Raw genomic sequence first — 61,541 nt, forward strand, 5'->3', positions numbered from 1 at the left:
CTTAGTTTGTGTTTGCTTGTTTCTCACCAAAAAAAAAAGGCCTAAGCAAATGAAATGTCTGAGATAGCCCGTCTAGATGTAGCTTGAGCTCAAAGAGTGTATCAAGCTGGCACGAGACCATGACCAAGTATACCAAGACCAAAGTCAGAAATAACATTAACCTAAGTACCCGATTTGGAAATGTTGTTACTCCTATTATGGAGATTTACAAATATGCGTCGAGAATAGTGTCCAATGGGACAGTTATTTATGTTCCTCATTTAAGGCCTGTAATAACCACAACAGATAGTCACTAAAAATAAGGAAAATACCTTAAGAACAAGCCTATATATTGGGAAATTCTAGCTAAGAGCAGGTGTGACACGATAAACCCAATCAAGCCCTAGAGAGCATGAGGCAAAAACTATCAAAGTTATTATTATTATTATTATTATGAAGGAATCAAATGTAGTCTGACCAACATTTTGTAATTTTCATCATAGTTTTGAGATCCCTAATGTAAAATTACCACATATCTTTTCAATGGTAACAACAGTCATAAATCTCATAACACAAAAGAATTCTAGATTCAATCCCCTATATATGTCTATAGAGCCCAAGTTCCACATGCACTTTTATTACATCCTTATTTAGAATCAAACACTCAGAAAACCAAAACAACATCAATTATATAACTAAAATTTAATATAAATAATATTTACAATTCAACCTAAGTTGTCAAGAATTTTGTAATTAAATTAGCACATTTTCATGTACAAAGTATTTTGAGGTTTAAGTGAGAAAAAAGACTTCGAGCTACGAGGTAAATTTTTAAAGAAAATAAAAGTGTGAGATACACAGTAAGTAGAATTTTCTTACTTGGGCTTGGGAATGAGCAACTTTAAGAAAATATTACTTTCTTTGACGTGGATACAGAAACTTTTCATAGAACAATATAGTTCTCTATGAGCAACAACACCATATTATTTAATAATTCACATCAAAATATCCCTGGGTCCTTCCACTCATGGTAAACGTTTATACCCTGTTTACTGAGTTGTACTCTTAGGACTGAGGACCCCTTCTTTAGGGCGACTCTTTTTAGAACCTATGACTTTTAAGACTCCCTCTTTGGAACTATCACCGAGAATGCTCCCTCTATGGAGTCACAATTAGTGCGCCACCCCTTCTTTGAGACTGTCCCCTCTCTAGGACTAAAATACCGTATCATGCCACTACTCATGACTTATCTTGAGGTTTTAAAACTATGTTTTAAAGTGCTAATAACAAGTATGTTTCAAAGCTAATCATTTTGATATATATATATATATATATATAGACACTATCAATATCATGGTACTTTTCAATTATTACAAGTTTAAACGAACAAATTTTCAAATCACTTATAAAACATCATCAATAATTAAATAGTTATTTCTCAAAAAGAGAAACATCTCAACCTGAACAATTTCGCAAGTATTCATAATCACTAATTACAATTTTTTCTAACACTCTGAGTAACTTGAGCAATAAATTTCTCAAAGCAAATCATAGATTTTAGAAACATCTATACATTGAGATGCTTCGTTGAACACATTAGAATCTAGCTTGTCCCATTAAATTTCTTTGTAAAATGTATAATTGCTCAAAATTTTCCCAATGTAATAACAAGATACTAAGCAAAATATTTGAATACCAGCAGTGCTCTTATTTTCTTACAAAACAATAAGTTTGAGAAAACTAGTATGTCTTTAGAAAAATCCCAGATTTTCAAATTCTACTTACCTCATAAAGTCAACTAAATTTACCTTGAGTGTCAATGAGTGAGCACCACATTATAACCAAGTCAAACAAGTTACTAGATTTCATCACCAAGTATCTCGAAACCTAAAAGCACAAGCGTCAAGCCCACTAAGAACAATATCTCCATAAATTAAAAAGATACTCTAAATCAAATTGATTGTCCTAAAGCCTAATCCTACTAGCTTAGGGTCAAGGACTCACACTCCCATTTGGGAGTCCAAACAACCACAATCGTGATTCTCATTTTGTTAGATTGTAACTAGGATGATAGAGATATAATTTTATTTCTTTGGATTGTAACTAGGATTTGATGTCATATACATTCTCATTTTGGACCAATGTAATTTTTTTTCTTTTTTTCTTTTTTCTTTTTTTGAGAAGAATGTAGCTTATTTTCAATTTAATAAAGTTGAAATTTTTTTTTTTAATTTTCTTGTAATAAATTAAGTGGTACTCCATTGCAAGTCCTTTGATTTAATAAGACAAGTATATAGTAGAAGATCTACCATTAGATTCACTATCAAGGGATCCAAATAATCTTGGTCATCTTAGGTAACAATTCTTACACCGCCTCCTTAACCATTTTGGATTTTTATGAGATAAGGTTTCACAGGAGTGAATAACACTCACTGACTGATTTTTCACCATTTCACTTGAAATTGAGAGGGTCTAGTAGTTTCTAGAGCTTTCTTTTCCTTCCATTGTGCTGCTCTTTCTTGAACTTCCTTTGATTTCTACAAGTGAATAAATTTGAATCCCCATGTTACTATTGAATCATTGAATTAGATTGAACTTAAAATATATCTTAAGAAGGGATAGCTCACATGTTCCCACTCCAGTTTGAGAAGTGCTAGAATTGATGGGTTTGGATATATTCTCACCTGGCTTATCTTCACTTAAATATGCATGAACTGGATTCACTATGCTTATAGACTTGTGGTTCATACTTTATGGCAACCATGACATTATCTTGAGTTGGGGTATCTTTTGGAGAAGCCCACATGGTTTGGGTTTCATTGTCAACCCCCAAGTCCTAATCTCCAGGAACAGTGACGGGTTTGGATTCTATCTACTAGCTAGCGTTTGGGATTGTTAAAAAGTGTGGTTGGCTTTTCAATTCAAATTGGGTTTCAGGACAAGAATGGAGGTTAATTGGGTAGTGTGGATTGTCAACTGGGATTTGGTTAGGTTCCTGGATATGGACGGCTTTGAAGTGGGTTTTGCCACCTAAAGTTTTAACACACGTAATCATTGCATTATTGGTGTTGGAGTCTTTAATAGCAAGAAAGGTATCGCATGCTTAAACTATATACATCTTAAAAGAAATTGTGCATATATCCAGTATATTAGATAATTATTAGAATCCACATTGCAGTGGTTTTCCAGCTTCCACTTCAATTTGGATTTTCATATACTTGTTCGTACCCGAAATATTGTGGTTGAGAAATCAATCTCTAAAACCACTATTTTGCATTCATTTTTAAAATGGCAGCCCTTGACAACCCTGGACATTCCACGGACCGGACTGAGCTCAAAACTCCAATGTTTAGCAAGAGAATAAAGACTTGCAATGAGTCCAGGGCACAACACAAACATGAAACATATCCAGAATGACCACGTCACTTCTTTGTTCCCATCAGCTCCCCCCAAAGAACAAAGAGGGAGTTAAAAGGATGCTTCAGACAATTTTTTTTTTTTTTCACAACTTATTGGTGATAAGTTATGACTAGTACAACGTTACTTTTATTGCACATTAATTACAATTATTAAAGTAACCTATTGCTATTGTGATTGATACACAATAAAAGAGGTGTTAGGCACGCAAAAAATGTTACAAGGGGAAGAGGAAGACGGATTGGGGGTCAAAGTGGTCTGTTGGTTCTCAAAGTAACTGTCATTTATTAAAAATATAAGACCCAAAAAAAACCTGTACATACTGAGGAAATGGAGTATTGTGTTTATGTCTTTCCCTTTACGCCAAGGTCAAAGAAAAGAAGAAATATGCCTTTCTACCAAATACAGCTGTACAGACTGATCATGATCTCAGCTACAAGGGGGATCTACCAAAATTGACAGAAGAATTTCATATTTAGCTCTTTAAGTTTGTTTCTTTGGAATAGTGAGTACCTATTCAAATTCACAAGCAATGCAACCAAATAGCATAAGTGACCTACATGCTGCAATGGTAGGTCACAAACTAGAGAGCTTTTTAGTCCTTTTAACAGCAGTCTTGGCAAGAGCATCACAAATCTCTCTTTTTCTTTTGGAGTTGCTCTTCTTGTTATCGTCATTGTTATCATTGTTGTTGCCACTGCCGCTTTTGTTTCTTTGGAATAGTGAGTACCTATTCAAATTCACAAGCAATGCAACCAAATAGCATAAGTGACCTACATGCTGCAATGGTAGGTCACAAACTAGAGAGCTTTTTAGTCCTTTTAACAGCAGTCTTGGCAAGAGCATCACAAATCTCTCTTTTTCTTTTGGAGTTGCTCTTCTTGTTATCGTCATTGTTATCATTGTTGTTGCCACTGCCGCTTATGCCTCCAGGATTCCTTGCTTGACCTTTTAGGGAATCTTTCACAAAAGCCTTCAACCTCCATAATGTATATTCACTCTGCATTGGGGGAAGAATAACCTATTTGAGCAACTGGAACAAAAAAAGATAACCCCAACCACAAAGAGCAGACAAATAAATAAATGATGACCTGAGCATCAATATCAAGGTCCACTTCTTGGGCAGTTGCTTGGAAGCTTGGGTTAGTCTCAGCAACTATCTCTAATGCCTTGCTGAGATCTTCAGGACTCAATTGGGTAAGAGCTGTCCCAAGACTTCTTTTCTCTTCCGAGGACATTTTCCTAAAATTATGCACATACAATCAGTGATTATTGCTAAAGGATGGCAAAAAAATGAAATAAAATTGCCGACTCAATGCGATCACCCATGCAAAGGTACGCAAATGCATACGCTGAACTGTCTAATATTACCCAAGATTTAAAAATATATATTTATATTTATGTTGAAAAACCCTCTTCACACATCTTCAAGTCAGTAAAGGACAGTTGAAAATAAACTCAAAATTTTGCCAGAGGTGCATGGTTCTGCATCAGGAATTAAATTTAGAGGATATTTAAAATTGATATCAACTGATATTTAAGAAAAAAACCATCCTGATTGCACTGCCTCCATGCACCACCAACTCCCATCTGCTACAACGCCAACTCAAGTGCTTGCCCCGTATTGCATTCTTGACCTCAATTGCGAGGTTTCTTATGGTGTTTTAAGAATTTTACAAATGAAAAGAAAACCAAATTAGTGATGACTAGATGCTAAAATATATGTGCCACACATGATTATATGAACCAACATTTGTTTAATGTACTAAAGCAGAGAGGTTGATTCTTAAACACACCTGCACTTCTGAACCACCATTTCTCTGAGTTTCTTCAAATGCATATCAAACTCATATAGCTGAAAATAATTTCAATTAATTAGTTCAAATCATGTACCATATAATATCAAACCATTAGAGTGCAAGCATATGTCAAATAAAACATACAAAAACTTTTAAAGTTTAAGACGCTTGCTCTCAATTATATGTTGTACTTCATAAAGAGGCTCTGAAATTTCAACAAACCTCACTGCTTAAATCCCTAGCCATTTTGGCATAGGCAGCATCCTGAGCACGCTGCATATTTAATTTTGCCTCTACATCCTCCTCTGTTTGTCTTCTTTCCTAAAATTATTTAGGTATGGAATATCTATTAAAAGAGAGACACTATAGAAGTCATAGAAAAGTGCGGGTTATAAGATTTACCATGTCCTACATAAAGGTACCATATTGGGATAGCAACTTACCTCTTCAGCAACTTTAGGCAAAAGTTGAAGCCATTTTTCCTCAAATTTTGCCAACAAAGTTTTGGCCATCACATGGACATCATCCTTTTCTTCATTGTATATCATTGCATTCTTAAACACCAATCTCACATCAGCATAAATCTCTCGCACATTCTTATAGCCAGTACCATCCTTAGCATCCATTTTCTTTTCTATTGTACTGAAATCCATGGGTTTTTCAATAACCTAGAATGAAAAACCTAAAACATATTATTTGAAGGCAAAAGCTGAGAGAGAATGCAATACTAAGAATGGCTGAAGAATTGATGAAAGCCCATCATACCAGTAGAAAAGCCAGGACCAAGCCAAATTCAACAAGAAAAGAAGATGTAAAATTAAGAAGAACAACAATGACAAGCTTCTTTTATTATATTACTGCCATCATCATCATAAGATGCAAAATAAAAAGAACGACAACAAGTTTCTTCTTTTCTTATTTTATTTATTTTATTATTATTATCATGATCATCATCAAAAAATTTATACAAATTTAACCCATTTTTTTCATAAATTAATTTATGATAGTTAACAAGCAACTTACTTCTATAGATTAAGAACAAACACCTGAAATATTTTAAGGTACAAAATCATACATACATGGAAAGAAGAAAATATAACAGATATTTATACAAATCAATAACCATATAGAAATAACATCAGATAGTTTTGACAGAAAGTGAAGCTTTACCTCATAATAGTCATGCAAACCAAGGCCTTCAACATCTACAGGTTCCAAAAAGGGCCAAGCCCATTTGTGCTGAGTAATCTGAAAAAGCAACAAGTAAAGCTAAATTATTACTAATTGAAGGCCTTGGTGCTGACTGTGTGGTAGGGAGGAGAAATTGTGCCATTTAGCTAGGGCTCATTGGCTATCCTATCCTAGAAATTTACACTAAGTATCTTAATGATTGACCTGAGTTTTTACATCAAAGATAAATGCAAAGATTTGGAGCTTGCCTGACGTAATATTGTAGCAAATTGGCGCATAAGCTCTTGCATTCTCTTTGAAGCAGCTACTTCCCTATGTGATGCATCTTGGCGCTGCTTCTTAACACCAGGAAAATGTTTCTCTCTTTCTTTGTCCTTCACAATTGAGCTATTACTGCTGGCCAAGTAGAACTGTTCAACCTCGCTCACTTGTTTCTCAATCTGAAAGTACAACAAAGAAGTTATCAATTTATTTGCAAGTTCAAAATTTCTGAAAAGCAAATAATAAAAACCAACATGCCAATATGTGCACAGCTGCATACAATGGAATTATGGAAACCTACACAAAGGTAGTTGGATAAATCATAGCCGCAAAAATCATGAATATCCTTCGTATCAATCAAATATTAGGACATAGATTCAAATCTCCCCTTACCCCTCCGGAGCCAAAATTTTAATTAGAAGAAACAAGCCAATTTTGAAAAATAAAAACCAATAACTCTAGCAAAACAGAATTTATATTTTAATCAGAGAAGTATCACAGTGGATTAAGGCAGCAATGATGAAGCCTTCTCTACTGTAGCTATGACTAACTGGATGAAGCAAATATGCAACAACCACCACCACCACCACCACCTTTTGTTTACACCATTTTTACCACCACAATCGGCTTTCCAGACTCACTGGCCTCCCCTAAGCCAGCCTCACACTTTCAACCCTTTCCAGAAGTTGCCTATCTATTACAGTTTACCCAATCCCCTGAACCATCAACAAGCCAACTCTGCAGTCAGAAACCGAATAACCCTTAACCAACCGAAATCCCAACCTTCTGCTGCGCCCATTAGCAATGAACTGAAATCACCAATGCCACATCAACATGGGGTCACAGGAGACAAAAGGCGATCCTTCAGTGTGGGTGCGAAAACAATTACCCTGTTTTTTTATGGGGGCTGCTGACTGCAAGATCGATTTGCATAGGCCAAAAAGGGTTTACTTTGGTTCCATCATTGCTGCCTTAGGTGCTGACGTTCAATATTCAACTAGTCATACCTTCACTTATAACCTGTCACCCTTTTGGAACTACATAAACTATTGCTAATCAAACCATAGACCCGGGCACGAGCCTATTCCACCTCATTTTCAATTAAGCAAAGAGTAGCTGCCCAATTAATCTCTTGAACATTTAATGAAAGAAAACCAAAAGAAAAAGAAAAGCTGATAAGTATATAATAATAAACAGATATGATGACAAATTTGAAACCTTTTAAACATAGTTCACGATAAAAAGTTCCTATTTTTGTTGAAAAAAAAACACACCTTATCAACCTTTGTGAATATTTCATCAACTCGATTGCTGAAATACTCAACTTCTGCTGCATTCTCTGGGTTTGCTGCATTCATTGGATCCATCTGATAAGGAAAAAACAGGAATTTATCAAACAATGAAAACCCATATGACCAGTGATCAAAAAATACAGGGAAGAAGCAATCAAAATAAAATACCCAGATAGCAAAACAACAAGAGACCTCTAAAAAACATGGAAATATTGCTAATAAACAAAAATTACAGCCAAACAAACAAAACCCATGTGACCAAAAGCATAAAGATTCTGCCTTTTTGAATTTGAGGCCAAAACATAAAGTTGGAAAATTGGACCCTTCAACAACTTATTCCTAATGAAAGTTTCATTTTTTTTTTTAATCCTTTCGTTCATGATGTATTATATTTGATTCTCAGAGAGAAAATTAAAGCAGACAAAAGCCAAAGAATTGAAGAGCGAGAAGATACAAAGCTGAACAAAGAGAAAAACATATACCCTTTGGGACAATGATATCAGACAAAGAAAATTGAACAAGATAATAACGCAAATGCATGTAACATTCTAGAGAGAGATTGAGATAGAGGCGAGAGAGAGAGAGAGAGAGAGAGAGAGTTTGCTCAAGCTTTACCTGAAGAGATAGAGAGGCACCTAGGATTTTGGTGGCAACAGAGTAGAGGTCGATGCTTGATAGCGCTGATAATCTTTCGGTTTTGGAAGTTTGGACTATTGGGTTTATATATTTTTGAATACTTTATTATACAATTCTTAAAATACAAACATACCCTTACATTAAGTCCAACATTTATACTTCTGATTTAGAATTAGAAACTAGCTCAAAAATTTCTTTCTATAAAAAAATTTTATAAAAAAAAAGTACCATATTTTTTTGTTTTATTTCCTTAAATATATAATTTAATAATTATGGTAATTATTAATTGGTCATTTATTATGTTGATTGTGTTTGTGCATGGAATTAGTTATTTGTGGCAATATTGTAATAGAGGAGATAAATTTATGAGGTTTTATATGGGAATAAAGTTAGAAATTCTATAGAGAAGGAAAATTTCCAACCTATCACAAACTGACACATCATACTACCAAGTCTACAAAATATAACAAATTACAAAACTCCACGTATTGTTACTAGGTTTTGCTATAACTACTCAGAAACCAACAGAAATTTGTCAAGTGTCATGCAAAAACCAATCACACATCAACGCATGTAAGCGATGACATAGGCAGTCCAGTATGTGAAAGTAATGACATATGCAAACCAACGTGTGTAAGTAATGACATAAGCAGACTAATCAGGCTATAACATGTGTCACCAATCAGACTCCATCATGTGTCGTTCACCCACCCTCAAACTCCTATAAATAGAAGCCTTTCTAAGGCATTTAAGGAGACACTGAGCCATCTAGAACATAAGTAGCATCAGAGAAGATTTAGAAGCACTCAAAAGTACAAAAACTTTGCAGGAATCAAGCCTCAAAGCCTTCAAGAACTTCAACCTCAAAATCGAAGAACATTCGAAGCAGAATCATCCAAACTATATACCTAGATCCTAAAGTCTACCGGAATTAAGCTCAAAAGACTCTAGAAACCTCATCAAAACATAAATCAACAAAGCTCTACGGATTCAAACCTCTAAAGCACCAAAGAACTTCCATCACACACCTTCGAAGACGAAGAACGCACCAAAAACACAAAGAATTTCTAACAAGCTCATAGCCAGAGATTCATTGTGATTTTGTTTCAATGGTCTTTGATCCATCCTTCAGCCAAATTGAAAAATATTTTGTGTTCGAGTCAAAATTACATTATTACAATTCCAATCAACAAGTCTTTCAAGGAGATCAAATCAGAGAATCACTTTTTTTTTTTAATTTCAAAGAATTGTACCACACATTCATAAATACAAATTTGCATTTATAAAACTATTTTACTTGTTTGATTTATTTCAAACTAGAAATTTAGTCGTCTACAGATGCAATAAAAATTCACAGTATTTCTAAATTAACTTAGCACATTAGAGATGGCCAACCACAATTTATAATTTAAATTCTAATAAAAAATAAAAAGGTCTAGAGCCACAATTGTTTTTCACCGATCTTTTTAAAAACAAAAGGTGGCGAGTTATAAAGGCAAACAATAAAATAGTGTTAGTGGTAAGCTAAGACGAGAATCAATGATAACTTGGCAATTCAACAATTATAAAATTTGTTATGAAAAATATTGTGTATGTAGTATTATTCTTTTGAAAATATTATGAAAATGTTGTGTTTCTATAAAAATAAAAATTAAAAATTAAAAAATTAAAAAAAAATTAAAAAATAAAAAGTCCTTATTGAGAATCCTTACATAATTTTAAAATTATTTAGAAATTATTATATATTTGTGTGTATGGGCACAAATGGTGTGAAATGTTGTTAGATTTTGTTAAATAAACCCCATAAATTTCTCTCTAATGGTGTAAAATCTTAAAGGAATATCAAGGCTATATTTATAAACAATGGAGCATTGCCTTTGAAAAGACAGTAATGAATACTCACTTTAGTTGATACAATTCCTCAAAAAAATGTGTCTATCGCTCTCTTCCTCTTCTTCTTCTTCTTCTTCTTCTTCTTTTCTTCTTTTTTTTTTTTTTTTTGCAAAATTTTGCATAAACAACACTCAAACTGTAACTGTCTCACTTGAGCTGTCATCGAGCAGACATTGAGCAAGTACACGCAGAGCTTGGTTGGACAATTGGGTGTTACTTGTTTACAATATTGAGGTGGACCTGTTAAAAGAATGAAGAGAAAAAACAAAATTTTAAAAGAAGGCTTAAGCTTGAATATTAGTTGGAAAATTGAATACTCGAAAGACAGAATTGAAGTATCGAAACTCCACTCGAGCGAGGACAAGTAGGAACGAGCACGTACATGACCCAACAGACAAATAGAACATTTCTAATTGATTTTTTTTTTTTTTTAATATGATTGTATTTCAAACCTATGATGTTTGTCTCATTTTTTGCTGATGACTCCCCTTTTTTTTTCAAAAGGATAATTCCTCCCTTACCAACTTGAAAATGATAATTTTGTGGTATTGCTCTATCTCTCGTCAATGCATAAATTTCACCAAGTCTGACATATACTGCTCTCCTAATATTCCCCAAAGTGATCAAGAAAACAATGCAAGCTCTTTACAGGTCAATCTTGTTCAGCACCCTAGTAAGTATTTGGGCATCAATTTCAAACTTAGAGGTAGGAGAGTGTGTGACTTTCAGGATATAGTAGATAGAGTCCAAACTAAAGGATGGAAGGCCAAACTCTTGTCCCAAGTAGGTAGAGCAACTTTAATCTCATCTGTCCTACAATCTATGTCGCTATATACATTTTCCTGCTTCAAAGTCCCTGAAACTGTGGAACAAATTGGATGCCATTTTAAGATCCTTTTGGTGGGGGCATGATCTTGGAACTAGGAAGTTACACTTGGTGAATTGGAAAAAAGTCTGCAAACCTAAGAGGTTGGGTGGTCTGGGGTTCAAAAATTTTAGCATTTTTAACCAAGCAATGGTAGCAAGTGTAAAGGGATCAGTAATGGAAGCCCTATTTGGCTCAATTGAAAACAGGTTTTGAACACATTGTTTTTTAACATATTGTGAAGCATTGGGAGCTTTGGGAAAAACAGTTTTAATAGGCTGGTTAACAGTAGTTAAAGCATAAGGGTCATAGGATGAAACTAGAATAGAGGAGTAATTTGGCTTGGGAATGGTACCTAGGGGAGTAAAGCAGTTAACAATCTCTAAAGGAGAAACAAGTTCTTTTTTAACAATTGGGTTAGTAGTGGCAGGTGTCTAGAAAGAGAGTTCTAGCTCTAGAGAATTCTGAGTTTAAAATAAGGGACATTTCACTTTAAATAGGCATAAAAAAGCATAGTGAACAGTACCGATGAACAGTAAAAAGCGAACAATAATTATGAACAGTATTCAGTAAACAGTAAAAAGTAAATAGTGATTTTTCACTTTTTGACTCAAATTAGCAAGAGCAAGGGTTTTGTCTAATTCTTCAGTCTAAAGAGCCAAAACTTGCCAAAAGTAAGCTTGAAGTGACTAAAATCATGATGAATCTCCTTTTCAAAAACATCATCATTTGCATGGAGCAGTAATGTAAAACAATAGTGGGAACTTCACCAGGGGTAAACATGGTAGCATTTTGGCCGTTGAACTTGAGTGTACCTCTGTAGAACAGTGGCTAAGTCAATGCATAATATCAAGCAAGGTTTTGGAGCATAACAGAATGACTTGCAAACACTCTTCACCACTCTTTGGTCAATTTGGAATCATAGAAATATGGTTCTGCATCATGGACTGATTCATAATCCTATTGAAGTTATTTTAATCTCTAAATCTCTTATTTGCATGTATCAGAAAAGCTTTCAACCATCACCAAGTGCAGAAAAACAGACCAAGTGCAAAGCAAACCATTCAAAGCATCCCCCATCAGAACTGGCATATTCTTATCTGAGTGCCAGCTAGCAAAAATAGAAAGAACTAGGAGATATGGCTTTGCTTTTGAAGCTACTACTATGGATGGGGTTACTCTCTTCAAAGGTGCAGCCAATAGTGGTAGGCAATCCATCTACGTGGCAACCCAAGAAGCTATGGTGGAAGCAATTTTCAAAGCTAAAGACCTAGAACTTGGCAGAATCCTGATTCTATGCAATCACAAGAAGCTAGTGCAGATCTGCAATTTTTCCAGCAAACCCTCATGGCAAGATCAAGCTCTCCTATCAGACCTTCATTAGTTAAAGCAGCAAAGTTTATGTATATTTGTCCTTTTTGTTCCTTGACTTGTCGTGTCTCATGTTTTTAATTTGAACTTGGCCAGTATAAGGCTTAACTTTTGTATTGCTCCTTTAGTTTTTATGAATGTTTTCAGTTCTCGTATTAAAAAAAAAAAAAAAATCAAATCCTATGATGTTTGTTTCTATAATAATTGTCTTTTATTATCAAACCAAGACATCAATTAATTTTTTATATAGGCAAAAATTAAATTTCAAATCTCTTATTCGGCAACAATAACTTTACTAATTGAGCTATTTAAAGCTCACATGTTACATTTTAATTTAATGATTTGAATTTTTTTTTCCTAAAAAAAAAAGATGAAATTAAATTACAAATTATAGATGAACACCACCTCATAATTTCGTTAAGGGCAAAAAAAAATCAATTGTGTAGGGGGAAAAACCGAAAAAGTACAAATCCAGTTGCTCAACTTTTCCTTGTTTGGAAGCAATTTATAGGCTAAAATATAAAACTGACCCTCTAAGTTTCATATTTTGTCATTTCAGTCCTTTAAATTTTAATTTTTGTCAATACAGTCCTCCTTTAGTCTTCTGTTAAATCCTCCCATTAGCAGCTATTAGTCTCCTTGCAAGAAGAAAAAAAAAAAAAAAGTCTTCTTGCAAGTTGGAACAAAAAAAATCAATGGCGTCAACTATTCGGTCTGTTGTATCTCGTGGAGCCGCCGGCATAGCGAAGGTTGGCAAGTCAAAATCTTCCTGTTGAAACAGACAATTTTTGTATCTCACTAAAATCAACGAAAATAGCTCAACAGTTTCTATTCTGTAGTGTTTCATTTTTTTTTGTTTGTTTGTTGAGAAGATAGTGTTTTCATTTAAGCCAATTAAAAATAATCTCCAGAGGTGGTCATCTAAGTGCGTCTTTCAACAAGTTCTATTATCTTAATTCCTTTTTCTTTTCTAACATCCCAAAAAGATTTTATACTTATAGATAATTTTTCTGTTTCTTACTGTCCAAATTTTTTTTTTTTTTCCTTCTTGCAAGGAGACTAATGGCTACTAACGGAGGACTTAACAGAAGACTAACGGAGGTCTATCTATATTGACAAAAATTAAAACTTAGAGAACTGAAATGACAAAACTAAAACTTAAAGGACTGATATGACAAAATGTGAAACTTAGAAGGTCAGTTTTGTATTTTAGCTCAATTTATATTAGAATTCAACATATGTCAAAATACACAGGTTGATCACAGCCTGTTATTACCAACATAAAACCATACTGTCATTGGTTTACCCAATCCTAGGAACATTCAGGTAGATTTGAGTCCACATACATTTCACATGAACTCTGTAAGATTATCCACAAGTTTACAAGATCTACACAGCAATAAAAAGATGTTGATTTCCATGTGGGTTGCTTTGACCCACGTAAAACACATATATTGCTGTAAAATCAAGATTCAGGTGTCTACTATACAGTCATTTGTTTCACTAAACCCTCTCTCCCCAAACTGAACAGAAAGTCTCGATGACAGTTTTATACAACTACTCCTAATACAATTGCATTGCTATAGAAAATTGTATAAAAAAAATTATTAAAGAAATAAAACCCACCAAGCATTCTCATCCAACTTTATGAGATAGCAATGACAACGCGGATTGGATCAGACTTCCTAACTTGCCTCTCAAACTGCAAATGGTATTCTTTAATGGTTCATGTGACTTCTCAAGAGTGAACTCTTCATGCTCTAATACAGGGAGCTGCCTCTCTAAAAACCTACTAATACCGGTCTCAGCAATGTTAATGAGACTGAGTGATGCATTCGTGTGCATATATTTTGTGACAAGAAATCCTGCTAGAATATGCTGACCTGCCTTCACAAGCTCTGATATGAAAGCAGGGAAAACAATTTTTCTAAAAAGTAATGAGTTGTCTCCTTCATTGCCCTTGCTTTCATTCGACCCTTTCTGTGTAAGCTTCAACAACTGGGCTTCTTGACACTCGCGAGATAAATTCCCAACCACATAGCACAGATATGAGAAAGTGGTACCATAAGAAGAATTGGAAATGATAGTTGATGTGATCCCAGAAGACAATACAAGCAATAAAAACTCATGGTCTCTGCCAATTGTGTCTGAGATGCCTCCTTGTTTCAGTTTGTCCTCAACTTCACCTAAGCACTGAAACTGTAATGCTTCATAAGGCAATAACAGCACCATCTTTAAAGCCACAAAACAATCTATCCCAAGTAGAATCTGGGTCAAGCTCCTGGCACCATCTTCATCAAGCACTAATCCATTAGATTTTGATAAGGACTGGTCAATCAGCATTAACAGATCTCTCAGCTGGGACAGCATTACAAGTTTCTTGAAAGTCTCCAGCCAACAGGCATGAAAAGGGTGAATAGATAGAGAATCCTTTTTCTTCTCATTCTCAAGAGGCTCTACTTCTTGAAAGCTTTCCCATCCCTCGTCCCAGTTATCACTGCTCCAGTCATTTCCTGCATCAGGGGCTTCTGCAGAGGCTTCCTCATCTCCACCAATGATAAAAAGCCCCTCCCACTCTCCCAAAATGGCAAGCAAAGCATCAATATGGGAATGTGTAGTAGCAGCTCCACACAACTTTAAGAAGCAAGAAACTGCAGTCTCCACATTCGAGAGATCATCAGGGGTAATTTCAATGCTGAGGGAGATGGTGGCTGCAAGCTGAGATGATTTGAGGGCAACCAAAGTACTTGCAAACCTGCTAGAAGTATCCTTCAGATCTGACAACCCCTGATCGGCAGTAGTCTCGAAATTCTTACCAGTAAATTGCAACTCATCCCACCCTTCCCATGGTAGAACACTAGATTGAATCTCAGGAGAGAAACCCTTGATACTTCTACCCGAGATGAATTGCATAAGCTCTAGAACATAAACTCGAACGGAACTCGGCAGCTGCAGATTATCAGAAAACTTGGCCATCCTTTCCCAAACTACACACCTAACCCTCTTTAAGTCCTCCAAATTACCTTCTAGTTTACCCAGAGATGATAACAGATGAAACAATTTCTGATGTTCATGGGATTCATTGACCAAATCTTGTAAAATAGGTTCCAAGATGTTTAAATACAGATGGGGAAGATCATAACCTTCGTAGTCACCAGTTTCTGCTGAACCACTCGGCTGCAGTGATATGCCTTCAGAAAACACTTCAGCAACAGATCCAAACCCGCAGCCAGAAAAAACCATGGCTCTGCAGAAAATGAAAATGTCACCAGCAAAATCACCAATTAAACCGTAATTGATATAGCTGATAATGGTGCCCCAGCCCTGACTTGGTGATACAATGTCCTCCATCACCAATCTCATAAAAACCCTTAGACAACTCATTATGCATTCCGGATTGAACATGATATTTCTTCCTGGACTCTCATGGGATTCAATATCCTTGATTCCATCAGTCAATCTAATCCAAAAGTTCAAAAGAATGATGAGGCAGTCCTGCCATGCTGAGTCATCTGGCAGACTCCCATAAGAACCATAAATTGGTATGATTATTCTGAAGTACCGTTTCATAATGTCCAAAGCATCTGAAGGAACCAGGAGTTTGACATACATCCTGCAGAAATCATAACTCTGCTCAAGTTGACTTACAAAGCCCTGAAGGCTTTCAGGGCTTTTACTTTTAAAATCAGCCATAGCACTAGTCTCCAAAGCTGTCAACAGACTCAGGACATGATGTCTATAGACATCCTGCCATGATATGAGACCCTCTGGCACAGGATCAGTATAGATACTGGCAAGGGTCTGTACCATTTTTGCCAGAGCTTCCAAACTACTTTCTTCAATGTGTGTGTAGACTTCAGAGCTGAGGCACTCCAAGTTCACACCACCTAGTCCAGCAATATTTTTAAAGTTCAAGTTCTTAATGAAGGAAACCCTTTTGCATTCTTGCTCAATGATCTTGTAGAAATGAGCAAATCCAATGCTAGATATATTTGCTTCATGTGTTTGTATCATCGGTAATGAATCTTTGGTTTCTTCCAGCTGCAAGTAGCAGTCAGAGAGCAGGCTGTATACATAAGCAAGCCTCAACTTGTTACACCCATCAATTGCAGGGTACACAATCAAGGAAATTGTTTTGATTGTTTCTACAGCATGATCTATTATTTCTCCTTTAAATTCTGCAATTTCAGCCATAATATCATCATTTGTCCAAACCTCAGAAACAAGGACAGAGCTTAGCCATTGCAGTAGCACCTGCAAGGAAACAGAGGAAGACATTAAATACTAATGGTCCATCCACATGGCATGCGCTTATCTTCTATATTACTTCTTTTTAAGGGACAAATTCACACACACCAGCATACCTCAGTACAACTCAAGCCATAGATATTAGCTATTTTTAAAACATCTCTCAAAATGTTCTTCTTCTCCAACTTTACTGATTCAATTAGGGAGGCAATAACACCCTCAATATATTTGACATCCCCAGACAAAAAGCGTTCAGTTTCAACCCCAGGAATTACTTTCTCTAATGCTCTAGAACGATCTGCTACATGCTTTTGTTGTTCTAATTTTATTTTCCATTCTCCCCAAAATGTGGACTGCACTTTATCAATCCTTTCTATTTCATCTGAAAGCAAGCAAATAAAACAACAACAAGGTAATAACATCATTATATAGAAAAGAAGTTGACCCTAAATAAATGAAAGAGAAAAAGGAAAAAAAAATTATTTGTTTTAGTACTAAAGAACATTATAAAAATATTGCATTATATGCAGTTTAGGAGTCAAATGATAAAGTTTGCCAATCACCAGAACTACGTGGTGTGTGGTTTTCTTTAAACTTCCACAGTAGCAGCTCCCTCTTCTTCGCAGGCCCCTCACACTCAAGGCCTGAATTGTGTAATAAACCATATGTCATTCCCACATTCATGATGCTGCAACGTTCTTGGTAATCCTCTCTTGTTCTCAGCTGCTCCTCTATAACTTCAACTCCAGTAAACGCATCCACAAGATTTAATAGAAAAGAGCATCCCATTATGTCTTCCTCTTCAGTAGCAGGAGGTTCAATAATTGATTTTGCCAGAGAAGCAATCAAATTGTCTCTAGGGGCAAAACCATTTCTCGCCAACCAGGACAGAATAGTCACCAAAGCCTGTGTTCTTACACTAACATACTGCTTTCCAGGAATTGAGCCAGAAATCAATTTATTACCATGTTCTGCTTTCCTACTCAATTCAAGCAACCAAGGAAGTTGCAAAGCAGAAAAGGACAGAATTTTTCCATTTTCTCTCAGAACAGAGTCCCAATTGTTCCCATTCTCGATAGGCAAGTTTTTAGCAACGGCAGAAAGTATATTTTTTATCTTATCAAAATGAACTTCTTGATCATCACTACCAATCCCTTGAACCTGTTCAAAGCAATCTTTCAGGTGAACAATATCTTGAATACTGTGGGATGGATGTGAGATAACTGAGGAACCCTGAACTGAAAACTTGGGAGAAGTTGTTCCAGTCAACATGATTAATGTCTCACACTGGCCTTGCATATCTAGATCTTTCCATGCATGGAGCAATTCACCTATGGATTCCTCGTCACAATGGCTCAAAGCAAAACCTAGTAGCTGCTTTCGAGAACTTATATCCATGTTTTCAAGGGCAGGACCCCTTGCTATTGCAGCACATAAGTCCCAAATGAGACCATGTCCTTTTTTAGCTAGAACAAGGCAGAGATCAAATGCTAGTTGCAGATCACCTGCAACTGCAGCCTCTCTAGCAATAGCTTCCTCAACGGCTGATATGTCCTCTGGAGAGCTTAATCCAAGAAGCTTGGCAACCTCAATGAGTTCATCAACATGTAAATAAGCACCACTTTGACTTGTGATTGCCATTTTAACAATCTCCATTGGATCTTTTATTTGCCTGAATTGCATGGGTAGAACAGTCACTCCAAGGTTTGGAAGTTTGACTGTAAGTGCGTCAATAACATCTGCTTCTGCTTTCACATTTCCACTACTTGGATATAAATTCAGACATTCCCTAGCCTTCCAGATCTGAAACAAGTGGCAATAAAGCAATCAATGAATCTAAATATGGATATTACAATATATGTTATCCATTATGAGATTGGATATAATCAAGTATGTCAGTAAAGAAAGATGAATGGCAAATTACTAGATAGCTATCCAGCCCATCTGTGAGAATTCAGGCATTGTTCGTTCAGGTGTTGAGATTAAATGAACCTAACACAATTTCCAATGCAATATGCTGGTTGCTAATGTCTTGGTTTATTAATTGGAGCACACATTAACAGGAAGCGAGAATGATACATTGTTTGCTTCTGATCTGAATATTCTACATTAGAAAGACAATTTTTTTTTTTTTTTTTGATAAGTAGAAAGACAAAAAACTATACTACAACAAAATCAAAATGTAAAAATTGGTGGCTTGAATCTATCAGACATCCTCAGTTGCCCACCTGGATTCTGAAGTATATTGCAGTGTATTTGCCTTGGTGGTAAACAGGTCAGGTGGAGTTTGGCTTAGCCTTAGGTTCATGTCTTACCAAGCAAATAGTGGTAGGAAAGAGTACTACCACATCTTTGTGCATCCAACATATCTCAGTATAAGAAACTGTAGAAAATTTTATAACATGGTAATAGTAACAACAATGACAAAAACATATTTTTACTAATTCTTGATTCCCATATAACATAGTAAGTTCTCATGCCTCTCTACATTTATGCCGCTGGTGTCAGACATCCATCAACAATGTTTTTGAGTGTACAATTTTTTATGATCAAACATTGAGCCTCATTGTTGACATTATCTCCAATAGATCAAATCAAAACAGTTCACATCATGTTTGATGTCCTCTTATCAATGCATTTTAGAATGTAAAAAGGGAAATAAAGAGGTCTGTTGTACCTACCCAATAATAGCTTAAAGTCAAAAATCCTGAATGAATTAATTTGCTCCTAGATATCTTAATTAATCAAAGAAGATAAACTTTCCATATACTTACTTCAGGACAAGCAAGACTTGAAGCTGAGAAAAAATATTCCCTGGCAGCTTGAATGACAAGATTTTCTGCTTTCTCTGATGCCAAAGCAACTGAACTTGTACCTTTTAAATAATTCCTTGCGAGAGAAAATTTCCCAGCTTTCAGCAGTCCTCTGCAGAATTCCATCAACATATACTCTAGGTCCAGAAAAGGAAATGCCTTCTCTCTCAAACACTGCATATCACGCCACATGTTTGCCCAATCATTATCAGAACGACTAGGCTGTCGACGAACAAACTTTGAGAGTATCAGGCGCAGAATCTGCTTTACACCTTTTCCATCTGAATGAGCCTCTAGGAAGAAATTCATTGCCTTTGGGACCTGAATAAAACATGCACTGTCAAATCTAAGTCTAATTCTCACGATCAAACGGTTTTTTTATTAGTCTCGCAATCAAATGATTGTAAGAAACACAAGAATAGAATAAATATTGCACTGTAAGTAACATCAATTTAATACACTTTCTGGCACAACAATATCAATTCCATATCTGGAACTGAAACTCATTACAGCCCAAAAATTCATAAACCATAATGCTTCCACATATTTCCTAGAAAACTCCTATAGAAATGCTATCATATGTGTTCTGAGAATATATGATATCACAGAATTTTATGCACATGGCAACACAAAACAGCACCCAAACTGCACTGAAAGGGGACGGGGGGTCTCCAGAAATTTAAATATTTTTTCTTTCCATTTTATTCAATCTTTTTTCCCAGGAGAAGATTAAACCATTTAATGCTCATGATAGGAAACCAAAGCACAAAAGCATGCTCAGTGCAACAAAGGATTACAAACCTGGTAAAATTCCAAAAGCCTCCCTACTTCAATATGGCCTTCTGCCAATTTGAGTCTTCTCTTGAGGCCCTCAACACGTGTTTCAGTATCTGTACAGCCAGAATACTTCAATTATGCTCAAGAAAAATAATATATTATTTTTGTTCTTTGTGTATGTGTTATTTTTTTTACAGATATTGGTTTAAATCTTGGGATTTCCATTGCACAACTGCTCCACCTATTCATATCAAACCATAGGTTAAACTGCAATTTTTTCTCAACTATCAGCTCTCTCTCTCTTTCTCTCTCTCTCACACACACACACACACACACAACTTAGACCTGCTATGTCAAATGTTCAGTCACACACAAGCAAACCGTGTAGAGTTGCTCTCAAGCCATTGGAGTTGCACCAAAAGGTAGAAATCAAGGAATTTTATATTACTTCAGTCAAAGGGTTCACAAAATTAAGTGGGTCCAACAACCAATTAAAACCAAAACAAAAACAAAATCAAAATTAGAATTAGAATCCTCAAATATATCATATAAAAGGTGTTACAATGTAAAATCATATTAAGATCTCATTTACCATGATAAGAATTTTTTAAAAAGCTTATAAAGCAGAAACCACCTTGTATTTGTGGAAGCTTTGACAATATGGCTGCCATGGTACTCCACTTATCTGTTACTGTGCACATATATATGCACTGTAGGGCACAATCCACAGCTTCAACCTCATCCTTGAAAAAAACATTACTCTGGAAGTCTGTCCATCCTTCCTCAACTACCATGTCTCTGCTTGCTTCCTCAATTACCGTCAAGCATATGTCCAACTTATTCTCCAATGCAATTTCCTTCATCCATCTTACCAGAAATGACTCATCATTTTTGGAATCTGCAGAAAGATGGTAATCTGGCATCTGACCTAGAGAAACTGAGGCTTCATTCTTAAACCTATTTTGCATGAATGGAATTGCTTTATCACGTAATCGTTTAACCACATTCTCCTCTTTGACACCATTGAGCATCATTCTGAATTTATCATAGTCAGATAATTGCTCCCACTCAACAAGACTTATACTGATACTCGCGTCACCATCACTGTCGTCAGAATATATAAGATTGTGCAAGTATGAGACATCCTCAAGGAATTGCTGCAATTCACTGATACCTCTGTGATAAGCAAAGTCAAGCAAGTAGAGGCAATTATCTAGCTGCCCAGTAAAACTATCAATGTCTCTAGCTCTATTCTTGTACCATATTGAAAGTTCAGTAGTTGATGGCCAAACATATCCTTGGCACCGCTTAACCATGGGTTCCGTTCTGATCTGGATACCAATCTCATTATTTTTGGGCAATCTGCTTATAAAGCTTACCATCTTCTCACATTCAACCCAATCTTCTTCCCTCACAGCAACACTAGTAGGAGGGGACTTCCCAGGAAGAAGCTGCCCATATGTTTGTACAGGAAGTGTTTCAGGTATAGCACCTAAAACCTCCATCATGAAAGGAGTCAGAGAAAAAGGATGACGCTTGAATAGGAGGTTCAAGGCCCCAATTTTGCCACTTCCAGCAAGTGTAACAGCAGCTTCATTAATAGGCATAACACGAAATTCACGGTACTCCTGCACAGAAAACCTGCACAACACTATGTCATTAAACTGTGAGTCAGTAGAAACAATCAGAGGAAAGTAATATAAATTGAAGCATTACACAATTTATCAATGATAATCATGCTATGGCATGCAATTTTTCAGTGCAAAATTACCTACATTTTACCTTTGTAATGAAAAAAAAATTAGTGATATAAAAATTAAAATTAATAAAATTCTTCACAGTACTCAAATAAAGAATAATCTAAACACCAACATGCGTATTGAATATTCTAAATCTGGTGATCAATGTATCTAATAATAAAATTTTAAAAAAATAAATAAATAAAAAGTATTCTGAAGTTTGCATTTATGGGACATAGAGATATTTAAACACTTTGGCAAAAGTCTATAAAAGGTTTTTAAAGAAAAACAAAATCCTAAAATGGATAGCAGTAAATCTCATTCTTTTTTCTTTTTTTGTATGTAATTGATAAGAAAAGCCCATAAAATCAATAATAAATCAGGATTATAAATTCAACCATTCCCTTCCATTTAATGAGATTTTAAGTACTTAAATAGTCTCTTTTGAATAGTCAAGTTGTAAATATTTATTTACCACGATCTAAGAATAGGTTATTAAATAGTAATAAAATTTCCTCACTTTTTTTTTTTGGGGGGAAGGGGCCGGGGCAGGGGCTCTTCCTAGAGGTCACAACAACATTCCTATTTGGAAATAAGGCATCTCTTTTAATTGATTTGTATTTACAACATTATAACATTGTTGAATGGACCCATTTGAAAACAACAAGATGATGACAAAATTATCAAAGATTGGCATTCCTTGTTCCTATACATTGACATATGAATAGTTCCTGGATTTGACCAAGTGATTTTTGAATCCTTCTTCCTTCCTCTATTACCCGAATATTATATCTTATTCATCTTTTCATTTTTAAGATAAGCTGCATCTTGCTATACTGCTCCAGATTTAGATTTTGTAAAATATTTGCAAGCATGTTAAATTAGTAACAGGAAGGGGGTTAGATAATAAAAATGTTGGGCAGGAATGCATAAACAAAGAAATTCATACGATAAATATATCCCTATCTCCCATATCTAAGTAATCTAGTTGAACACCTAGAGTTTATATGATAAGAAGTCTTATTCAAATATAGATCCCAAAATATATAATGAGAACTTTTTTTTTTATAATTCCATAGTAGGGAGAGGGGGCGGGGGTGGAGGGGGGAGGATTTGAACCTTGGACATCTCTGTTGGAAATACCATGAAGTGCCAAATTGAGCTACAAGGCTCTTGGCCCCAAAATATATCATGAGAACTATTTTAAAAACACCACATCTACATGACAAAAAATATAGTCTGAACTATGCTATGATAGAGTTGAGAGAAACTTCAATTAAAAAAAAACATTTATGACAGACTATAATTGATTGTATAATATCTTCTATTTCTTTCTTAAGTGTATATGGCTTTAAATCCTTCAAAGTTATATTATTTCAGCAAACAACAACAACTATAGATTCTGCAAAAGCATAATACCTGCCCATATTAATCCCTAGATAGGTTTCCAGCCTGTCTCTGAATTGCAGTAATTGAAGTCTAGCCATGCGGAAATCCCAAATCTGGCTACTTTCATGATCCTCTGGTTCCGAAAACCTATATTGGTTAGTTAGGCGCAGCCCGTATGCAAGCAAAGCCTTCACAGCATCTTCTGTAGGTCCAACTTTATCTAGACATTGAGAAATTACAAAAGCTTGATCCTTAATATTAGACAAAAACTTATTTATGTCATTAATGCCTTGGCTGGAATGCAGCCACTGCGACTTTAAAACTTCATCTTTATCCATCCCATAACAACCAGCAAAGTCCAAGGCAGCCTCATACTTTTGCTTGCTAATTAAGATATTGTACATTTCAGGAACAGATCTCTCAGAAAATGATATCAAACTCCATCGCAACCTAGAAATATCAAATTGATTATATCTATCTTCAGTAATCAGCTCCACATGATGCAAGCCATCTGTTTCCCCAAAATTTGATGCCTTGTATCTGTCTTCAGATGATGTAGTCTCCAAAAGAAATATGTGTCCTGGAAACTGCTGTACCATTTCTAGAACAGGCATGGAATATACAGCATCATCCTGCTGAACTTTTGAACCACTTAGGATATCAAGCATGGTGACAATACCACTCCGTTTTACAAAAGCAATGATATGGTCAGACCACCAAGTAAAGTCCACAATATCACTTATAAAGTCCCCGCCTCCATTTGACAAACTATTGGTCACTTGCAAGTCATTTATCTCTCTGCAAGCAAAACTTGAAAGTGAAAAGCATTCTTTATCCAGCTTGAAAATTTGCAAGCATCCTCTAACATCTAATGTAGCAACAAAGTTGACCTGCGGTGAGATTAGCACCTTTGGATATGATAGCTGACCCACAGAACCTTTTGATTTAGAATACAAGCCCTCAAACTGAGTAGAGAACAGTTGCTCCATATCCAGGAGTTTACTTCTACGCCAAAGAGAAATATTACAGGGTCCTGCAAGGAAATTATAAAACCGATTATTAAATACTTAATGAATAATCTTGTTCAGTAATTTAGTTTTCCATGTTTCAAGAAAGTGATAAAATATTCAAAATAGAATCTAAACAACTTTGTACAAGACACAGAAGAGACTCAGACACAGTGACTCCCAAACCAAGAACATTGATCTTCAGGTTTTTAGATATGGCTCACATACACATTAATTGAGGACATTCGAAAGCACAGAATGTCAAAGCTAGGACAATCTGATGAGTCTGAAATGTTAAAAGGATTTATGGCTCATGGTTGCATGTCTGGTATACAAGAAATGATGTTAATTACATGAAGACCTATACACTCACATACACGTGCACAAAATGTTCATCATAGGAAAATAAAGAAGTAAAACAGAAACATACCAAAGTTCCCACCAGAGGTTAGTGAGCCGCTGACAGAACCGCCAACAACAACTAGCAATGAAAGTTCTGGATTGTAGTCAAAGCAGAAAACATTGTTAAACTGCTTCATAGGTGTTAAGCCACTATCTGAGGTGAGAGCAGAGGATATTGAGGCACTTGGCGCCTGACTGATCTCAATATGCTGTAAGGAACCATCTGATGTAACAATAATGAAGCTGCACCTGGAAACATTTCCAATAACTTAAACAGATGCCAAGTTGTATTAATCTCTGGAGTGGTCAAAAAATAAACCAGAACCTCCAGCAATAAACAGGGTTGACAAGAAACTAGTCTTCATAAAATTCTTTTCAAATTTCATGAGAGGCTGTGGACAGAAAAAGAACACTTACAAGAAAGATCTCTGTTTGTCAGAATCATTCTGTGCAATCAGGCCTATTATTGGTACAGAGATTTTCAAATGCTTCCTTGTAATTCTTGTTATCTCTTCACCATTCACTTTAATAAAATATAGTGTACCAGTATCATCAGCAACTCCAAGAACATCATGACACTCAGACCAAGTTCCCGTAGTGAATGTAGCAATGCTTCCACCTGATACATGGAAGATAGGTTAGAAAAAATCAACACAAAAAATGCAATATCATACAAAGCTGACAAAGATGAAGGGTAATAGCTTATGGATTTGATAGCACTTACACCAAACCATCAACATCAATCAAATTTTATTTCACAAAATTACTGCAAACTTGAATCCTCATGAGCAACTGCCCATGTGCTTATACTTAACCCCACCCCCCAGCTTTTCTCTTAAGTATAGAGATTTTTTTCATTATTTAATTATTTGGTTGTTCCATTTCCAATCATGGGTAGACTTCTAGAAATAAAGGACTAAGATGTGAGAGTATGCTTCAATGCAAACATTAGGCAGCTGACATGGCTAATCCATTAAACTATATATGTACAACATTATATATCCTTAGCAGAATATAATGTGTCTGTGTTTTCATCTGTATTTATTTAAAAAAAAAATTAAAATAAATAAATAAATAAAATAAAAAAAAATTAAAAAAAAAAAAAAAACCAGAGTTATGTCTCAACAGTCTTGATACAAATAATAATAATAATAATAATAACAATAATAAAGGGTTATATGATAAAGTATCAGTGTTACATGTTATTAGGCATTACTAGACATTTTTTGAATACTTTCATAAGCTGGCATCAATAGGAATTAAGCCTATAATATATCTTCGGTTAAGTTAAATCCACATAAGAACAAAGAATATATAAATAATTAGATTATACTATTTTTATATATATGACACCAAATGCCAACATTTTCAAGGATTTACCTCTGTAGTCAATTTTAAAAATTGTTGATCTAACCACCAAATTGACACAAATCTCTCTGTTTAGAGCATATAGAAAAATATGTAATGTGATAGCTAAAACCAATGATATCAGAAGCATATTTCAATCATCAATGATGTCAACAAATTGAACTTACTAGTAAAAGTTCCACAGGGCTCCAGGTAGTCATCATCCTTCAGCAGAATTGTTATCTGATTTCCAGAAGCCACAGCCACACGTTCACCTCGTCGAGAGATAAACAAGGATATCATTTTTTTCAATGTTCTCGGTTGCTTGTATTCACTCCATTTGTCTTTGAGTTGACTCAGACCTTCAAGGCATTAGGAAAAAGAATCATAAAATTTATAAACTGCCAGATTTTTTTTTTTTTGATAAATTAAACTGCCAGATGTTGACCAATGTATGCACAGTGAAATTCAAAAAACATTTTCCAAACAAAACACGCACACATTGTTGGGTTATAAATTTATTATAATTCTTTGACAAGACAAATACTTCTTCTTGTAAGACACAACTTGTACAATTGACAAGAGCCTTGTAACTCAACTAGCTAAGACGTCCAAGATTCAAGTCCCACATTTCCCATTGTAACTATCAGAAAAAGTCACAACTTGTACAATAAACTTCACCTTAAAAATGCTACTTTCAATCAACTAGAATAACCCACAACATCAAAAGCACGAATGGGACACTTTTTCCATAAAACGTAACAAAACCATAACCATAGAACTTCAATATTTACTCTTATACATGGCAGGTATAAACCAAAGCGTGCCAACCAGCAAATGATGGCAGATACCCATCTACATATATGATCTTATAATTCAATTACAGACATGAACAAACATATCCAATTCGAAATGCTAGAAAGAACTCAAAAATTTGTACCGCTAACATTGCATTACTTAGAATCAATATGTTTTTGCTAAATAACTATTCATTATAACCTGTTAAGAATACCCAATATAGCCAATGAGCTCTAGCTCAACTAGAACCAACTCCCTTGCAAGTACTAGGTGGAGTGTGAAGTTGTGCATTCAAAACTCACCGTGTGTGCAACTTTCCCCAGTCCAAAAAAAAAAACAATACCCAATATAAAATAATACTAATAAAAAACCCATTTTATTTATCATACATATAACTCATTTGAACTAATCTTACAAGTAGTTACAACTGTCATATAAAATTCCTAAAGATGAAATTTTGACAAAAGAACATATTCTTCACAGTTCAATTCTCATGTTAATAAACTACCAACAAATAAATCGAAAATCCTGACCTTCAAGGCACGTATAAAAAAAATTGCGCATTACGATACAATTACAAACAGGGGTGCCCATTTGCATGTGGAAGTTATATACTAAAACTTGCCAACCAGCAAATAATGTCAGATACCCATTTGCATTTATCATCTTATTATTCAATTACAAACATGATCAAATACAATTTATTCATTCAAAAAAAAAAAAAAACCATTTTCACTAAATAGCTATTCATAAAAGTTATAAATTAAAAAATATATATAAAAAGCTATTTTAACCAATCTTACAAAAACTGAACAAAGATCAAAATTTGACCAAAGACCGTGTTCTTTCACAGTTCATTTCTCACGTAAATTATTAAATTTGATCTTCAAGGCACGTATAGTAAACAAAGTGAAAGTGCATTACAATAGAATTACAAAGAGACCCACCTCGTGAAGAAAGCAAGGACAGGAGGCTTCCTCTCTCAGTTTCATTTGCCTGAATTCAGTGTCAATTTGATGATTTAATTTCAATAAATTTATAAATAAATAAATAAATTAAATTAAAGGATGCAAATTAGGTTTTTGGAATTGAACCTGTTGAGGAGGGTAATTGGGAGTGTAGGGTTTAGAAGCGTGATGACGTGTCTCGTATAGCACAGTCTGTGCGTTTCGTTCCTCCATAGCCATAGCGAAAATTCGAGATCTCAAACCCTAAAAAAAAGCCATTAACGCACTCACATGCATTTCATAGAATGAGACGAGTAAGAAGGCGGAGTGAAGGCGAATACGACACCGTTTTTGGGATCGGAAGGTTTATGTATTCTATTTCTAGTACTGTTGAACTTGTTGTGCGACACTGTTTGTTTGAAGTTCAAAAGTAAGGGAAGAGGAGCTAAAAGACATAGAAGGCCCAGTCCAATTGTGTGTTGATGGATAAGGCTTTTGAGGTTTCCAAGAGAAATGGGTTTCAGCCCAAACCAAATTTGATTAAGCTGAATTCAAATTAAAAAGTCGGTTTATTTTATTATTGAGATTATTTTTGCTACTATTCATAAGTCTCATTGCACTTTTTGATACTATTCATGAGTCCAACTATATTATTCCAGTTAACTTTTACCTTTGAAAGAGAGTTTCAACCTATGGCGTCCGCTCCTGATGAGCGCTCTTTATCATCAGACCAAGACACCAATCAGTTTTTGGTGTAAGCGGGGATTGAACTCCAGATCTCTTATACAACCATCAGAGACTTTACCAGTTGAGCTAACTGGAACCCATGCTAACTTTTACCTTTATCTACAGTATTTTTGGCAAAAAGTTTTCAGTTTTAGCAAAATAAATAGATTACAAACAAACCTTTAGAGAAAGAGAAAATTTGTGGGGGGAAAAAAAAAAAGAGAGGGAGAGATAAAGTGAGAGAGCTCACCCTTGCCTATAACACAATACTCACATGTTTCCCAATCCCTCTCACATTTCAATATTCTTGTAATTCTATTTTGAGATTAGAATTGGATCAAGGGGATAGGATGCCTCTTATCTAATTCCACCATTCTTTGAAGATGCTTCAGATATTGGTTTTGGTCCCAAAAACTCTATATGTATATATCCCAAAAACTCTATATGTATATATAACATGGTGAACATGAAAAATAAAGAAGATTAAATCATAATTAATCAAGAAAAAGTAAAATGCAAAATGCAAAAAAGTTACTAAGAGCAGTTAGTAAAATATGGTACTCATATAATACAGCAAGTATTAGGGGTGTCAATTCGGATTAGCATGTCAGGTTTGTGTCGTGTCGAGGTAGGGGTATTCGACTAAATGGCTCGACTCGAACCTAACCTATTTAATAATCGTGTCATGATCCTTCAACCCTAGCCCGACTTGTTAATAAAGCGGGTTAACCTAACCCAACCCACTTGATACACTTAATAAATGAGTCATGTTGGGTTGACACGAATGTAACATAACTCATTTCAACTTACATAATATTAAATATAGTATCCATCTAGAAATAATTTTTTTTTACATCCCAAAAGTAGTGCATACACTTCAAGTCCTCAACACACATTCAAAAAAATATAACATATATCTAGAAATAAGTTTTTTACACTCCAAAAGAAGTGCATACACTTCAACCCAAATTCAAAATAACATAATTTAACGAAAATAAAATAACATAATTTAACAAAAATATAATATTCTTAGAACTCGGCAAATGCTAAGTATCAATGCTAAAAGAGTTGGAGCAAATAGTAAAATAATCATGACTATGACTATGATTATCACCCATAGATTCTTTATTGATGTCCAAATTCATAACATCTTCCACAAGCTCATCCAATTTCATTTGTGCAAGTTCTATGCCAAAAAAAGTGTAAGTATTAGTAGTTACAAAATAGGATCATGCCTTAATAGTTTTACAAGAACTAAATAATAATAATGTAAGAGTAATAATAACTAATGAAACAAATAAGATTACTTTTCTCTCCATACATCCAATATCTGGTGCAAACCAATGCCTCAACAGTGTCCAACCTTAATGAACTCATAAATTGATCAATCACTCTCCCACCAACACCAAAAGTAGACTTTGAGGCAACAATAGAAAAAGGAACACTCAAAACATCACAAGCCATGGAAGCTAATATATGGAATTAGAACTGCTTTGCTTTTCAAAATGAGAGAATATCTAAGTTTGCACTCCTGTCCACTCTTGGCTAATATAAATAAATTTCTAATTGACTTTTTGTGAATGGGTAGACTTTTCATCAATTTCAAATGAGTAAAATTCCTAGATAAACAACAATGTCAATGTAAAAAATGAAATTAGATATTTATAAGAAGGTTTAGAAAGTTAGGGTTTGTAGGATTTAGGGTTTATAAAATTTTAATTTCCAATTATATCATTTATAAGTTTTTGTAATTACGCACCTTTAAAAAAAAATTAAAATATAGGTTGAATATAAAAGGTATTTGACAAATCTAAAATATAATGAATATTTATTTGTTATATGAGTTAAACGGGTTGTGTAAAATGAGTCATTTCAGATTGATACAAATAAATTGGGTTGTCAAATGTGTCTATTGCGGATTACGTGGATTGACCCGCTTATGACACGTTTTCTATTGTGTCGCTTTCGAGTTGACCTGTTTATAACCCAAACCCATTAAGGCCTAACCCTAACCCGCAAAAACCTGTGTTGGGTTCGTGTTGTGTTCGCAAGTTGGGTTGAACATTGACACCCCTAGCAAGCATATGGGCGGGTATATTTCGGCATCTTTCAAAAAAGTATGTTTCAAAAATTCTTATATTCGTATTTGAGCATCCGAATGTTATGGGTAGTGATTATTACGGAATTTTAACTTTCAAATTGAAATTAATGTGTTTATTATTGTATCTTTGGAAATAGATGAAAGGTTGAACGCGAGTTATTTTTAATTTTTATGTATGTACGCAAATTTTACGTGTATATGACATGTTTTAACTAACTAGTCTAAAATAGTAACATAATAAAAAATTATATTGAACCCACATGTCAATAAGAGTGTTAAACTATTAAAATTCATAATTTTCTAACAATTTGAACTTTTAGGATAAATGGCAGTTTTTCTATATTTAAAAAAAAAAAAAAAGGGATAAATGGTAGTTTTAATTTATTTTTAATTTTTATAGTATTAATGTGTGACAGCGTCAAAATATGATTGTTAAACAATAAAATTTCTTATTTCTTATTGGTTTATGCTTTTATAATAATTGGTCATTTATTAAGGATCGTAAAATTTCTAATGGTTGTATAAGATATCTAGAATTCAATTCCTGTCTACACCAAAAATTAATTGGTGTCTTACTTTGATAATAAAGAGCTATCATGAGGAACGGATACCATAAGTTGAAACTCTCTTAGGTTGAGAGAGTAGACCCAAGCCCAGCTTGCCCTTTAATGAATTTGTAGAGCGTAGGCTCAAGAACTAGGCCCTAGTAAGGGGTACAACTGTCCTGCATGGTTGCATGTGGATTCATCAACTTAAACATGGATTGGGATGCACAATGATGCTCCTCGGACTGGTCTTACCAAGCTTAATGTTCTTATTATTTCTTTCAAGATTGATTACAAAGGTTCAGAGGGCACGGGTCATTACAAGACTTCTTAATGCCGTTTTTTCCGTCTCTCTTTCAGGAGAGACTCCCTACGTTATATACCTCTCTAAACTGATCCTAACCCTCCATTTGTCAATCAGTCAGGCCACCACTTGAGAGCCTGTCCCATCAATCGCATCCCTATTCCTCCAGTGGGTTGTAGCACCCAAGGCAGCACTGTTCAAGAGTTTTGTCCTCATTAATGCGCCCAGGACGTTAGTTGAGGGCATTCAATGCAGAGGTGACAGCTCGCCTAAGGCTTGCTCCTTCGCTGTGCTCCTGTCGCCGACGCATGGCACTGAACCCTCTCCTCCTCGGATATTTAAAAAGTCCTCTTGGGTGGGGTGGTGCTCGTGTTCTTCCGAGATCTCGGACGCCCGAGGGTAGGGCCATCCTCGGATATGTTCCTCGGGGGTCGGTCCTTGCGCTTTCATTCTCGGACCCCTCATGCATTCTCGGCGCGGGCCCTTGGGCCTGGCTTGGAATGGGCCAAGGTTACCTGATGTTCTGGCCCCACAATTCCTATCTACACCAAAAATTAATTGGTGTCTTAATTTAATAATAAAGAGCTATCATTTAGAACGGATACTATAAGTTGAAACTCTCTTAAAAAAAAAAAAATCAAGGATAGTAAAAAAAAAGATCATGCCAATTTTCACCAGCTCTTCTATGAACTCGTGACATCTTGTTTGAAGTAAAAATTTGAAGTTGGTTAGCTCTCTGCCTCTCTCAATTTTTTTTTGTTTTGTTTTGTTTTGTTTTTTTTTTTTTTTTCCCCTGTGCATTGCCTCTAGTTGTTGGTGTGTAAATATCTTATCTGACCTTGATTTTTATTTTCTACCGAGGAAACCTCATATATTTCTAGCAATTTAGTTGGGCCGCAACAGCCTCAATTTTTTTTTATTGGATATAATCTCTTCCAAAACCTTAGACCTCCCTTCAAGATTATCAGCCCAATAGCCCAACTTCCCAACCAAAAAATTAACAAGAACAAAAAGTAAAAACCTATTTTAGCTTTTAACTGAGGTTTTTTTTCAGAATCAACTGAGTGTAAACAAACCAAATTCTGGAAGAGAGAGAGAGAGAGAGAGTCAGGAGTTGAGATTGTGAGAGTGACTCACTCAGCCACGCCGGCCAGAGTCTACACAAAACAGTCGTGTCATAATGGGCTTGTTATTGGCCCTGCTGGCAGTGGCAAGGTAAATATTTTATTGTCACAGTCTTATCTAAATTCTATATATGTTGCTTCTTATTATATTTTTAAATATGGTTGGACTAACTGTTTATATATACACTCAGTCAACTTATTGTTCTAGTTTGTACCGACATTGTGAAGCCATGCAACGGTCGATACATATTGTGAACTTGGATCCTGCTGCTGAGAATTTCGACTATCCTGTTGCAATGGGTGAGTTAGTTGGGGTTGTTGGTTTTTTTTTAGCTCTATTTTGTTAATTAGTTATATCTTATTTTGCCACGATAAACTGCATAGTCCGACAGGGATTACCTGGTCACTAGTTGTAGCAGGTGGGGTTAGTTGCAAGTAAGAGATAGATTATCAGAGTGAAGCAAGTTCTCTTATGTTGTAGGATAAACTGTTTAGCCAGTCAAGGGTGAAAAGAACCTGGATTACCCGGTAACTAGTTCTGGTTGATGGGGTCAGTTGCTCGTAAGAGTTTGATTAACAGAGTGAACTTCTCTTATGTCATAAAAAAAAAAAAAAAGTTATATCTGATTTGCTGGATTGGAAATGATGGGTTACCAATGAGCTTTAGCTCAATTGAAATTTCCTCCTACCATAATAATTGAATTGAGGGCGAGGTTGTAGATTCTAGACCAACTAAGTGTGTAAGTAACTTGGAAATGATGTGTTGTTGGCTTTTTTTCCCCCCTCTTGGTTGCAGATATAAGGGAACTCATTAACTTAGATGATGTCATGGAGGAACTTGGATTGGGTCCCAGTGGTGGCCTTATGTACTGCATGGAGTATCCTTTTTATTAAATTTGTACAACTTTTTTCTTCGCCTTTCTTGTATGCTTTTGCAATGTGTATTTACTTGTGATTATTGTCTATGTTTAAGTCCATAAGGACCTTGAATGTTTACTAGTAAAGCATGCTTGTATTGGCTACCTTGAATGATTATCTTGTTGCAAAATGAATGGCCTTAATTTCCATTTTTAGACACCTCGAAGATAATCTCGATGATTGGTTGATGGAAGAATTGGACAATTATTTGGATGATGACTGCTTGGTTTTTGACTGCCCAGGTATCCCTACTTGTCTAGTTGTATGCTTGTTTGTATATATGTTTGTATTTATCATGATTTTGACTTCGCTTTATGGCAAACTACTAGTTAGTTGTAGTTTTGTTTCCATAAGTTGACAATTTATGGATATGTCTCATGACCATGGAAAATGCATAAACACAAAAGCAGTGAATACCTTAAGATATTTTTCTAGTTTTAATTTTATTTTTTTTTTTTTATACAGTATTTTATCCTTAATTTGCAGTAGATCATTTATTGCCTAGTAAAAAAAAAAAAAAAAAAAAACGTAAGAGGAAAGAGGGCTAGTGGTCTTTGGATCTAGTGGCTTCTCCTCACCCCAGAAATATGGATTGGAGCATAAGGTTATCTGTTCAATTCCATATAGGTGTGTGAATTGTATTAATCTATTCAGTAATTTTTTATTTAAAATGAAAAAAATATTTTGTGGTAAGTTCTAGTGTCCCAGGAATCATTCTTGAATATTTTAGAGAGTCGGCAGGATTGTCCTTGTTCCTTTCATGTTCACTATTGTGCAAATGAGCACCTTGTAGTAATGAATATCTGAGGTCCCATCCCAATTTTGCCTTAGTAAACATTATGAAAAGGGAAACTTTGGAGGTACCCATTAACTTGACTAATAAAATCTCTTGGCCGCATTAAGGGGGGAGAACTCTCTCTCTATCTCGTAAATTTTGCATCTACTATAAGGGTGACTGGAACTTTTACTTTTAAAAACTAAAGAAAGGTAGAAAGGGGATTGGAAAAAATGTAAGAAGAAAAAGACAAGCAACATGAACCTTGAATGAAACCAACTAAATTGTAATTGGAAAAATGTCTCAATGATTTCATTTTATTTTATAAGTAGGAATATTTTATTAAAAAAAAATATATATATATATATATATTTCATGTGTGAAGAACATAAAGAAGTCTAAAAAATTACAAAGAATAAGTAATCATGTGCAGAAGTATCGACTCTTCAAAATCAACATTAGAATTGCTATTGGTAAAACCTCATGCATGGAAGTTCTAATCAACAATTTTTGCAATTGACTCACTGAACTTAAATCTTCAAAAGCACGGTGATTCCGTTCCTTCCACAAAATCCACATCAAACATAAAGGGACTAAATTCCAAATTGTTAAATGAGTTCATAAAGCATATCCTTCCTATTTCAGCCAGAAGATGTTCCTAGCAGTTCTGCTGATGAAAAATTGGATTCTGCATTTCCAATGAGCTATAGTTCAGTTGGCACCTCTCCCCCTATGAATTCTAGGTAGGAGGTGTTGTCTTGGGTTGAAGAACCATTGGGCTTATCAATCAAATAAAAAGATTCAGCATTACCACTCATATTTTAGCCTTTGATGTGATATAGAGTGGATATTTTGAGCTTGTATCTTCAACATGCCTATTTCATAACTGCAAAAATATAATTATATATCCTAACCTTAAGATATATATCCAGGCCAGATAGAACTCTTTTCACATGTGCCAGTGCTGCGGAATTTTGTGGAACAGTTGAATCGTAAAAATTTTAATGTTTGTGGTGTATACTTGCTTGATTCACAGGTTTGTATGAAATTGGTTACTTCTTTTCTTGCTTTGGCTTGTTCTTTATTTTAATACTATCATGAACTGTCTCATAATTATTACTAATGGTTTCAATATTTTATTATTAGTTCCTGACAGATGTGACCAAGTTCATTAGTGGTTGCATGGCATCACTTTCTGCAATGATCCAACTTGAATTGCCCCATGTTAATATCCTCTCCAAAATGGACCTTGTGACTAACAAAAGGGATGTTGAAGAGTGAGCTCTTTTACCATTACTACTTTATATAACTTGTATGGTACACACCATTTTTATTAAATTTAACAATCTATTATGTTTTGCACTTCTACTGCTCTCAGTTTTCTGAATCCAGAGCCTCAGTTTTTGTTATCAGAGTTGAATCAACACATGGCTCCTCAATTTGCTAAACTGAATAAATCTTTGATTGAACTAGTGAGTAACTAAACTACTTATAATTTTAACACATTGCCTCTGCTGGAAACTGCTTGTCAGTATTGTGGTCACATATAATCAATGTTGATCTACTTTACATTTCTTTTGGAGTGATCTTGATATCAATGTAAACTTTTTTGGTATTTTAAGGATATCTTTATTTTAATTACTTTCCGACTGCACATTATGGCTGTCCCTGATCACTTTTTGCTTATGTTGTATGAAATTTGTTGTAGGAAGCGTCTCCATTTACTGTGATTGGTAAGTTACACACGCACCCAATGAGTCTTGAACCCATGACCTCACCCTCTACCTAGCATTTATAAGGGGGAGGAGGTCTCAGTTTAACTAAAGGCAAGGAAACATCTTTATTTTTTAGAGGTGCATGATTAAGTTTCTTGGAAGAGATGCTCTTTTGTGAGTGGTCTGTTTTCTTTGTTAGCTTCTCCTGTATCAGGGTATTGTAGATGGGTTGATTTGTGGTTCTGGTTATATGATCTGTATCAATATTTTACTCTCATTTGGGAGACTACGTAATCTGATATAATGTAAGCTGCATCATCTTAGATTGTACATTTACCTGAGAGCTTATAAGGAATTAGTTATTCTGATAGTAAGTATTTTTTGGTTGAAGAGTTGTAATTGTGCATGGTTATGTGATTTGTAGTAATTATTGGCCTTCATTGGTTGTACAAGATTATTTTAATTTTTCAAGCGCCAAATTGCTCTTGGTCTCTCTTTTTTTGACCTGCAATGGGGATGGGCTGGATTTTTTGAAACTGCTATATAATTTTTGTTGTGTTAGGTGGATGGGTTTAGCATGGTGAGTTTTGTGCCCCTTGACCTGAGGAAGGAGGCAGGTATTCTCTCTCTCTCTCTCTCATTGACAGTATTATGTTGTGCTTGCAAACTTAGCTTTTGTAGTTTTAACCTATGAAAAAAATCCTTGGAACTGGATTTATGAAATGTTTTTTAAAGTTTTTGATTATTTTAGTCCAAAGGTTTATTTACCTTGGGATTTATCATTTGAATAAAAAAACTTAGGCTGACAGTGAAATGTAGTTAATAATTTCAGATGGCATTTAGATTTAAATTTTGGGACTATGATTCTTATAGTTTTTGCTGTCTTCTTGACTGAATATGGTGTAGCATAAGTTTTCTTATTTGTTCAACTACAGAAGGGTGGTGGAGTGGCCTGTGTTGGCATCAAATTGATGCCTTTAATAGGTTGCATTCTACTTAATATATTTTTTATTTCTGTAACATTGGGAATAGGTTTAGGATAATGTCCGAAGACTAAAACATCTCAGTATAAGAAAAGGTTTTGCTCATCTTATTTGTTAAGTTTGGTGATAAATCAGCCTAGGATGGAAGACAGATGGTTGAACCTCTGAAGTCACAACAAAGAATGGATAAAATAAGAGTGAAAAAAAAGAAAAAAGATCAAGGTGTAAAGAACTGGAGAAGACAAGTGAAACTAGGGAATCAATAATACCTACAAAAAAAAAATACTTAGGCTGAATCGAACATTACCCTTTTGGCCTATTATTTATTGGTCGGATTGTTGTGACCCTTTACCCTTCAAGAGTCAAGACCTACATGAGGCTATCTTTTCTAGTGCCGTCAAGGTTCTTGCAGGGTGTTTGCAAACAAGAGAACTGGTTTAGTTTGGTTTTAACCAATTCCAAGACGGTGAAATAAATTTTGAATTGGTTTTATTAGATTTTTTGTTTCTCGAAACCTAAGCCTGTATTTGTAAACCAAAATTTCTGCCATACTACAATTTGTCACTTGCAGACACCATAAGTTGCCATTTCTTTTGGGGGTCTGCACTTAGAACCATATCATATGATGAAGCTTCGGGCTTCAACTGGTGGTAGAGAAAGTGTACTATATATGTTCTTATTAGTATTTCTTTTGTTCGTAGTCTTCCATATTTATCTTGGCTGGTTTGTTTACTTTTGAAGTCATGAAATATTTTCAAGCAAATTTAGTTACAAAGATGACATAATTCCGATTTTTCATATAATTAGAGAGTAAATGCTGACTTGTCTTTTGCAGTATACAATATGTGCTGGCTCAAATTGACAACTGCATTCAGTACGGAGAAGACGCTGATGTAAAGATTAAGGATTTTGATCCTGAGGATGATAACTAGATTTATCTTATCTGTTGACTGCGCGAGAAAATATATTACTGTTTCAAATTATAAACTTCTTTTTGAGAAAATTCAATCCGATCTTGCAGAATGGAAATCAAATTTGATGTCTCTGGAAGAATCACTCTCGGCCAATCCATCACATAACCAATTCCAACCTAGTTGTCATGGACCCATGGTTTTAGAATTTTCCCAAAGTCTGAAATGACAAATGCTGTTGATTCTGTTACTTGTTTTGTCTTCGAGTAGATTTCATTTCTAAAGTTTGGTCCAATTTTTGGAAACTTTGGCCAATTAGAAAATTATGGTTGTACTTTTAAGACTTGGCCGTGGGATAGATTTTCCCGCTAACAATATATGTGAATAGACAAATTTTATACTCAATAATCTCTTAAGACTTGGCCGTTCTTCTTCTTCTTTTAAGACTTGGCCGTGGGATAGATTATCCCTCTAACAATATATGTGAATAGACAAATTTTGTACTCAATAATCTTTTAAGACTTGGCCGTGGGATAGATTTTCCCTGTAACAATATATGCGAATGGACAAATTTTATACCCAACAGTACTTTTTTTTAATAATCAACTAGCTAATAGTATAATAGAAACATTAGATTTTTCTTTACATTTCCTCATGTACCCTAAACATCAGGTTCAAAAAGTTTGCCTTTTCATGCTAGTTTCAACACTAGTATAAAACATGCTAACTTGTGGTATCTCCTTGAATTTTTAATGAAGACATGTGAGGTCCAAATTCCATCCCCTGACTATTGAAATATTTTTTATATGAGAGAGAAGAAGAAGAAGAAGAAGAAGTAGAAGTGAAGAGAATGCCACATACACACAAAATTTGACAACTTTTTTAATGTTATTGATGTGGCAAGTTTATACCAATTCTCATCTAGACCCATCATTGACAATATTTTTTTTTACCTATCACTTACAATTATGCCAGTAATGACGTGTCTCATATAGCACTATGTGTACATTTTGTTATTCCATTGCCATAGCTAAAATTCGAGATCTCAACCCAAAAAAACCATTAATGCATGCAAATGCATTTCAAGAATGAGAGAGCGAGAGGAAGTGTGTTTTGGTCATTTTATTTACTGAGAGAGAATGTAGGTTTGGCTTGGTGGTGGAGAACTAAGCAAAGAAGAATGAGGCCTGAAGAAGTGAATACAACACCATTCTTAGGATCCTAAAATGTTGTTATCTACTAGCTATTCTAATACAACCATGGTTTTAAAAACCGAAACAGTCAAATAATCAGAATTGAGTTTGGTTCTCGGTTTTTACCATATCGGATGGTTTGGTCCAATTTTTAAAACCTTGAATATGAGTCATATGACACTGTTCATTTAAAGTTCAAAAAGTGGACAGTGAAAGCCCAATCCAACTATTTGTTTGGATAAGGCTTGAGGTTTCCAACTATGTGCAAGCCTAATCTAATTGAATCTTACAACCACAAATTATTTTACAACATTTTTACAAATTGTTGTTGTGACAAATTTTTATTGGTTCTCATTTGAGCCCACCATTGACATCACTTTTTTACTTACAAATAATCACTCACTACATTAGAAATTTGTAAAATAAAATTGTAAAAGAGTTTGTAGTTCAAGCATTTTCCAATGTAGTTAATTTTGGTTATACAAGAAAAAAAAATGCCTATAAGTATATAGGCACAAATAATTTCATAATTATCAAGGTTGTAAGTTGTTATTTCTAGATAAACAAATGATTTTAGTGATGAGCCTAGACAAGAACCACTAAAAACTTGTCAATTTAACTGTTGTGAAAATTGTTGTCTTTGGCATTACTCTAAATCTATTGTTCTATTTTTTTTTTACAATAAAATTTCTTTTGGAAAATTAATCATTTTTCTAAAAATTATTTTCTAGATAATTATCTTATTTTCTAATTATGCTTGGTAGCGACCTTAAAATAATTTGGAAAACTATTTCTACAATTTTCTTATTTAGTTTGGCGTGGATAGAGTTGTTTTTTAGAAAATTTAAGGGAAAAACAACTCTTACTCATGCAAATCTAAAAAAGATAAGTTAAAAAATAATTTTCATTTAACCCATTTTTTTCTAAGACTGTCAAATACTAAAAAAAAAAAAAAAAACACACACACACACACACACAAAAACTTGTTTTTACATAAGGTTTTTCGTAAAAACAAATGAAACCTTGCATAGAAAAGGACACATAGGGATTCCAAATTGCATTCTAGCTAGGTGTCATAAAATTGTTATTTTAATCTTCACATTTATAATGTCAGATTTTTTTCATCTACTATTTAACAACAATGACTATTTTAACACCAAAAAAAAGGGTTAAAGAGTAAATATAAAATCACATATTTAAAAGGTTAGGAAACAAAAGGTAATTAAACCAAAACAATTTACACAAAGGTTCTCCACTTGAGCCAACTTGCAAGGTTCACAATTACGTGAGAGAGTGGCTAAATATACTAAATATATGATATCCTTTTTCCTCACTCTGGGCCCATAATTAGCTTTCGTCACTCAATGAGTACCATGGCCATGAGCCAAAATCATCTCTTTCCGATACTGCATACATTAGAAAGTGAGGCTAGCTATATTGAAAAATAAACATTTAAATTCATGTGTGATTTGAATTTAAATTGTATTGTTGAACATACGTATGTGAGTGGAAATTTTAAATAATACAAAATTTTAAATATTAAAATAATATAATTGTACTCAATTTATTATGATTAAGTTTTTGATATATTTAAGTAGTATTTTAAAATATTATATTAAGCCTTAACTTGAAGTCCCCCAATGTTTAGGCTTTTATTAGATAGTGAAGAGTAGTATAATGAGAATTACACATTCATTAATTAATAATGAAAAATGTAACAAGTAGATGAACCTATGAGTCTTCCCTTGTCTGAAAAAACCCAATTACATGGAAAATAACATGCACATTCTTACACGAAATAAATAGATAGATGTTTGATTGTTTGTCAAGTTAGCAAGTACAATAGTGTTTGAACTCATGCCATTTTAGTTTATAGTATTTGTAAATTATCAAATAGGGCCCAAATGAGTACACCTTGACTATATACTTTCTTTATTGATAAAATGAGCTGTTGACATATTTTTGGATTGGAAATTGTCGTTACTTTAGGCACAAAATAGTTTTAAAAGTTGAAATTAATTTAAGTTTCAAGACTTTAATTGATTGCTTGTTTCGTATTAAAAATAAATAAATTAATAAACTTTAATTGCTTAGCACTTCGATTTTATCTATTAGGAAACTCTTTTTGTTGGATATGGCAAGTTGGCTGTTGTACTTGTCCACAATGCGTTGGACATAAATTTCACTATGACTTAATAGAGGTCTCTAATTAATATAAGCTAGTCTTTTCCCCTCCAATGTCTTTGTAGCTAATTACCGTATTAAAAAATAATAAAACATAAAATAAAATAAAAATTACCATAGCTATAGGCAATACTATAGGGTTGAATGAATTATGCTTGGAAGTGAGGCAAACAATTTATTTCTTTATTAATTTCTATAAATAAATTTCTTATTTGTTTTTTATTTTGTATGAATTGTCTGTGTTTGCTTTGTTGTAGGAAGGAACACTTGTCATATTTGTCTAGTGTTTGCTTTGTTGTCATATATTGAAAAGCCAAAAAAATAAAAAATAAAAGTCAAATCATGAATTTTTTGTTAATATTTCGTTATTAATTTAAGAGATAGAATATGAATAAACAAAATTTTACTCCAAATTAAGTTGGTGAAAATTTACTTTAACCTATTAAATGATGATTGAAATAATTATTTATATTTACTTTTGATTGCATAATATATATTTAAAAATGCATGGTATGGTTGGTTAATTTAGATGATTTATTGTTCATCAACTAAAAACAAACACACATAAATAATTATTATATATCATATCACTTCACCCAAAAAAGAAAAAAAAAGAAAAGTCATCACATTATCACCCTCATAAAGCGGGAATTGCATGCATTGAAACCCCACACATTGCACACAGTTTTGGCCAACTTTAATTTTACGTCTCACACCAAACGCCATGTTATTCTCCACTCATTCCGTTTGTTTTCCTAAAGGCCTAAACCGCTAAAGTTAAAATACTACGACGTTGTAAAAATATTTTCCTCTTTTAAGACCTATGCGTAATTATTAAGCACTTTTAAGAGAATACTTAATTTTTCCTCCTACTCTAGAGCTAGAATCTTAGACTGAAATCAAATGTTAAAACTACTTTGGATCACTATTCCAAAGGAAAATTTCCACCAGAGGAGCATAATTACAAAATTGTAGTTGATGAAAATGGATCGAGTACTGGATGTACCCTAGATTTACCTTTGGAAATTTAGCGAATCTATTTCTAATATTAAAAAATATATAATAATAAGAGTAATATTATTGTCATAAACTATTTTACAATATTTTTACAAAATGTTAATGTGACAAACTTCTTATTAGTTTTTACTTTGGCACACTATTAATATCATTTTTTCATTTACCAATAATCACTTACCACATCAGCAGTTCGTAAAATTTTTTATAAACTAATTTGTATCTCTAGTATTATTCTAATAATAATAAATGTTACTTGAATAAATCATATTTGTGAAAAATTGTCACCAAATGTTTATGGTTTTACAGTAAAAATCATTTTTAACTCAATACGTGACAATTTATAAACTATTTACGTATATTATTTAAACCAAAAAGTCATGTGATTAGAAGTATATACAAATTTGGAGATAATATTTTTTTTTTTTACATTAGCAAAAACATTAAAAAAAAATCTTTATGAGAGAGAGAGAGAGATAAATTCAAACAAATAACTCCTTATGAGAGCGTTGTTTTTTTAATTACATCACTTCACTACTTTGTAAATGATACAATTAATTCACAAAATTTATACACTTAAAACATAAATAAAAAGCTTTGAAAAAGTTTTTTTTTTTTTAAAAAAAAAAAACCCATAATAAAACAAATCCAAGAGATCTTACAAGAAGAGGATGGAGGAGTTGAAAGAATAACAAATCAATATTTCACTTTTATAAACTTTCACACAAAGTTCACTTTAATAAGAGAGTTCCTGTACTTGATTTTATCAAGGCTTTGCTGGTTCTGCAGCTTCCTCTACCTTTGCTTCAGGCACAGTTGGTGTTGGTGTTGGTTCAGCTTTCTCAGCCTCCACCACCACTTCTTTTTTCTCTTCTTCTATTTTCTCCACCACCTCTTCTTTCTTCTCTTCTTCTTCTATTTTCTCTACCACCTCTTCTTTCTTCTCTTCTTCAACAAGTACTATCTCCCTCTCTTTTTCAGTTGCTGTTGTTGTTGCTTCTGGGGTTGGCTCGACTTTCTCTTCTGTGACGATGAAAGTTGAAACCTTTTCAAAAACAAAGAAAACTGGGCCTGGAATCAATGCTGGACCATACTTTGAAGATGCTTCAGATACTGGTTTTGACCCTGGAAACTCTGTGAATATATAACATGGTGAACAGGAAAAATAAAGAAGATTAAACGATAGTTAATCATGAAAAAGTAAAATACAAGCCACAAAAAGTTACTAAAGACAGTAACATAACAAAAAAATTATATTGGACCCACTTGTTGGTAAGAGTGCTAAACGGTTAAATAGTAAAATTCATAATTTTTCTAACAAATTGAACTTTTGGTATAAGTTGTATTTTTTTTTTTAATCGTATTAATTATCATAGCATATGGCCTTGAGTTAAGTGTGACACTGTTAAAATATTATAGTTAAATGATAAAATTTCTTATTTCTTATCATTTTATGCTTTTATAATAATCGGTAAATTATCAAGGAAAAAAAAAAAATCCGTACCAATTTTCACCAGCTCTTCTATGAACTTGTGAACTGCAACTGAGTGCTTCTTCAAGCCTGGCTCCTTAGGTTCCTTAACCAAAGCCTGTTTGAGGTGAAAATTTGAAGTTAGTTAGCTCTCTCTTTCTATTTTTGTTTTTTGTTTTTTTACCTATTTATTGCCTCTAGTTGGTGTATAATCTGACCTTGATTTCTACTGAGGTAGTCTCATATATTTCTAGCACTTTAGGTTGAAGCTCAGTCTTCTTCTCTTCAAACTCCTTAGTAATTTGCTCCTAAACCAAACACAAACATATCAAACAATGGTAATTAAGAACCTTTTTTTGAGCTATTCTTTGCATAAGCATGTATGAAAACATCAAAAAAGGTTTTTAGATTTTTTTTTTGTTTGAAGATAGAAGAAGTAGATTTTAAGTAACATACCTTAGACTCGTCAAAGGACTTGCAAGCCTCAGCAGCAGCAGCAGATTTCTTGGTACCATTTTTCTCGAAAACCTTCTTGATCTTTGGAAGAACTTTTGATTTCCAATAACCCATCTCGTTTCTCAATTCAACTATGTTATACTATATAGCCTATAACAAAACAAACAAACCAAGTAAGAGCAAAAATCAAATACTTAAAACTCAAAGGTAACTTTATATATATATATATATAGAGAGAGAGAGAGAGAGAGAGAGAGAATTGACAACAATATTCACAGATAAAATTGCTAGAGATCCACCACAAAGTACAAGAGATCAAGAAACTTGATGAAGCTAAGAGAATCTGTCTCTCTTTTTCTTACTTACCCTCTAAACTCTGTGTCTTTGTCGTAGCCACTGTGGTCTCCAGTTGAAGTGGACCTCAATGCAACTATTCCAGCGATTGTCCCCTCCAAATCAATGCAGTATGAGCTAAACCGTGGCATCAAAATATAGACATACTTGCTACCAAACCAACCCCCAGGTTCCAATTTAATTACCAAAATACACACCCACTTTTCTTTTTTTTTTGGGTAAACAATACACACCCACTTGTTCTTTTATTCCAGCCACCTTGTCAATTATATGATCTTCATTACCCTCCTCTGTCTATTAATTAAATGCAGTTTTTATTATACACACTTTATTATACATATTTTTATACATACACTTGAAATACACTAAACACGATTTACAGAGTGAAAATCGTGATTTTAAGTCACAATTTCAGTGCATTTCAATTGTGTGTATAAGAGTGTGTAATAGGGTGTGTCTACTAGTGTTTTCTATTTAATTAATACATTTTGTTCTACTCGAATTATATAAGTGTACTACTTTATACTCCACAAATTACAGTATATCATTTTTTTAATATAATAAAATGAAACATGTAACGAGGGAGGGCGTTACATTAAGGCCACGGGGTTCAAATGAACCCCTAGGGATTCATTTGATCTAGCAAAAATAAAATTATATATAAATTTTTAATTTTGACTACTTAAAATAAAATTTTGAACATCTTGACCCTAAATTTTGTTTAAATCCAACTAAAATAAACTTGAATATGACAATTTTAATGCTTCTTTCACAATAATTTCACAATAAAAGTTATATGGCAAGTTATAACTGGTTTTCATTTGGACTCACAATTGACATCACTTTTTTATCTACCTTTAATAACTTGCCACCTAAATTTTATTGTGGAATTTTTGTGAAAGTATTGTGTTAGTAGCACTACTCTTAAAATATTTAATTTTATAAGAAAAAAGAAAAAAAACATTTCAAAATTTTGCTCATTTGTTAAAAATAAATAAATCTTCTCTTAAGGACTTTGACTTACTTTGTGCGCCATTGACAACAAAATGAAGCTATTTTTCCTTGTACTTTTCTTATTCATCAACAAAAAAATTACATCACTATTACAACTAACAGATTTGTATCTACATCTGTGGTTCTTTCCTTATTCTCTCTATCTCTCATTCTCCCTTCTATGTTTTCTTAGTTTTTCTTTCTACTTGATCAAGTAGTTTGATAAATGCTCTATAGATTTTCAAGTCCAAGAATTTTTTTAGTACTTGCTCCAATTCTAAGAGAGTGAACATGTGTATGGTTAAAAAGTCTACACTTCAAAAACAAAAACTTATATTAGTTACTATTTTTTTTCTTAGTTTCACATTTACTCCTGCTCTTAAGTGTGTTACTATTCTTCTTTATCATATATTTTTATCTAATTTATATTACATATAAATATAATAAGTTATTATTAATTTGACAAAAATGTTTTCAATTATAATTAATTTATTAGTTATTTAATTATGTTATTTTATGCATTCAATAGTTGTTTTCTAGTGGCGATCTCCTTTTTAGACTATTGTACAATATAGTTGTATTGTATACTAAATTGTATTTAGAATACTATTTTAGATTATTATATAGAATATGGAAGTTGTATAGACAGAAAAAATTAATTAATTATTTTATTTTTTACTCACCCCCCATGGCAAATTCATAACTCTATCACTGTTGACCACATGGGTAGCTCCATAGTGGGTCCATGGGGGTCATAGGACCACCCTAACCTGGAAAAAATTTATCATTATATATAAATTTAAAAAAAATATGATTTTTTATTTTTAAAAAAAATTTGACCACCCTAAATTTTTTTAGGCCCAACATAATTAAACTTTAGACAAAATTTGGTAACAAACTTGGTTGTAGACTAAAACAACAACTCCACTCAATATATATATTTTTTTATTATTATTGGATGTGAATTTTGACAAATCTACGATTGGATTACATTTTCTTCTTATATCTTCCACATTTGCAAAATTTCAAGAAGATCAAAAAATAATAGCTATATCATAAATCAAATGTTTAAATTTCGAGTTTTTGTAGTCTAAAATTATTCATGAAAAATAAGTTTACGGGTCAGATAGCAAAATAAAATCCGATTGATATGAAATTTGACATGTATTTTAAGAACATAAAGAACATGTAATTCAATGGTTAGATATTCAAAATATGTAGTCATGTTAATTTGTTTAGTGAGAGTTGTAGTCTTAGGCTACAACTAAATTTGTAGCCAAATTTTGTCCTTAAACTTTGGTTCTCTTAATAATATATTAGGTCCTTATAAACAAAAAGAAAAAACCCAAGAAAAATTTTATTTCACTAAAATTTTGAAAGAAACATAGTTTACAGCATTGATAAAAGACTATCGTGCAACAATTTTAGAATAAGAAAATTTGTAGAAGTAAACTGTAAAATTTTATGTAATTGCGTGTTTTTTTTTTTTTTTTGTCGTCAATATATGAAGTTTTCTTTTTATTAGATTTTGTATAATTTGAATTTCTTAGTGACCACCTTGAAAAAAATTTCTAGAACCGCCACTGACTAACCCCTCAAGAAAAAAGTCCTAAAATTGCCATTTTGTGTAACTTGTTATAGACTTATAGTTAGTAAAGTATAAAGCGAAACACTTGTAATTGGTAAAATATAAAATAAAATACTTAAATATAGAGTAGAATTCTTTGACGGAGAAAGTATATTTTAATTCAATGGCATGGTAGATCAAACATGTGAAAACTCTCAAAAAAAAAAATTATATATATATATCATGCTTATTCATGCAGGGCTATAAAGGACTTTATGATAAAAGAGTTAGGTTTGTTTACTATGTATTATGATGATTGACAAGATTCAAAGCAAGGGCAGGAGCTGTAAATAGGTGAAAACACTGAGGGGTATAATGGTAAAGATCGATGGTGGGGGAGATGACAGCTGGCAATCACCTCAAACTGAGGTGGCATTTTGTAGTCTAAAATTATTCATGAAAAATAAGTTTACGGGTCAGATAGCAAAATAAAATCCGATTGATATGAAATTTGACATGTATTTTAAGAACATAAAGAACATGTAATTCAATGGTTAGATATTCAAAATATGTAGTCATGTTAATTTGTTTAGTGAGAGTTGTAGTCTTAGGCTACAACTAAATTTGTAGCCAAATTTTGTCCTTAAACTTTGGTTCTCTTAATAATATATTAGGTCCTTATAAACAAAAAGAAAAAACCCAAGAAAAATTTTATTTCACTAAAATTTTGAAAGAAACATAGTTTACAGCATTGATAAAAGACTATCGTGCAACAATTTTAGAATAAGAAAATTTGTAGAAGTAAACTGTAAAATTTTATGTAATTGCGTGTTTTTTTTTTTTTTTTGTCGTCAATATATGAAGTTTTCTTTTTATTAGATTTTGTATAATTTGAATTTCTTAGTGACCACCTTGAAAAAAATTTCTAGAACCGCCACTGACTAACCCCTCAAGAAAAAAGTCCTAAAATTGCCATTTTGTGTAACTTGTTATAGACTTATAGTTAGTAAAGTATAAAGCGAAACACTTGTAATTGGTAAAATATAAAATAAAATACTTAAATATAGAGTAGAATTCTTTGACGGAGAAAGTATATTTTAATTCAATGGCATGGTAGATCAAACATGTGAAAACTCTCAAAAAAAAAAATTATATATATATATCATGCTTATTCATGCAGGGCTATAAAGGACTTTATGATAAAAGAGTTAGGTTTGTTTACTATGTATTATGATGATTGACAAGATTCAAAGCAAGGGCAGGAGCTGTAAATAGGTGAAAACACTGAGGGGTATAATGGTAAAGATCGATGGTGGGGGAGATGACAGCTGGCAATCACCTCAAACTGAGGTGGCAAATAGCATGTGTGGGGTCCTCAGATAGGTTTCAAACTTTGGCTTGGTGTCGATCTGTACACAATGTGTTTCTTTCTTGCGCCTCTTCTTTGCCTTCTCAGACTTCCCACGTGGCTTCGCTGGTTTTACCATCACGCCGTCAGTGACTTGTATTGTATTGTGTCGGTCTAGAACAACAATGTTGAAATTCTCAACCCTTATCTAGGAATTTTAGGGTATTCAAAATTCTTCGAATATCTGTGTATTATTTGCTCGAATGTGTGTAGTCATGCCGCCATACATACTTTAAGTTATATTACCGTGTAATTCACACGAATATAATTAAAAATAATCACAATTATACTTTTTTTTAGAAGGGATTTAAGTTGCACATAGTATTAGTTTACATTTTTTTAAGTTATATATTTCTAAAATATGTAATGGTTACTCAATATATATATATATGATTTAGAATTTAATTGAATTTAAACTTTTTGGTTTTTTCACCCAATAATTCCCTTACCACAAAAAATTTTAAAATAAATAAATAAATGAATACTCAACGGAAAATTGAACTCCAATTGAAATCCAATTTAGAATATAATTGGATTTGGACTCTTCGATTTTTACACTCAATAATTCATTTAGCACAAAATTAAAAATTAAATGGGATATATGGAGCAAAATTGAAAATTCGATTGAAATCTAATTAGATTTTCTCTGAGTTTTGACTATTAATATATATAGATTATCATTAAATTATAAGGATAATATTTGTTACATACATTCCAATTTTTGAACTGAAATCATGACTTGAAGTCAAAATTTTTATGTTGAAAATCGTTACATAAGTCACGGTTTCAGTTAAAAAATAGGGCATATGTAAAATTGTGTGTAACATAATTAGAAGAATATGATTATTTGACTTGTCAAGTAATAACTTAGAATGATTTTTACTCTAGTATATCGGTTTCAAGAAAAATCTTGTCATATCTAGAAGAAAAAATTATGACCTTGACAATAGAGGGGACTAGCTGGCCCATGATATATTGTACATGCACGTGTAGAAAATTTGTTGCCATTGAATGGTGCTGGAAGAGATTACATTTTCAAGGGAATGTAATCATGTTGTCATGCAAAAAATGATAGGTAGCAAGCTTGCACTCACATGGGCCTTGATTTACAATTTATGTTTCGGCAAAAAAAAAACAACTTGGAGACAGACAAGAAACATGGATTAGTTAACGGTTGCTGTACTTTTGAGGCTATAATAAGCCATGCGTTTTTATTAACATGGTCCCTTAGTTAATTTGGTAAAAGAATATGGTACCCTTAAACAGTAGGTATGGGACATTATATTTATTAGATTTGTATTTATGGTATACGACACCATATGCATGCATTATTGTCAATATCTTCTGGCTGTAAGAACTAAGAAAAATGGTGCAGGTAACTATAGCTAGGGTAAGTAATTACTTTCATAAGGACTATAAAGATATCTACAACCCTAATTCAGAGACTTTATGTGTGTTTTAATTAATGACCAAGGGTCATAGAAATTATTATTCTTATTTTTAAGGTAACATGATTCTTTTAACCTATGATACTATTTCATACCCATAGTATAACACTCAAATCAGTGATAGCCATATAATCCATGGAAATGATTCTGTTAGAGATTATTATTCTTTTCTAGGATAACATGATTCTTATAACCAAATGATACTTTTTTCATACCTATATATTATATCACTCAAATAAGTGATCGTCATGTAATCCATGGAGATGATCTTGTCCATTTAATATCTTCACTAATCTAAAGGTGATGGTATGATTCTAATTAAATTATCTTTCATTACTTAATGGAATGAAATTTTAAATTACATAGCACCATACACCTTTAGATATATGAAAAAACTAAAGTTTCACAAGGAAATATACCCTTTTAATTTGGAATCAAATATAGAGTATCCTGATCTTGATTTAGGATTAAAGTCATCTGATTAGACATTAGCTATAGTAGAGTTAGATTGAATGTGGGAAAATAGTGTTCATCATTGTATCATACTGAATTCCTTTCTTATTTCAAATTAGATGCTAACCTATCTTCAATTAAAATTTATTAGTATTTAGACAGTAATATTTTTTTAATCATTTACTAATTACACACAAATGGAATAATTATGGACCCTTGTTTTCTAGATTTTCAGCTTTTCTTTTCTAATACTAAAAATATTTTATATGTTATCTCTAAGAGAAAGCAACATAGTTAGAAAAATATATATTATAGTTTTTAATAAACTGAAAAATAACTAAAACTTCAAAACTTTGATGACAAGCAATGCTTTTGAAGGAAATAAGTTGGACTAGTCCAACCGGCACCATGCAAGTCCTTAAATAATTGAAGCCTCTGAGGATTAGTACAATAATTTTTGTTGTGAGTATTACACTTTTTCAAAGATACAAATAGTAACTTGTACGTTTTACCAATTTCTAATAAACATTTTTAAGTTAAAAGATAATTTGTTAATTAGTTCATGCAATGGAAATACGTTTTACCAATCTATACTTTTTTTTTTCTCAATTTAAAGGAGATTATAGTGTTTAATATGAAACTATAGGGAAGTAACTAGTGTAATGTGGTGAATTTTCAAAGAAGATTAGTGCAATTTTTGGGATATTCCATGTAAATTTTCTGAATTATAAGCTAAGAAATCGTGGACTTCTATAAACTTCTAGACTCCTCCAAAATTTATTAAATAAAAAAAAAAAAAAACCAATTAATTAGTTTGATCCTAATATACTTGTAGGATGCAAGATTGCTGTTGATTTACCTCTATAATAGCTTTAAGTTTGGAAACTTCAGTTGCTGCCTCCTCCATGGAGCTGTAGTTATTTTTCTCATTCTGCTGAGCCACGTACCATTGAATCAAGTCCCTCTGTCTCATTCCAGCCAGCCCAGTCCCTGCAAAAATGAAGCCCACAAAATGTTTCAAGGCCATGAATTACAATGATGAAGAATTAATAAACCACGAACAACTTCTAAAGCAACACATGTTTAGTTGAATATTGCCTTTCATGAGATATTCAAGGATCTATTAAAACAATAAATGGCAAAAGGTGCATTTGGTTTACCTTCTTGCGTTATAGTTTCTTCATGCTGTCTAAGGCACATAACTAGAGCTTGGGTAACCCTTTGAAAATATTCGTCCGTGATCACAAGTTTCTTCCTTGTTGGTTTAAAGACCCTGCTCCACTTTCTGCACATCATAAAACAATTAAAAAGAATGGATGGGTTGTCTATGTAAGTCTAACAATGAATAATTTAAATAAGTAGCATAGGCAATGTGATCTCACCAACATCCCCAGAAGCTGGCTCAGCTGTAGAGTTGCTTGGTTGAGCATCATCTTGACCAGTGCCGTCATTTCCATCACCACCAACATTGCCATCATCCCGAATTTCATCTTGAAACTCTGACAGATCAATCTCGCCAGACTCCACGCTACATGGCAAAATAGAATACACGTTATAGCCTAAAAACTACACGAGAGAGAAAGACAAAAGAGGATCTTCAACATATTTTCATTATTTTCTTGCCTGATTATGGATTTTTTTAGCAATTTCACCGCTACATTAACATGACGTGGATGTATCTGCAAAAGAGAATCTCTTTAAGTGTAATGCAGAATGTATTACAATCACAATGCAGATTAATAAGTTGCCCAACTTAAAACACCTGTGTTTCCAAATGACTTCGAGCAATGGCTTCTGACAATCTGATCAGTGCCTCCAGCTGCCTTACTGTCATGCGATAAGCAACTCTGCTCCCTGGAGCTGTATCGCCTCTACGGAGAGCAACATAAGAGTCCACCAACAGTTTCCTAGCTTCTGAGGTTAGCTGCATTAGTTTAAACACTGTCAGAAGCAGAGCACATTGCTAAAGAAGCTTCTCCTGACAAAAAACAGCCTCATGAGTGAGAAAACTGGAAACAGCAGACCTTGGGTTTCAGAGTTTTTGCATAAGCAATATAACGTTTCAGCTCTGCAGTTGTGAAGGCAGGAACGAGTGCATCTTCACGCTTCTGATGTACTCTCACAATGTGGTGGGCAATGTGGTAGTCAGTTTGATCGTTTGGATCATCAATCATAACATATACCAGATCAAATCTTGAAAGAATAGCAGGGGAAGAGCCACATTATACTGAGAAAATATAAATTAAAGAGATTAGCCGCCATAAATAAAAACTTCAAATTTAATCAGTCACACCGCTGTAAAGACTAGGACTCACGTTCTCATGCAACAATAGAAAATATAAAAAGGGTGAAAGACTAGGACAAAAACCCATGCACTTTTAAGAACACTTGCACGGTGCCCCTATCTGTAACAATATTCTTACCTTAAGTGGTTTAGACTTGTCATATCGCCCCCCGGCGGGGTTGGCGGCAGCAAGAATTGATGTCCGAGCATTTAGTGTTGCCTGTATACCTGCTTTTGTGATGCTTATTGTCTGTTGCTCCATGGCTTCATGAATTGCCACCTTCAAGTCCATTTACATATTAGACATCTGAAATTGCTCTATGCATAAAATGCCAATTTGTTTTAAATAAATCAATAAAATAATTACCTGATCTCTGATATCCATTTTGTCAAATTCATCAATGCAACAAATGCCATTGTCAGCAAGCATCAGTGCACCAGCCTGAAATTAAAGTCAGATGAGATATATCAGACCATATAAAACATTGCTTGATATGCATAGATATTAGACACATGACAAGAGACCAAAAGGAAAATTCAGAAGGCAAGCATCCTTGCCTTCTCATAGATGTTTGCTTTGTACACTATTGTAGTTCACACTTAAATATATAACCTAAAAATTATATAGCACATCTAAGCTTGAAAGCCGCGCCCCCCCCCCCCCCCCTTTTCTTTCTCCTCTTGGTGGGTGTTTGAGCCCAGTGAGTTGCATCCAGATTAAGCATGTCAACAGCTATTGCATTTCATTACCAAGCTAGTATATATATCATGTTCTTAATATTAGTGCTGGGGCTTGCAACTTGCAAGTCCCAGTTCCATTCTTCTGTGATGGCCAATGCAAATCCAGCAGTTCTCCTTTTAACAAAACTAATGGCTTAATTTAGAAATCTTACACAACACAATGTAATGTTTCCCTTAACAAGTTTGACACAAGACAGTACAATTGAAAAATGACATGCAAGCTTGATGATTTCACACTTGACAAGCATTACAAAAGAATATTTAAGTCTTACATTGCTTGGACTACTTGCATATGAATCACATTAATATTTTAGTAGAGAATGCAGTAATGCTGTTGAGTCCCTAGCGATGGCTAATGGAATTTGTTTTAGGAGTCATAAGTGCATGAGAAAAAAAAAATTAAGGGTACAAGATATTTGGCCTAAAATCTTACTGTTCAAATTATTCAGTTTTTGGAAATCCCATCACATTAATTATGATATATCTACTAAAATGATTACAAGTTTGACCAACTGATTCCAGACAGCTTAATCACCATCTGCCTCTGTTGGGAAATATCTCAGACCTTTGTTTCCTAGCCCTTTGACTTATACAATGCAAAGAAAATCATAAATAATATCCCAGTAATGGATCAAATTAAGAAAACTATTGATCCAAAGGTATAGACCCCCTCTGATAATGTCAACAAACTTGGACAACAAAAATATCAAACCTTGGCAGTTTGATGAAAATGGTCTTCTAGTTCCCTGCTAACCCAACACAGGTGCTGTGACTAATAGGATCCAATACAATTCATGGATCAAATTTACAAAAGGGTAAACATAAATTAAATTCTACCTCAATACAGAATTCACCAGTTTCTGGTTCTTTGGCCACAGTTGCAGTCAACCCAGCAGCGGAGGAGGATTTTCCAGATGTGTAAACAGATCTTGGAACTATGCCTGCAGTGTACCTGTGAATTCATATCCCAGCATATGTCAGTGGTTTGTACAAAACATGATAGTTGAAATGATAAAAAGCAGAAATGATGGCATACTTGAGGAACTGAGACTTAGCACAACTGGGATCTCCAACAATACAGACATTGATGTCACCTCTTAGGTTGATGCCTTCATGAGTAAATTTGTGAACACCACCCAGAAGCATAAGAAGGATTGCACGCTTTATATCTTGGTGTCCAAACACAGTTGGAGCTATGCTATCAACAAGCTTAGGGAAAAAATCGGGAGTGTTTCTCATTCTTTGAATATCATCTAGTTCTTCTGCCTGCCATATTAACAAAATAACCATAATTATGGGGTATTTTTCCAAATATGTAAGTGTTAAAATCTAATGGAACATAGCAATGAAAAGCTTCTTATATAAATATGATGAGAGCGAGGGAAATGAATCATCAAAATATTGAAGACACTCTGAAAAGAGNAAAAATTTATTAAAAAAAAAAAAAAAAAAAAAAAAAAAAAAAAAAAACCACCTTCTAGACTCTAAATACTTTCTGTTGGTTTCAAACATTTGAAAGTTGAAAGCCAACAATAAAACAAAACACATGAAAAGTTTCTTGGTCAAACAAAGACCTGTTGATTCTCCAAAACGAAAAAAACCATATTCCCTTTGTTTTTGCTTTCGTAATTGATGATTCAAAAGATGTTTGAATAAATAGCTTCATGTAAAATCTATTCCTTGCTTCCCAAGTAAATAAATTAAAAATAAATAAAAATCAAAGCAACATTTATCAAAAAGAATAAAGCAAAAAAAAAAAAAAGATTTCAAAGTAAAAAAAAAAAAAAATCCCTTTTGGGTGCTAAGTTTTGGTTCCGCTGTCACTTTTGACACCAACTGGCTCATGTGGCTCAATTAGTGTTACAATTATTAGGGTGTAATATTCTAAGCCTGCCCTACCAACCTGCAAGTGTCTTCTAATTATTGAATCAGTAATATATTAATAATCTAATTACAAAGAATTGGAAGAAGTTTTGATTGAGTGTCATGCCCTTCAATCTGAATATATATATATATATAGTTAATTTTACTCTAAACTAAGTAAGCTAAATCCTAGCTAGAAAAAGAAATTAATTAAGATAATAATTGAGCTTCTCAGATTCCATCATTGTTAACAATTATGATCCCAGACAGCTAGCTAGACCAATCATCCAAGTGGAATCGTGACTACCCTGTCAACCACATCATATATATCTAATCTTAATCACGAATTTAAAACATAAATCCTTTTTGTCTATTAAGATCTTAGAATACCTTTTTTTTTTTTTTATACAGATCTTAGAATACCTTTGTAATCTTTTACTAGACCACTAAACAAAAAAAATTAAAGGGAAAAGTTTGGCTATAAAGTTGTAGCTAATGATTATAATTTCACTTAATATTTCTTTTGAATAAATTACATATTTGATCCCTATCCTTTACACCATATTTCAATTTATTCCTTAACTTTTCAGTCTTGTATCAATTTAGTCCCTATTGTTATATCTTTATGAAAATTGATGACATGGAAAAGGCCAAAATAAAATTTTAGTCTATTCTCACATCAACGGAAGCTAATTTTTTATTTTGGCCATTAGACATATCATGATATCATCAATTTTCATCCAAAAAATAACAATGAGACTAAATTGACATGGTACTAAAAGGTTAATGATCAAATTGACACAATTGAAAAGTTATGGATCAAATTGAAATATGGTGTATAAGATAGGATAAAAACGTAGTTTACCCTTTTCTTTTTATTGGATGTGAATGTGAATTTTGATAAATCCATCATTGGATTACATTTTCTTCTTATATCTTTTGTGATTACAAAATTTTTAAAAAATATCAAAGATTAATAGTTATATTATCAATCAAATGTTTAAATTTCTAATTTTTGTAGTCTACAATTATGTATAAAAATTAAGTTTGTAAATTGAATGGTAAATAACACTCTATTGATATGAAATTTGACATGCATATAAAACATAAAGAATATGAAATCTAATAATTAAAATTTTAAAATTCTGTGGGTTCTATTAGTTCAACTGATAAAGTCTTGATGGTTGTATAAGAGATTTAGGGTTCAATCCCGCCTACACCAAAAACTGATTGATGTCTTAGTCTGATGATAAAGAGCTATCATTAGGAGCGGATGTCATAGGTTAAAAACTCTCTCAAAAAAAAAATTAAAAATTCATAGTCATGTTAATTTTTTTAATAGAATTGTAGTCATTGACCACCACAAGTTTGTAGTCAAGTCCATAAATAAATAAATACGGTATAGCTTCAGTTTCCAAAGCCTCAAGTTTACCTCCCAAATTGCGCCTGTAAAATGCTAAATTATACTTAGAAGTGTGTCATGTGTGTGGTACACGAAAAAGTTTAGATGAATTAGTTTATATATATATATATATAAAAGTAAAGTCAGACATGAGAAACTATACAGATATCAAACTTATTTAATTAGAATTTTTATTTTAAGAGAAAACTAAACATAATAAGTAATGACCGAGTTAATCACCATCTGCCTCTGTTGGGAAATATCTCAGACCTTTGTTTCCTAGCCCTTTGACTTATACAATGCAAAGAAAATCATAAATAATATCCCAGTAATGGATCAAATTAAGAAAACTATTGATCCAAAGGTATAGACCCCCTCTGATAATGTCAACAAACTTGGACAACAAAAATATCAAACCTTGGCAGTTTGATGAAAATGGTCTTCTAGTTCCCTGCTAACCCAACACAGGTGCTGTGACTAATAGGATCCAATACAATTCATGGATCAAATTTACAAAAGGGTAAACATAAATTAAATTCTACCTCAATACAGAATTCACCAGTTTCTGGTTCTTTGGCCACAGTTGCAGTCAACCCAGCAGCGGAGGAGGATTTTCCAGATGTGTAAACAGATCTTGGAACTATGCCTGCAGTGTACCTGTGAATTCATATCCCAGCATATGTAAGTGGTTTGTACAAAACATGATAGTTGAAATGATAAAAAGCAGAAATGATGGCATACTTGAGGAACTGAGACTTAGCACAACTGGGATCTCCAACAATACAGACATTGATGTCACCTCTTAGGTTGATGCCTTCATGAGTAAATTTGTGAACACCACCCAGAAGCATAAGAAGGATTGCACGCTTTATATCTTGGTGTCCAAACACAGTTGGAGCTATGCTATCAACAAGCTTAGGGAAAAAATCGGGAGTGTTTCTCATTCTTTGAATATCATCTAGTTCTTCTGCCTGCCATATTAACAAAATAACCATAATTATGGGGTATTTTTCCAAATATGTAAGTGTTAAAATCTAATGGAACATAGCAATGAAAAGCTTCTTATATAAATATGATGAGAGCGAGGGAAATGAATCATCAAAATATTGAAGACACTCTGAAAAGAGTTTAATATTGCCGACTGGGATCCTCTTGAGAGGCATACAATATACTTTGCACATTACATACATAATCAGCCAAGATGGAGATTCTACATGCATTAACTTGAATCATGAGCATATTTTAACATCAAAGAAGTCAAGTAACAGCATTCTATTAGCTGGAGATTATGCAACATAGAGCAATCATGAAACAGATTAATGTAACTACTTCTCAGGCAAACAGGGACCTATAAGAAAACTAGTGGAGACAATGGATCAATGAACTAACCGTGAACTTCTGGCTGTCGTCTTCATCAGCATCCTTCTTTCTATTCCTGATGTCAGTATTCCTTCTACCATCAGCAATCTGAACAAAGAGGCATTTATGAAACAAAGATCATATAAAGACATCTCTTGTAACTATACTAAAAGAGAAGCTGATAACAAACCACTCAATGACCAACCTGAACTGAATTGGCAATAAAGGCAAGGCGATAGGAGAGGTCTCTCACTCCCAATGATCGAAGGCCCCTCACACCTTCATTTCCAACAGCGGAATTGTTGCGCTGAGCAGCTTCACGACGACATTCTGCTCTCTCTCCAGGGGATGCCAATGCCATTATGTCTGGTATCACAACCACAGTGCCAGTGAATATGACCCTGTATGGACATGAAAAATCAGGCAAAAATTGGAGGTAGATTATCAAATTAACCAAAAGATTATTGTATTAAGCAGAACAAAGACATTAAAGAAAATTGAGTGACCCAACATGAATCCAGGAAAGTAAATTTATCTTACGTGTCACCAGCCCTGGCTTGTTCAACAATCTCGTGGCGCAGAATAACATCCAATGATCTGGGAAGGGAACCCGCAGGTATCTCTTTGGAAGTCTCCTGCATTCTTACCCTCTGCCAATCTGCAAATTTGCTATCTTGCCGAAGCAAAGCCCACCTTGCTCTATTTGCACAGGTTGCATTCACGCATATTGTTGGCTGCAACCTCACAGTCAACACAAATGAATAAATGTTTACAATCCACCATTGTGCTCAGTAGACAGCACTGAAACACAATATTTTGTTCAAATAAGCAACAAATTAATCACTACTTCAGACCCACCTCAGTGTACTTAAACTGTTGCTCAACATTTTTTATGATGCTCCCACATTCCAAGCACTTGAAAGTCCCTTGGAGAAGCTCTGGTCGAACCTCACTCGTGCGGGTCACCACTCCAGTCACTGATACTAGTTTTCCAATTTCTGCTGTAGCTAATTCCCTCAACCTGTGGGCAAAAGATACAAAAGCTCAAAAACCATTAAAATTTACGGGCAAGTATTGTTAGAATTATGGTAAAATGATTAAATTCACTATTTCCTAACACCTTAAGGGACCATGGCATCAGTGTAGATGGTCCTAAGTCTAAACCTTGTCTATCTCTACTCTTCCATCAAAAAGTTAAAAATCACATATGAGGGGGAGTGTTCGAAATACGATTAAGTAACTAAATTCACCATTTTCTATCAATTTAAGCTTTTGGAACAATCGATAATTTATCACTAACCATTGTCAATTTCCAAAAGATCATATATTCTTTCACCAAAAACCTACTCCTAATAGAAATATATCACCTTGTCACCATTGCCCATATCAACTAGCAAGCAATCTTCTCAATTTCTCATAACACCCAATACACAACTCAACTCAAAGAAAAAAACAAAACAATACAATACAAGCACATTCCATAATTGAAGAAAAAACCCAATTGCTCAATACAAATCATTTCAAAAAAAAAAAAATTAAACATTTTAATTTTTTTTTTTAATAAAAAATTATACCTCTTAGTAATTGGGAGGTTGAAGAAGGCAATGTTGATATCCTTGTTAGGGTTATCGTCGGCGATGAAAGTCGGCCTCTGCTCCATCACAAACCGCTTGCAAGCGTTCTTCAAATACGGCTCGAACCGCAAGTACTCGTCGGAAATGGCTTTCTGGAGAAGATTATTGAACTGCATCACGTGCGAGAAGTCGATGAACATCGTGCTCGACTCGCTCCCTCTCATCGCCTCAATCTCCGCCTCGTAGTACGGCTCCGCCGCATTATTCCTAACCCTAAAGCTGAAATTCCATCCACAAATTTCACAAAAAAAATACACAGATATATATATACACACACACACAAAAACACACAAAAATTTTCAAAAATTGAAAATTTCACAATTGGAAAAGCGAAAGAAGAAACCTTCGGAGGAAGTCGAGGAAAATGGTTTCGACTCGAACGGCTTTTTCATCGACGAAGTAACCACCAAATGCTTCCATTTTCTTCTTCTTCTCCTTCTTCTTCTGAGTCGGATTCAGAAACCCTAGCTTTCTCTCTCTATCTCTCTCTCTCTCTCACTCTCACTCTGAGTGAGTTTCTGAGAGATCTGAATTCTAAGGAAAGGGGGCTAGATATGGCGGGAAAATAAGGAGAGGGACCCAACGGTTTCGCGCCAAAAAACCCTTCTCAGTCGCCACTTCTCTATTTTGTGGGCCTTTTGTTCATTACATTGGACCCAAAAGGTCCAATACGAATATAAGCCTAATATGGCCAGTACAAGAAATGTTGTTGTTATTGTGAAGGCCCAATTCCATCTCAAAAATTTTTGGTATTGGGCTATTTGCCAATAGTTTCATTTAGGACAGGCTCCTCTCCCGTTTAAAAACCTTTCGCTCTCTCCCATGTTTTTAAGATGAAAGATATGTGGTTACTAAACAATATAAGGATTAAAACTAGGGGTGGCAAAATAAGTCCAAACCCATTTGTCCACCCAAACTCGCCCACTCTAATTGAACCCAAACCCACCCAATTATTAGTTGGGTTAAATAGGCATTAACCCAATTAGACCTAATAATTATTGGGTTTTAATTAAAAACCCAATGAGACCCATTTAACCCAAAAACAATTTACCCAAATTCAACCCAGCCCATTCCATTAAAAAAAAAAAGAAAAAAAGAAGCTCTCAGATGTTTCTGTGTTTCAAGATATCATTTTCCTTCCTTTTCTCGGCATCCAAACACGTCTCTTTCTAGCTCTCACAGAGAACGATAAGGCACAACAAACACAGCACAGAGACCCTCCGCTGGACATGTACATAGATCCGGGCTTCAAAACCCTAAAGATCTCGGCGTGGACCTCCTCGAGCTTCGTCGCGTGGCAGGTGGCCTCGATCGAGTACGCGCCGTCGAAGCTATTGTTCGGGAATGGCATCTCTGGGCTTCACGTCGATCAGATCGACGGACGACATGGTTGTGGTTCAGCTGCTAGTGCGGTTGAAGCAGTCATAAGCGGCGTCGTCTTCTT

The 61,541-nt window shown here is 33.8% G+C and overlaps 5 protein-coding genes across 9 annotated transcripts; 1 reads left to right on the forward strand and 4 right to left on the reverse strand.

Moving 5' to 3' along the window:
* Window positions 1-4,106: 4,106 nt before the first annotated feature.
* On the reverse strand, window positions 4,107-8,666 carry LOC112003504 (transcription factor GTE1). Of its 3 annotated transcripts, none has more exons than XM_024035714.2 (9): window positions 8,555-8,666; window positions 7,922-8,014; window positions 6,635-6,826; window positions 6,366-6,443; window positions 5,639-5,863; window positions 5,418-5,516; window positions 5,193-5,251; window positions 4,488-4,638; window positions 4,107-4,396 (listed from the first exon to the last, which is right to left on the reverse strand). In XM_024035714.2, exons 2-9 carry the CDS (start codon window positions 8,012-8,014, stop codon window positions 4,190-4,192), a joined length of 1,104 nt encoding a protein of 367 aa, XP_023891482.2. In that variant the 5' UTR covers window positions 8,555-8,666; the 3' UTR covers window positions 4,107-4,189. The 3 variants fall into 3 exon arrangements, with proteins under 3 accessions (XP_023891482.2, XP_023891484.2, XP_023891485.2); XM_024035716.2 differs by lacking the exon at window positions 8,555-8,666 and adding an exon at window positions 8,422-8,535; XM_024035717.2 differs by lacking the exon at window positions 6,366-6,443.
* A 5,452-nt stretch (window positions 8,667-14,118) lies between these two features.
* Window positions 14,119-28,566, reverse strand: LOC112030867 (MAG2-interacting protein 2). Its single transcript, XM_024063536.2, has 12 exons — window positions 28,319-28,566; window positions 28,172-28,220; window positions 26,615-26,788; window positions 25,497-25,698; window positions 25,108-25,328; window positions 23,701-24,703; window positions 21,177-22,183; window positions 20,567-20,655; window positions 19,727-20,086; window positions 17,516-18,755; window positions 17,069-17,334; window positions 14,119-16,958 (listed from the first exon to the last, which is right to left on the reverse strand). Exons 1-12 carry the CDS (start codon window positions 28,409-28,411, stop codon window positions 14,340-14,342), a joined length of 7,323 nt encoding a protein of 2,440 aa, XP_023919304.2. The 5' UTR covers window positions 28,412-28,566; the 3' UTR covers window positions 14,119-14,339.
* Window positions 28,567-33,037: 4,471 nt separating this feature from the next.
* Window positions 33,038-38,665, forward strand: LOC112030843 (GPN-loop GTPase 3). Its single transcript, XM_065771229.1, has 9 exons — window positions 33,038-33,062; window positions 33,163-33,271; window positions 33,768-33,849; window positions 34,046-34,131; window positions 35,597-35,700; window positions 35,811-35,941; window positions 36,043-36,136; window positions 36,942-36,996; window positions 38,198-38,665. The coding sequence occupies exons 2-9, from the start codon at window positions 33,202-33,204 to the stop codon at window positions 38,257-38,259; spliced, it is 684 nt and encodes a 227-aa protein (XP_065627301.1). The 5' UTR covers window positions 33,038-33,062; window positions 33,163-33,201; the 3' UTR covers window positions 38,260-38,665.
* A 4,622-nt stretch (window positions 38,666-43,287) lies between these two features.
* Window positions 43,288-45,090, reverse strand: LOC112030875 (plasma membrane-associated cation-binding protein 1). Of its 3 annotated transcripts, none has more exons than XM_024063545.2 (5): window positions 44,958-45,090; window positions 44,592-44,741; window positions 44,354-44,443; window positions 44,169-44,253; window positions 43,288-43,798 (listed from the first exon to the last, which is right to left on the reverse strand). In XM_024063545.2, the coding sequence occupies exons 2-5, from the start codon at window positions 44,703-44,705 to the stop codon at window positions 43,431-43,433; spliced, it is 657 nt and encodes a 218-aa protein (XP_023919313.1). In that variant the 5' UTR covers window positions 44,706-44,741; window positions 44,958-45,090; the 3' UTR covers window positions 43,288-43,430. The 3 variants fall into 3 exon arrangements, with proteins under 3 accessions (XP_023919313.1, XP_065627303.1, XP_065627302.1); XM_065771231.1 differs by lacking the exon at window positions 44,958-45,090 and adding an exon at window positions 44,891-44,912; XM_065771230.1 differs by lacking the exon at window positions 44,958-45,090 and adding an exon at window positions 44,859-44,895.
* A 6,544-nt stretch (window positions 45,091-51,634) lies between these two features.
* Window positions 51,635-60,642, reverse strand: LOC112030411 (DNA replication licensing factor MCM6). Its single transcript, XM_065771264.1, is given in 20 exon segments — window positions 51,635-51,804; window positions 51,975-52,067; window positions 52,070-52,099; window positions 52,197-52,342; window positions 52,438-52,493; window positions 52,577-52,738; window positions 52,839-53,026; window positions 53,029-53,041; window positions 53,238-53,378; window positions 53,466-53,540; window positions 54,677-54,791; window positions 54,876-55,105; window positions 57,647-57,761; window positions 57,846-58,075; window positions 58,494-58,571; window positions 58,669-58,864; window positions 59,004-59,197; window positions 59,322-59,484; window positions 60,038-60,316; window positions 60,441-60,642. Coding segments are annotated over 20 exon segments (2,751 nt in total). The 5' UTR covers window positions 60,518-60,642.
* Between the last annotated feature and the right edge of the window lie 899 nt (window positions 60,643-61,541).

The sequence above is a fragment of the Quercus suber genome, unplaced genomic scaffold (assembly GCF_002906115.3).
Source record: "Quercus suber isolate HL8 unplaced genomic scaffold, Cork oak 2.0 scaffold_41, whole genome shotgun sequence".
NCBI classification, from domain to species: domain Eukaryota; kingdom Viridiplantae; phylum Streptophyta; class Magnoliopsida; order Fagales; family Fagaceae; genus Quercus; species Quercus suber.

Excerpts from the sequence above, each read along its gene's own strand:
- LOC112030875 (XM_024063545.2), bottom strand. The coding sequence starts at position 44,705 with ATGGGTTATTGGAAATCAAAAGTTCTTCCAAAGATCAAGAAGGTTTTC. Across the intron at positions 44,254-44,353 it reads CTACCTCAGTAGAAATCAAG|GCTTTGGTTAAGGAACCTAA; the intron begins GTCAGATTATAC and ends CACCTCAAACAG. Across the intron at positions 43,799-44,168 it reads AGAAGAGCTGGTGAAAATTG|AGTTTCCAGGGTCAAAACCA; the intron begins GTACGGATTTTT and ends ATATATTCACAG.
- LOC112003504 (XM_024035714.2), bottom strand. The coding sequence starts at position 8,014 with ATGGATCCAATGAATGCAGCAAACCCAGAGAATGCAGCAGAAGTTGAG. Across the intron at positions 5,517-5,638 it reads TGCCTAAAGTTGCTGAAGAG|GAAAGAAGACAAACAGAGGA; the intron begins GTAAGTTGCTAT and ends AAATAATTTTAG. Across the intron at positions 4,397-4,487 it reads ACCTTGATATTGATGCTCAG|AGTGAATATACATTATGGAG; the intron begins GTCATCATTTAT and ends CCCCCAATGCAG.
- LOC112030867 (XM_024063536.2), bottom strand. The coding sequence starts at position 28,411 with ATGGCTATGGAGGAACGAAACGCACAGACTGTGCTATACGAGACACGT. Across the intron at positions 25,329-25,496 it reads GACAAACAGAGATCTTTCTT|GTGCAGCTTCATTATTGTTA; the intron begins GTAAGTGTTCTT and ends AAATGTTTCCAG. Across the intron at positions 20,087-20,566 it reads GGCTTTTGGAATTTTACCAG|GTCCCAAAGGCAATGAATTT; the intron begins GTTTGTAATCCT and ends TGTTTTATTCAG.
- LOC112030843 (XM_065771229.1), top strand. The coding sequence starts at position 33,202 with ATGCAACGGTCGATACATATTGTGAACTTGGATCCTGCTGCTGAGAAT. Across the intron at positions 33,272-33,767 it reads CGACTATCCTGTTGCAATGG|ATATAAGGGAACTCATTAAC; the intron begins GTGAGTTAGTTG and ends TCTTGGTTGCAG. Across the intron at positions 35,942-36,042 it reads AACAAAAGGGATGTTGAAGA|TTTTCTGAATCCAGAGCCTC; the intron begins GTGAGCTCTTTT and ends TACTGCTCTCAG.